Source organism: Astatotilapia calliptera, chromosome 7, assembly GCF_964374335.1.
Source record: "Astatotilapia calliptera chromosome 7, fAstCal68.1, whole genome shotgun sequence".
NCBI lineage: Eukaryota > Metazoa > Chordata > Actinopteri > Cichliformes > Cichlidae > Astatotilapia > Astatotilapia calliptera.
The window spans coordinates 39,040,282-39,112,370 of record NC_137428.1 but is presented as its reverse complement, the minus strand read 5'-3'; the positions used below and the strand labels follow the sequence as shown (position 1 = coordinate 39,112,370).

At 40.9% G+C, this 72,089-nt stretch overlaps 3 protein-coding genes across 4 annotated transcripts; 2 read left to right on the top strand and 1 right to left on the bottom strand.

Annotated features, from left to right (window-relative positions):
* Positions 1 to 14,281: 14,281 nt before the first annotated feature.
* Positions 14,282 to 16,860, top strand: ier5l (immediate early response 5-like). The gene has a single exon (XM_026174567.2). The coding sequence runs from the start codon at positions 14,457 to 14,459 to the stop codon at positions 15,336 to 15,338; it is 882 nt and encodes a 293-aa protein (XP_026030352.1). The 5' UTR covers positions 14,282 to 14,456; the 3' UTR covers positions 15,339 to 16,860.
* Positions 16,861 to 31,912: 15,052 nt separating this feature from the next.
* Positions 31,913 to 61,988, bottom strand: ptpa (protein phosphatase 2 phosphatase activator). 2 transcript variants are annotated; one of them, XM_026174566.2, is made up of 10 exons: positions 61,834 to 61,988; positions 59,131 to 59,240; positions 57,230 to 57,316; positions 56,754 to 56,879; positions 56,550 to 56,667; positions 56,130 to 56,229; positions 55,277 to 55,401; positions 52,901 to 53,001; positions 38,878 to 38,985; positions 31,913 to 32,724 (listed from the first exon to the last, which is right to left on the bottom strand). In XM_026174566.2, exons 1-10 carry the CDS (start codon positions 61,904 to 61,906, stop codon positions 32,650 to 32,652), a joined length of 1,023 nt encoding a protein of 340 aa, XP_026030351.1. In that variant the 5' UTR covers positions 61,907 to 61,988; the 3' UTR covers positions 31,913 to 32,649. The 2 variants fall into 2 exon arrangements, with proteins under 2 accessions (XP_026030351.1, XP_026030350.1); XM_026174565.2 differs by lacking the exon at positions 61,834 to 61,988 and adding an exon at positions 61,210 to 61,636.
* Positions 61,989 to 62,147: 159 nt separating this feature from the next.
* crata (carnitine O-acetyltransferase a) lies at positions 62,148 to 71,423 on the top strand. Its single transcript, XM_026174564.2, has 14 exons — positions 62,148 to 62,349; positions 63,248 to 63,538; positions 64,110 to 64,228; positions 64,962 to 65,015; positions 65,163 to 65,328; positions 66,739 to 66,913; positions 66,996 to 67,174; positions 67,658 to 67,758; positions 67,983 to 68,102; positions 68,731 to 68,853; positions 70,183 to 70,318; positions 70,478 to 70,540; positions 70,725 to 70,862; positions 71,037 to 71,423. The coding sequence occupies exons 1-14, from the start codon at positions 62,323 to 62,325 to the stop codon at positions 71,250 to 71,252; spliced, it is 1,908 nt and encodes a 635-aa protein (XP_026030349.2). The 5' UTR covers positions 62,148 to 62,322; the 3' UTR covers positions 71,253 to 71,423.
* The last annotated feature ends 666 nt before the right edge of the window (positions 71,424 to 72,089 follow it).

Here is a 72,089-nt window from a genome sequence, read left to right as displayed (position 1 = left end):
TTTATTTTTAGTTAAGTACTCAGCTCCCTGATATGTCCTTTAAAGCTGACCTGCGATGACTTTCCTCATTTCCTGTCATGCATTTCCTGTTTCAATTTCATGATAATACTAAACCTTTTCAAAGGTGTATGCAGTGGTTCCCAAACTTTTTTCGCTGGGCCCCCCTTTGTTTTACAGAAAAATGTTCGCGCCCCCCTCGCATGCGCGCGCACACACACACGCACTAACACATCCTCCAACCACACACACCCATATTTGCTCAATTGCGGTTTATTTCACACCTCAAACATTTAGTAAACAATTAAGCAAATACAAGTAATCTGCAGGTAGTAAGAAAATAAACTACTAACTCTTTTACGCTACGTCCGCACCTACACGGGTATTTTACAAAACGCAGCTGTTTCATCCACACGTAAACGGCGTTTCGAATCACCGAAAACGGAGATTTTTTAAAACTCTTTTTTTGCGTTTATGTGTGGACGAGGAATACAGAGTTCGTCACGCAACGTTAAAGGAATGTACCTTTTTTCACGTCGGCTGTGCGCCACGTTATTGCTTACATAAGAGGAATTGCAGAATGGCAGATAGTTAGATTAACAGTATTTTGTCTCTATCTTCAGGTTTTACACGCTTACATATAAACACGCAGTTACTGTCCCTCCATTTAGAAAGGCAGAGGCACGGTGTAGTTGTTATTTTCCTGTGTAATAATATTCAACATAGCTATCAAGAAATTTTTCAAAATAAATGCCTCTCTGTGCAAAATGGGTTCAAAAACATGAACAGCTGTGGGATACTGTTTGTCCATGATTTAGACAAGGGGAACAAATCGTGGCAGGATCAGCCTGATATTATTTGTATCTCACTGTAACTTTACTGTATAAAGAGCCAACATCTCCAAAATGTCAGGAGTAGTTAGTCATTACAACAAGTGTTTGTGAACTAAAAATCAAGAATGTGGGATACTGTTTGTCTGTGATTTGGAGAGCCCAGCGAGGAAGGAAAGACCAATTCTGCACTTGTGCAGGTGAAGCCAAAGGAAAGATCTGCTTCACCATATTTTCTAGCCTTTGGCTTAGAATGAAGTTGGTTTGGAAACATATTCAGCTATGCTTCATCTCCTGCTTTGCGTTTGTGTAGGCCCCGTGCTAGCAGTGTCCAAGCCTTGTTTTTTTTTTTTTCCCTTTTCATGCCGCGCCCCCCCTGCAATGGCTCTGCGCCCCCCCTAGGGGGTGGGCCCCACACTTTGGGAAAGTCTGGTGTATAGGATGAATCCACGTGAGTAAAAAGCTCAGGCTTCACACTAATTTAAAAACAGTTTCAGACTGTTTTTTCCAACTCTTAGATCTGTGTGATGTCATAAAGACTAGGTATTCCTAATATGGTCATCTCAGACACACAGAAGCTCCACCCACTTCTGTTTATGAGGGGCACCCTATAAGAACAATGTTGTCTTAAAGTGAGAGTAGCTGAAACAGCTTGTTTCTGACTGAAGAGCCAGAATTAGATAATAAGGTGCAAATCATGCAAATTATGTAAAGCTGCTGAAAACATGTTTTTTAAGGTGATAGTGACCTGATTACCTTTGATAATTCCATCATTAGGCTGTACTTTCCTGTCTGGCCTGATGGTGGCGCTGTTGTCCCACAGTGATAGTGTTTAAATCCAGACAATGATGCAGTAACATAATTATGTAGAGATATTTGTGGAGTAGCACTTCCTTTGTTGGTAGAATTACAGTCCGGGATTACTGGATAACAATACTGATCAATTGTTGACAAAGCTAGCTACTTTGAGCTGATGTATTAGTATTCCACAGTCTCATGCAAGTATGGTCACTTCTGGCTCCAAAAACCTAAAATGGCAGTGCAAAAATGCTGGTACTAATGTTTCAAAACTAATATGCAATATCACGCTTGCTATGTCTGTCTTTTATGTACAGTCTATGGTTTTAACATGTCTTAAAGTAGTAACCAAATCAGATTTCACTTGGCTCCGAAACACCTGAATGATAACAGCCTTTAAGATAACTTGAATATATATATAGTATTTTATTTATAGTCTCCGGTATCTGCACCAAAAACTTTTGGGGTTTCAAAGTTTGCGCGACCAGTAGAGGTCGCCTATTCAATCTGTGCTGACTTATGCTTCATTAATACAACAGATGAGTAATTAACCCTCCCGGCTATATCTGGGTACCTGGGTACTCATTTGTATAGTAGTGGTGCACAAAAACATAAAGTATTCATTTTCAAAAACATCCCCACCACACATGGTAGAGAAAGAAACTGACTAACAGCTGCAAGAAAATATACTGATATATGCCGGCAGAACCGTTATAACGGCTGATGAAATAAACCAACGGCAGCCTTCATTCAGGCACAGAAGGCGAGTAAAAAGAGGAGACAAAGCTGGAGGGCTGAAAGCAGAATGTTTGCAGGCTTTTCTTTCTGTTTCACTGCTCCCCTCCCTCATTCCCTCCACCCCAGTTAGCTGGAGACGCACAGAAAAACAGAGGCTGTTTGGAAAGGTAAAAAAATGTAGGCAAAACGAAGTCACACAAAGGCAGCGCTCGCTTTCTCCATCGCCAGCTCACTAATCGGCGTCTTTGCTGTGCTGCATGCCTGTCGCCCGTTACACGGCAGCATTGCCATGGCGACCGGGGTCTGAGTAATCATTTGTGCAATGACCCCTATTCTCCAGAGGGAAGACGGAGGGATGGGGGAGGGATGGAGGAGGGAGAGCAGGAGGGTGGAATGAAAGCAGAGCCAGCAAAAGCAGAGGAAGGGAGGGAGGGAGGAGGAGGATGAAGAGGAGGAGGAGGAGGAGGGGTGGGGAGCAGCAGAGCAAAGCAGCAGGGACCCAGACGGGGGGGGAAAAAAACTGATTTTCTTTCTACTGGCAGCAGGGAAAGAACCTTTTATGTTTTTATATGACGAAGAGTCTCAGAGAGGAGGAAGAGGGAGGACGAGGCTTCATTATAACTGGGGTTCAGTGAGAGATAATGACGGGAGAATAAATGATGGACCAGAAAAATAGGATGTGCAACTTGTGGGGAAAGACAAAGGATTTCCAGAGCTAATGTGCTGCCTTTATTATTCATTGCAGTATGAAGGTGGACATAAATATAAGGTTTGTCCTGCAGGTGGAGCTAGAGGAAAAGATCACAAGATCATTAAAGGCGATGATCCAGCTCTAGTTATTTATTATTCTTGGACTTTACTGGAGTAGCTTTGTATGATTCACAGCTAAAAATAATCTTTATTTATCTTACACTGGACTGCAAGCTGTTTTAGCTCCACCCCTCTAAGTTATCTTTCGGCTGATTGGCTGCCCTTCGTAAACAGTATGCGTTAAGCTTCCATGCTGTTAGTCAGTGTAGACTGCAATGTCATCCATTTTCAAACTTAAGTCTTAGCATTTTGTCTAGCTTACCACATTCTTTACGGTGGAGACGGTGGCGCACAAAGTTTTGAGTTAGTATTAGTTAACTTGGTTAGCAAGCTGCATCCATAATAAAATAGAATAGATTATACTTTTTTGCCATTGTACATGTATAAAAAAATACAACATAATCTGTGTTGGTGCATCACACAGAGACAGAATAATGCTAAGTTACAGGTAATGCTTAGAATTTCACTCACTACAACTGAAGCACATGCTTTTAAATAGTTTATTAAGATAATTATCTGCACAGCAGTCATATTATTATTTAGCTAGTTACATTATAAATGCTCCAGCTGCACAAACAAGGTTCAAAGGTCAAGTTCAGGGACTCCAGTTAGCTGAGGCTAAATGCAGCAGACACCTAGCAGGTATCTGTGCACATTAACTTTGAGCTTTACCAGTATCCAATTGAATGAATGATAAAATTCACCCCTGTAGAGTAATTATAAAGGGCCAAACTATCCATAGAAAACAAGACCACCTACTGTAGCAGTCTCAAGGAACTGAACTGGAGCTGGGGCCACACACAAGGTACAGGAGTAAGGATTTAATGGGTTTATTGAGGTCACAGAGTTTGACAGGACTTGATAGTGAGATGGTATTTTTTGGATTTAACTGGTAACTTCCACACAAAGTGTCTGCATAAAAGAGAGTAAGGTTAGTTCGGGGCTAAAACAGGTCTAGTGGCTAAATCAAAGAGACAGAGCATGAGGAGCCGAATTACACAACCATGCTAAGTGCAATGATCTGGTGACAACTGAGGGATTTCTTCAGCCTTAAGTAGCTGGCAAATAATCATCACATCGGCCTTGCCTCTGGAAAACATGAGCAAATTTACAACTAACACACCTATGCACACACTGAAAGAAGAGTAAGAGAGAGCATAAGGTGGTGAATTAGATTAAAGAGGTAGGTCAACACAGGAGGATAAGAAAACCATGACCATGACCTGACCATCTTCCTCTGGAACAGGAGATATGAGACAGGAAATTGGGAACAGAAGATTATGACCCTTATGGTTGGTTCCATATTTGATAGGCTCGGTGCGCAAGAACAATTGACAACAAATATAACAAATCTATTATACAACAAATCAACGCTAAAATCTAGACCAGGTAGTAGTACTTCTAAGGTAGTAATGGATTGTTCGCTCTTGTTACTGCATTTGTTATGCAGGGAAGCAGACGTGTTAAGAGCTTCTTGCAGCGTTCACACCAGAAGAATACTCCACCAGAGTATCCCTGATCTGGACCCATGTCCATCTCTTCCAACTTATGCTCGGGTATGCAGAATTCTACTGATTCTAGTCATATCTAGTGAAAGTGCCTGACTTTGTCCTCAGATATCTTAAAAAAATATTTTTAACAAGAATTTTGTCTCCGTGGGTCAAAATGTTGAAATCTGTTGTCTCTTGACTTCACCTAATGTCACACCTGGCTGTATTCAGGTGTGAGTGCTTTCACCTGTAAGTCGTACTAACAGGTCCAGAATTAAAGAAAGAAAAGCAGACTTGATTCGAAGTGGTCAGAGGGTGTCTCGGTGGATCCCAACTTTTACAAAGTACATTGACTTTGTCACTGAGACGGCATTGTTCCATCTAAGAATATTGCTAAAGTCAGACAGCATCTTGCACAGAAATTGATTGACACCATCTCAGTTCGACTATTGAAACACTCTTTCGCCTGGACTCACCCAGAAATCAATAAAGTGACTTCAACTGGTGCAAAAATGCAGCTGCCACAGTTTCTCCCATTTGTCTCCACAAATCCAGCTGCTATCAGAGCTCATTCAAAACCACAGCGCTCAAAGAAAGAGGAGTTTCAAAAAAGATGAGCTAACACTGTGGGGTAACTGGAAAATTAGTGACAGTATAATGAAAAAAACAAAAAACAAACCCTTCCCAAATAAAGCAAGCAAACAAAGAGGAATAAAAAAAATCAGATTTTCAGAGTTTTTCTTTTGTAAGGGTTATAACACTTAAGTTATTTCTATAACACTATTCAAAAGGGTTCATCAAAAGTGGAAAATAAAAGACTGGAAAACTGATGATGTGGTCATGACTTTCCTGACATTCATACAGTAGGGTCAGAATTTGGTGCCAACAACAATAAAACATGGATCCATCCTACCTTCTAGTTTAATTCAGTTCCATTTTATTTATATAGCACCAAATCACAACAGCAGTTGCCTCAATGTGCTTTATTGTTGTAAGGTAAAGACCCTAAAATAACACAGTTCAAGCTGTTGATGGATGTGTAATGATGTGGAGGATATTGTCTCACCACACTTTGGGCCCCTTATCACCAATTGAGCATTGTTTAAATGCTGCAGACTACCTGAGTATTGTCGCTGACCATGTCCATGTCTATGAAGCCTGCTCCCATCAGGACAACGCACCATGTCACAAAACTCAAGCCATCTTAGTTTCTGTGCTCAGTTGGCCTCCACAGTCTCCAGATCTCAATCTAACAGAGCACCTTTTGGATGCACATCAGGAGATTCACTTCATTGATGTGCAGCCAACAAATCTGCTGTAACTATGTGATGCTGTCATATCAATATGGACCAAAATCTCGGAGGGACATTTCCTGCATTGTGTTGAATCTGTGCCATGAAGAATTAAAGAGGCAAAGGGAGAACTGCACTTTGAAGGACTTAGCTGTAATGCCTATGACCATAATGTTCATTGGATCAGCATATAATTAAACATGGATTATTTAGTACAATGAAATGTTGACTTTATTTTCATTTAATGATATTTTCTGATATCTAAAAACTGTCTCCATGCACTTATAAAGGCCCTGCATGGTTAGAGGTGAGGTCCAACCCTTAAAGTATTTTATTGATTTTACTTTAATTGGCAAGGAAACAATAAAAATGCCATCTATGATTAAGTGGCACTGACTTATAGTGGTACACAAAATAAAAATTTTTCCATACAGTACAGCGCCATATATTGCATGTGATGCAGCCCAAGGCTGATCATAGACAGATATCACTCTCCAAAGCTTCATTAAAATCCAATCAGATAGGTTTTCTGTGATGATAGACGTAAAGAACTGGGTCCCTCCCAAACTTCATTGTGGGAAACAATGACGCAAGTCTTCATCAATAAATCATCCTACTCCATTTTCACAGTTTATTGCCTTCTCCTTTGGAATACATTGGTGAAATCTAATTTCTCAAAGATCAGCTGCAAACACAGAGAAAGCCAGACTGAGCGTTGCGTAGAAGTGCAGTAATTAGGTGCAAGGTAGAAGAGAGAGAAATGAGGAAGCAAGAGGAGAGGCATGGTAGTAATAACTGTGGGTATGGATGCAGAACTGTGGCAGGAGCTGCAGAGACGGATACTTGTGAAATGGTCTCCAGTGCTGACCGTGCATGCAAAGGAAGCTGAGAGAAAACTCCATCCACTCTGCTGACACCTGCAACTGTGCTGCAGTGCTGCATTCCTTCACCGGGAGAGAAATAACCATGCTGGGGAAGAAACAGAGGGGAGAGGAAATAAAAGAGCACGCAGAGGAGTGGTAAAAGGAGCCAGAGAGTATCGAGCAGCGAGGCTGAAAAGATGAGGGGAGAACATAAACGGAGGAGATGGGCGAGGGCGGGAGGACGGCTGTGAGCAGGGGGAGTGCAGATACAACGAGGACAGACTGAAAATAGAAAGAGACCGCATTATAATGGAAGAATGTGGAGAGAAAAGGCAGCTTGGTAGTGCAATGAAAGCTGCACTTCTAGTGCGAACATATTCATATGATTTCCATGTGTGCTTTAGGGTACTGTGAAAAGAAGCTGTACGTATGAACTGTATATACTAGTATGTACTTGGAGGTTGTGCTGCATCCTAATTAGAACAAAAGCAGCACCAGCTTACTGAGAACTGAAGAACAAATGTCCCTAGATTATGAGAGAGGTTCAAACAGTGGAAATGTACATTAAAGAAACAGATGAATATTACAATAATGTCTGTTTTCTTCCCCTCTAACAGTGAGATCATGTTAAGCATGTGCCAGCTGAATAGAAAAAATTGACTGGGACATTTTTGTTTGTTTGTTTTTTCAACAGTATCCCTTCAACGTTTTGATTTGATCATACTGACATTAATTATGTTGCCCCCCCCCCCTTTCATAAGTGAATGTTATGATTGGGTAGTACCCTTTTGTTGGTAAAGTAGGACAGTTGTTTGCTATTCTTAAGTAAATCACAGGGAAGGCACTTTCACTAAAACCTAATTATGCCAAAATTGTTCAGTTCAATAATTTTTCATTATGACACGTTTACAATTAAACTAAGTTATAAAAACAGAAAAAGTAACATCAACATACACGTCATTTGGCCCCCTTATTTTACAAATTTTTGCATTGTAATTAGGTGGGTAATGTGGGACTCTTTAGAGTCAGGTAGTTTGTCCAGTGAAACTAGTGTGATGTTTTTTTTCTTTCTTTTGAACAGTTAAATAAAAGTGTGGAGAGTATTTTAAATTTCATTTGCTACCTTTTTTCTTACAAATGATTGTGAATGTTGTGATAAGGTGGGATATCCATCTGTCCATCGTCTGTTGCTAATCTGGATTTGGGTTGTGGGAGTAGCAGTGTAATAAGTGAAGCCCAGACCTCCCTCTCTCCTTGATTATCTTCTCCAGCTCATGGCGGCACACGAAGGCCAGCTGAGAGATTTAATATCTCTTTTTCTTATAAATGGATCCATAAAGACTTGCATACAGGTTGATAACATTTTCGAAATGAAACTTTTTCACCAAAGTGTAATGTTGCTGGCACCATTACGGTGGTAAAGTGGGACATTTCACTTAGTGATTAAATTTAAATATGCTTCTAAGCAAATTATTCTGAAGATTAGTGGTTCGATTTCCAGCTTCCCCAGTCTGCATTTCAGTCTGGAGACTGGACCAACCAAGTGCTATAACTAACTCATGAATGGACCACTTCCACTCATAAGTGCTAAATAAAAGTGGAAAAGTGCCATATAAATACTGGTCTGGTTACATAAACATACAAGATTGTGGATTCACAGTCTCTGATTTTTAAGTCCATATTCACCAGAGACAGAGTTACAAAGTTCAGTTTAATTAATTTGGTTAATTTGCTCCAGTACATTTTACAACAAAACACTGTACTCTTAATGATGGCGTGAATATTTCTTTTACAAGGTTTTTGCCATAGTTTGACATAAGATTACCATTTTTGATTTACCGATCTGCTGCTCTACTTCTTCCAGTTTGAACAAAAGAGGAGGCTGAGGGTGGAGCTGGTTGTAGAAGTACAGAGGCCAAACAAATGGACCAAACCATCTGCTGTGAAATCATAGGGGGGATAGAGTTTCTGTGTAGTGAGGTAAAGCAGCAGACAGGTAACTCAAAATTGGTAATTTTAGTTATTGTATCTGCATTTCCTGCCTTTTGCATTTATAATATTTCATATTCATAATAAAGCTTCAGTTTTTGGTTAAGATCATTTTTGTGGATTTTTTAGACTATTAGTTCTTAAAATTGCTTACTTTGATATCTATGTAATTTTGGTGTGTTTATAATCTTTGGTTAAATTTTACCAAGAAAAGTTGTAAATTTGGTTTTTTTTTTGTTTGTTTTTTTAGCTGGCTTAATGTTTAGTATTATTTTATTATTATTTTATTATTTAACATATATATATATATATATAGGTAATCCCACTGAGAGTCAACAACTCATTAACAAGAGAAACTTGCTGGCCCCATTTATATCTGGCTCTTTTGAGTAGCTAGACTCCTTTATAATGTTTTAGACATTAGGTATAATTTTACTAATTAATTAAAATTTGAACTGTACTATTTGCACCTCCACTATTGTACCTGACTGCTTGGTCTGTCATATTTGCCCAAGAAAAACACGAAGGAAACACGGGAGTGCTTCCTCTGGGATTTGGTCCTTTTTCCTGTCATTATTAGGTTTTATAATGAAGATATTGCGGCCTGTCTTTCTTGTTTTCCATCAGGAATAGTAACAGAGTTGAGATGAACAGGATTCCTTAAAGTTACTGAAAGTATTTAAGAAACAGACCTACAATAATGAAATCCAGTAAGGAAAATTATATCCTTAAACTGAACAGGTGACACATGTATTTAAACAGGTTACCTCCCCCAGAAGCAGAAAGAACAAAAGTTACGTGATTTCAGATTTAACTATCAAATCTGTACAGAACATCTCTCACATCTGGAATCACTGAGTCATGGGTATGTATATAGGTTTAATGTTTAATGAGTGATTGGAAAGTGATTAATAATGTCCATAGTCCTTAACATAGTCTATCCTAGCACATAGATATAGCATTAAAACGTGACCTGATGCTTGATGTTAGACATACTTTTGCGTAAATAAAGGTTTTCCATTACTATTCGATGAAGTACAGGCAGAGATTGCTCAAACAAAACTTCCACCCATGCTCTGTGCATAGAGCACTGAATATCTGAAGCACGGAGCAGCAGAGATTGAGTTTTTGATGTGAAAGAAGAAAAGTGAGTGTTTGAAGGTCTGTTAGCATATGATGACTAATCAGGCTGGTTTAAATCAGCTTGGAGGTATTTCAGTAGTGTAGCTGTAGCATGTGGAAATAATCAGCATTTTGACTTCTTATACTAATGTAATAAGTGTCACTGCTGAAGAGGATCGAAACAGGCACAAATTCTAGCTTCATTTTCCTAATGTTGTAGAAATTTTGTTAAAGGACACCCTTACTGCTTTTCCTTCTTTCCTGTCACGTATACAGCAGTGTTTAAACAAATTCTCCAATAATGAGGTCAGAGTACATAAAGGATATGCAGACCTTATGTGGATGTGGTAAATATTCCAGTAAGTCTTTGCCAAGCAGCAGCAGTAGTCCTCACGTATCCCCCCCAAAGATGCTAAAAACAGGTTTATTCATAAACACTGTTACTTTTTAAAAATGTCTTAAGGCAGATAGTAACCTTCTCGTGTATTTGACCCAAACTGTTTAATTTTTCTGATGATTTTTGCGATGGGAGACCACAAACTCACCAGGAAGATGTTTACTATGGAAGCTAGTTTCTGAAACAGAAAAAAAAGAAAGAAATCACCATCAATAAATCAAAATCTCAAATAACAAATTCAAATAACAGCTTGAATTTCTTACTGCAACCACAGGTGTCGCCCCCTGCTGGCCATTAGAGAGAACAGAAGCTACATCCGTGCGTTTACGGCCTATGGTTTTAAGGTGTGGCTACATAAATTATGCTTGGTTCAGGTTAAACACATTCATTCAGTTCAGTTACCATGTATGTTTGTGAGACACCAGCAGATTATCCGCAGCTTTGATTAGACTTCATGAGAGTGAGAACAGGGTGGGACTTTTTTGTTCCATTTAAAATGGATCTATTCTGCATTTGCTTACTTCTTGTTCCTCCTGTTCCAGTGGTGACTGTTCATATTAAATATAACCAATGTTTCAGATAATGAGGTCAGTGTTTGTACAGGTAATCCCTCTGAGACAAAAGCTTGGCCAGGTCTAGACTGCTATTAAAACTCAGCCCTATAATGAGGATAACCCTAATATGGAAATCTTAGAAACTTTGTTTCACACAGGTGAAAAAACAAGCAAAGGCTTGATCTGACTGATAAACCCAGGATTGACAAGACATTAGCCAATGAGAATTGAGATTAAATTGGATACATTCATCAGGGAGGAAAGTGTTTACTGAGTTTATAGCAAATGAGCTGAAGCCTGTTTCTCCATTACACTTCTTCGGCCAAAGGAATCGCCCTGTGCTAGCTAAAACAAAGAGTAGGGATAAGACAGTGCACTGAGTTCATTTTTCTTTGTACAGATCGGGCAGCCACAGTAAGCACAGAACAGAAGCCCCACCTACCTCAAATTTTGTGATTAAGAAGGGCAACCAATCAGAAGAAAGTTGGCTTAAATAGTGAGGGAATGGGTTTCTGGGCCCTTCATAAGACAAACTGCGGTTGAAATGAGCAGAATGGTCTTTATGGTTTGAATTATATTACAGCTTAGTGTTTCACAGAGCTTCCACTTGGATAAAGTGAGTATGGAGTTCCCTGGTGGTCCAGATGTCCTCTCTTGGTCCGATGGCAGACTCATAACTCAGGCCTCTCACACTGAACCCCTTGTGAAACCATGTTATTTCATATTCAGTCCTTTTCTTTAGCTGTCATTAAATTTGTATTCAGGGCCATCGTTCGCAGATTTAAAAAAAGAAAAAACATGCCTGAGCTGTCCTCGTTAGACAAATGTGCCTCGCATGCTTCTTATGTTGAATCTGTAGCTCTTCCATCAAGCCTTTATTTTTGCAGATATTCGTGTTTTTATACTAAACTGAAGGAAACCTTTTCTGTGTCAGGGCTGCAGACCCTCTGGGGCGAGCTCCTCTTTGCAAACAGCTACCTCCTCTGGAAGAAAAGATGAGAGTCTACGTGTGTGTGTGTGTGTGTGTGTGTGTGTGTGTGTGTGTGTGTGTGTGTGTGTGTGTGTGTGTGTGTGTGTGTGTGTGTGTGTCACACTCTGCATTCATCATTCACAGAGAACATTACAAGCAGCCATCCCTCAGCATGGTCCTGGGCTCATCCAGGAGGAGCTTTCTGAGCCTTCTGCCGTGAGAATAAATATCTGGTTGCACTCGGTGGGCTGTGTGGAAGCGCCGTCCCACCTCAGAGGGGGATTTGGAAAGAGTAACAAAACACTAATCACATAGGGCAGAAAACTAGTGCTGCACTGGCCTCTACAGGTTCAACACAGGTTATTGCACTCACATGGCAAGCTTTTGAACCTATAATTAATCTGTAGGGGCCCCTGCAAGGCTGGTTTCCTGCACAATGTGCTCATACATGAGCAGTGTGGGTTTTCTCTCTTTTCACTGCCTTTTGAATTGGGCCATGTTTGAGCACATTCTAGAGGTCCAAACAATCGGGAGGCCGATTTTTGTTCTGATTTTGTCCAAGAGTGTCAAGGGTTTTTCCAAAGCTAATCCACCCCTGTTTACGGTGATAGGTTCAGCAAGCGATCAATCCACCAACCAGTACCAAAGCATACTTCTCTTTAAGCCTCAGTGCACAATCAGTCTCAAATTTCCACTAGAAAGAGCAGCAAACACGACGAAGAGCTGGCTGTCTAATTACAGAAAGATGCTGGGGCTTTTTGACAGGACTCCTGTGCAGCTGGGAGAGTTTGTGGAGCCACCATCTAGTGGCCATCAAGTATTTCTGCTCCAGTTTTCAGCAGCACTGCTTTCTGCTTATGTGCTTTTACTGCATCCATAAAATGGAAATTCTTGTACAGGACAAGCTTGAGTCAGACATGAAATAGTGCGTGATTACTGCAGAACCCTGTGTTGTGCTCTTTTGTCTGCCTACTCATAATGACTAAACCCAACTGTGCGCTTTCAGTTTGCAACACAAACGCACTGCAGATCTTCTTCCAGTCCCTGCGGGCCAGAAATATCTAACAGTCTTATTATTATTGCCTGTGAAAACTCCTGCCTTCATTTAACTGTGTGCAAAATGAAATATTCCGGCAGTTGACCACAGCTTGATTTCTGCCCAACGAGTCAGAGAAACCAGGCTATACTGATATCAGTCAGATATCTGTATATTCTTACTGATATCGTAACAGGAGACTGACAAAGACATTTTTGTGGAACAAGTGGAGACTTATATAACAATAAAAAAGGTTCATCACTAATTTCTGCCTCCACCCAACAGTCTAGAGAGAACAGCATCCCTACCTGGATAATCTAAACAACTCAACAGTCTTCAAACTGAAAAGCTGCAGTTCCTCTAATGTCCATACTACCAAGTTAAAAAGTCTAATTTTACAGCAGAAGAAAAGTCTGCTTGGATTCACCCCAGCCAGTTGGAGTCCCTGAGCTGGACCATGTTTGTGCTTTTAGAGATTTTTAATGGAATAAATGTGGTTAGTTGACCACATGGTTAATTTTCCTATCAGTCCATCCATTAATTAGCAGATATCTGTTTTTGTATATTGCACATTTACAATAAGCACTAGCTGGTAACTTAGACCTCCATCCAGATATGGTCACTTCTGGCTCCAGAAAACAAATAATTTGTGGATGATGTCACAGTGCATATGTCCATCTTTTATGTTCAGTCTATGGGAATATTTCTTTGATTTAAAAGAAAGTCATGAAAGCATGGTGTTTTATGAATTTATGAAGACTATAATTACCTATCATTATTCATCGTGGATGGATGTTTGTGAATCAACACACACACACACACACATATATATATATATATATATATATATATATATATATATATATATATATATATATATATATATATATATATATATATATATATATTCATATGTATAAATATGTAAGAAAGCACAGTTTTGTTGTAATTTTTCTGTCAAAGATTTGACCTACCTGTATTTTTGCTTTTATAATTGTACCCTTTTTCTTTTTTTTTTTTTCCTATTTTCCATTATAAAGCAGTTTGTTCCCTGCATTATACTGCAGGGAACAAACTTAATATTTATTTCTTCAGCTACTTGATCCAGACGTCAAAATAAAGAAGTTTCTTTACTTTTAAACCTGTGTGGAAGTCTTTCACTCAGAGACTGGCTGGTTTTCGGAGTTGCAGCTACAGGCAGCTGAAATGAGGACATTCCTGGTAGACAGCCTGGGTGGAATTTGAATAGTACAGAGGAACCGCCTGAAGCTGATTGGTCGAGTGCGACATATTTCCAGAGCTCCTGCTTGTCACTCAGCAGATCCCAGGCGGCTGATTGGCTCCCGCAGAAGTGGGCGGGCGCTGTTTCTAGGCTATATATACATTCTGGTTTTAGGGCATCTGCAAATGATTGCTGGCTTTCAGAGGGAGGCGGATCTTTGTGTCCAATGTGTCTCCACAGAGCTCACTTGAACCTTTCTCCTGGAACCAAACGAGCCCCGCTGAGATAGCTGAGAGCCGCTTTCTCTCTCCCGGAGAGGAGCTGGAGGCTGACCGGGGGAACGGAGCAATGATCAGCACCATGGAGTGCGCCGTGGACGCGCAGAGCCTGATCTCCATTTCCTTAATGAAGATCCACAACTCCAGGACGCAGAGAGGAGGAATCAAGCTGCACAAAAACCTGCTGGTCTCCTACGTGCTGAGGAACGCCAGGCAGGTCTACATCAAAGAGAAGTACGCGGAGATCTACAGGATGCAGCAGTACGAGGAGGTGATGACTGTCTGCAATGAGATCCAGGAGCTCAACCCGCTGGATCTGGAGGCGGAGGACGCGGAGGACGAGGAGCAGGCGCGGACTGCTTGCTGCGCAGAGGAGGCGAGCGCGTGCGGCTCTCCGTGCCACAGAGGCGCGGCGCATTGCCGGGCGGCGGGTACTGTGGCCGGCTGCTCCCTGTTGGAGGACGGCTGCAAAGAGCCGGAGCCCTCCTATTACCGCAGCTGCTGCATGGAGGCGCCCCCCGCGCCGCTCTGCGAGCAGTGTCCCGCAAACAGCAGCGCGCACTGCAACAAGACCACGGTGTTGGACCTGGACACGCATGTGGTGACCACGGTGGAGAACGGCTACCTCCACCAGGACTGCTGCTGCGACGCGCTCCAGTGCGGCCAGAGCGCGCAGTCCCCAGCCAAGAAGCGGAAGGTGGAGTTCGGCTGCTGCGCGTCGGACGCGGAGGAAGCGCCGGACTTCACGGCGGCTCGCAAACGGGCCAAACGCGAGGACTGCTCCTACTCTGCCCCGGACTATACAGACACTTCCAACATCTCCAATCTGATCTCCATCTTCGGCTCGGGGTTTTCGGGGCTGCTGAGCAGGCAGGCGGACTTGGAGCAGATCTGTAGCAAGCAAGCCCTAGCCAGCCTCGGAGCGTGGACCCGAGCCATCGTCGCGTTTTGAATGGAACACTTTTTGTTTTGGGGAGGGGAGAGCGGGCTCAGCTGGAGCGGGACTGTGTGATGCGTCCAGCTCCTGTGTGGGTGATGAGGGGGTGGGGTGGGGGGTCAGTTTGCTTCAAACTTTAAACGTTCTGAGGTCCCAGAAAGTTTACAGAATCGCAACATTCTAGCAGAAAGTGAGAGAAACTCTGCAGAAATGTGGACGCTTTTGCACCTTCAGTAACATGGCATGGTCACAGGAGAGGGAAACTTATCATGAGACACAAGTGGTAAACAGGGGGTCAGTTTTAGCGCTTGTATTCACAGCAATGCTGCTAACTACAGCTGTCACTTTTCCCTAACAGTTTTGCAAATTTAGCCTCTTATTTTGTGGAAACTAGGTTACAGAAATTTGGGCCCTTATGGGGACATTTAGGGGTCAGCTTGTACTCCCCTTTCTTCAGAATTGGGCAAAGAAAGTTTCCAGTTTTAAGTTTGTGTGTTCCAGCTCCCCCTTCCTGCCCGCCTTTTCCAGTGTCAGCCATAATAAAATCCCATGTGCTAAATAAATCAACAACTCCAACTGAATTGTACCTCAAAGCACACTTGTGTCTTACAAATCAATAGCAATGCTTCTAATTGGAGGAAATGGAGGCATTCCAGCTGAGCCCACTCTCCCCTTACAGTGTCTAAATCGACTTTATTTTTGCAAGGAAAAAAAGAAAAAGAAGAAAAGCTATTTATTAAATGAGCAATTTAATGATAATAGTTCTTTGACAGGGAGAGGCGGGAGAGTTGTTGGTGTCATGTGCAGGCTTTTCATAAAATCTGACAGAAATGGATCCTTTGCCTTAAATCCAATGCACACTACTGCTAGCTATTGTCATAAACAGAAAGTCCATTATTGGAAGTGACTGAATGTGTCTGCCGTCCTCTCCCGTCCTGAAACTCTCAAACTGATCTTGCACACTCCCAACAGCTTTGTCGTCCTGTGAAGCACCACGTTCGAGAACTCACTCCCCAGAAAACACTCTTGAAGGTACACGGACTCTGAAGCAGCTCATATCGCTTGATGGAGTGCCAACACTTTATTCCACGTGGTCGTCTCTGCACCTCCGCTCCCACCTCCCTTCCAGCGTGTGGTAGTAAACAGTCCGGCTCATTTCTGACAGTCTGACATTGTTTTCTTAATCATGGTTGTTGCTCAAAGCCTTTCACAGCAATTCATGATTCCAGCTTTGGTTTTGTGAGTTTCACTTTGTACAAAAATACACAAAAAGTACATAAATAAAAGAGAATGATTGATTTTTAGTCCTTTTGTTTTAAAAAGGCAAGCTCATGTTTTTAGCCATAACCTGAGAATCCATGCGTTAGCTTTATGAGCACTATGTGTACCAAAATAAAGAGAGTATTCAGCCATTCTCTACATATTTTGTTGTTATTCTTGTATTTTTGTGCTTAATAAATTGTATATCACCGGGTAAAACTGTTCAAGAAAATATTTGTTAAAATTTATAATCTTAATAAAAAATGAAAACCTTAAAGCTTGTGTTTGACTGCCACATGAGGTGCTGGGATGCAACCTGATAATCATGCACACACACAGACTCACACTAAATTATTAATGACACACTTTGATGCACAGGCGTTAAAGTTGCGCTGAGCTGAAAGCCGCTGTTTGCCATCAGAGGGGCTTTCCAGCACCGAAAGGGTAAATTTTAACATCAAGCCATGATCTGTTCTCAGACCTAACCAACAGGTTTAGTCATCGACACTCAACCAAACTGCCGCTGAGCACAAGAGCAAAATAGTCTGTCAAAAAACACAACGGCTGAGGATTGATTTTCATTTCGCATGGGGGACTCTGAGCCCGGTTTTACCAGGTGAAAGTCCTGGGTTTGACCCCTTTTATTCGCCGTGTTCCTCTCTGTGCTGCTCTCGCCACTGCCTGAGCCACTCTTCAGTACTTTTCCGGTGTTTTCCCCCCACCTCCTGAATTGCAAACCGATGACATCACAGCAGCGTGTTTGGTCAGTTGCAACAACACTTCCTGGAGCAACATTACAGTGTTGTAGGAACAACAACAACACAGCAACAGCTACCAGTGTGCTGGTCTGAGGCTACAGTTATGTGTGTTACTGGGTCACATTCAAAGGTCTGTCAGTTATTCAAATCTGGATTTATATACACTCACAGCTAATCACACTTTTGCTGGACAGGGGCGTGAATGACTGGTAGAAAAAGTACAGAGTGACGTTAAGTTCCATTAAAATGACTTCTGTTAGGGTTAAAATAATCCTGATGATTGTTATTTCACTATCAACTCAGTATCCCTTGGTTGTTGTTAGTATTGATAATTGTTTGAATTAGTGAAGTTAGGGAGTGCAATCATATCTTTGGCTCCTGATGAGGTTGGGGGCGTGCTTCAACCACTGGGCGATAAAGCCAGGTTAGCTGTTTCCCTCACAGAGAGGCATAAGATAACATACAAGACAAGAAATACTTTATATCAGTTGAAATAAAAATGATGATTATTATTTTTGTCATCAAATCTGGCCTCTGAATTTTTCTAATCTTGTGTGGTTGCCATTGCCGACAAAGCTGGGCTGAAGATACAAGAGTACAATCGTGACGGTTTATAGTGCCATTTTAATGATATAACACTACAAAAGGTCAGAGATGCACAGATTAGAGACTTCATCTATTCCTACACCAGTGCTGATGTGGAGGTTTTGTCCTAGCGTAGAGGCTGATTGTTCAGGAGAATGCTGAAACAACTAGTTGTGACATCAGCGCTTGAATAAATGGTACAACAGCACTATGGCGACCAATGTGACAAACAAACATTACAGAGCCATAAAGAGGCGTCCACACAGGATGAGGCTGTGGGTCAGAAAGTTAGTGGGTTGATCTCCAATTCCTCAAGTTGGTCAAGATACCGAACCCCGAGTTTCCCCCATTGCATCCCTCTGGTTGTAAGAAATCATTTTGAGTGGTCAAATAGAAAAGTGCTGCATAAATACCAGTCTGGCAAAACAGCAAGCAGAGACCATGAACTACCAAATAATAGGAGAAATATGAAAACCATTCAAAAGTAGAAGAATTCAGATTTAAAGTTTTCTCAGCTTAAGCTACATACACACCACAAGCGATTCACAGCAACGTGACGACCACAACATGGCCAGTGAAAGCTAATCACTTTATATATGGTACTGGCTTTTAAATAAAAAGATCCAAATAAAATAGTAGTAATAATAACAATAAAACAAATGAGTGAGTACCTTTAAACAAAGCACGGCCATTGTCTTGCACTGATTCTTTATGCAGAGTTAAGCTAGGTTAGGCTAAGATAAGCTAAGCTAACTACCTGCTGGCTATACATAGACTAATAAGTTATAACAAGAGATTATAAATCCCAGAAAAAAATATCTAGTCTTATTTATTATCTCTCAAAAAATGACAGGCTAATAATTTAAAATATAGCTTTTAAATGGATTAAACAGATGATTAGAGATTAGAAAACTAGATATAGCATTACTTACTGAACTCTATAAGTGTTATTTGGTGTATTTTAAAAAAAGCTAAGCTAGATTTTACTCTGTGTTTCTGGTAAACTGAGCTTTTTGGCAATTTAATAGCAACCTAACTCCTTATAAAATTCATGACTGATTTAGGTTAGAATTATTTTTAACACGATTTAAGTCAATTTCATCTCCGAGTGTTAACAATATAAAATACTCTGTTTTTCTTCTTTATGACCATATATCAATCTTAATCGATGAAGCTAATATATTATATGTATTCTTTTCATTAGATTAAATAGTATTAAATCCACTAAACATAATATAACAACTAAGAACAGTAAAATTCAGGCTTTTGGAGGCGGTTGTACATACAGTATGTATTGGCCATTGCAAAGGCACAACACTGTTTTCTTAGATTATAATACATTTCTTCATTTTTCTCCAATTTGTCATCAGTAATGAATCATCAGACACTCTGTGAGCTAAACGGCTATCTATTTTGCCTCCTGCTCCCATGATGCACTGCTTCTACCATATGCGACATAGCTCACACTTCACATCTCAGCCTGCAAATTCCTCCTCCAGAAAAAAAAAAACAACAACTTTGAGCCCTGTTATCTCTGCTCTGTGCCACTTGGTGGTGTTCTTTAAAATCAATGAATGAAGATATCAGCCGGGCTGTGTATGCAGAGCAGAGCCACCTCGGGCTGACCCTCCCTCCATCACTCAGACCTCAACACCCTCCTCCTCCTCCTCCTCTTTTTCCACCTCCTCCTCTTCCCGGCTGGCTCGTATTTTGGGGTTTTTTACATCAGAGTGAGGCATCGCTCTTCCCCAGCACATCACATCCATCGCTTACTGCTGCTGCTCCTCCAGCTCTGCAGGCTTTTTCCAGCCGCCGCTACCCATAATAACTTGCAGTAGGTAGGCTGTAATTGAAGTGATGAGGCAATGTGGATAATGCATTGTGTAATTATGCGGAAATTGGAAGCAGGGGGATTTATTTACAGAAAATGTCTGCCTACTGCTCTGAACCACGATTCAAAACACAATAAAAAACACGAAGCGATACCAGAAATGTCTCATGGCTCAGACCTCTCACTGCTGTGTAGATGGTGCTTTTGTTTTCTGGTGTATGCACAGCTCCTCCATCTGGAGTGGGAAAGACTGACACCCATGCACACACACACTAATGCACACACATACACACAAGCAAAGTCAAATGTTTAAATAAAGTTATTTCATGCATTTTGGTTTTATCTGCTAATATTATTCAGTAGTAAGACATTTAGCACTCTTAAAGAATCTGATTATGAAGCAAATTAAACAGCTATCCAGATCAAATCAGGACGTATGCACAATAAAAAAATAGCAAATATTTCACTAATCTCACAATTTTTCTGGTCACCTGGTTCTCCGGAAAGGACAGGTCAGGGGGTGATGTGGGGTTGTTGTTGTTGTTATGTGGGGGTGCTGGAGAAAGAACAACAACAAGAAGGGGGATGAGAAGGAGGAGGAGGGGGAAGATAACAGAGGCAGCACTGAGGGGGGAGGGAGGCTTTGTCAGGAGAAGGGGTTTGATGTGTTGGGGGGTTTGCAGGGGGGGGGGCACATGTGACAGCAGAAGGGGTGAAAGAGGGGGGAGGAGGTGGACTGTAGGGAATAGGTGTGCTGGGAGGAGGGGGCAGCAGTGACCACACAGGTCAGACAGGTTGTGTGATGGGAGGGGGAAGGGAGGTCAGGGAGGGTTTTTGTCACCAGGATCTGATGCAGACCAGGATCTGGATCAGGATCAGACAAAGTGAGCTGAACTCTAATCGGTTTCTGCTCTGACTATTATGGCTTTGGTAAATTTAGGATTTATTCCCATTTTATAGCACTGATTCACAACAGCAGCCATCATGGAGCACATTTACAGCAGTTTTCCAGAGCAGGTTTGCTCATTTCAGTTTAGTTTTTGTTGTTTGAAGTTTGGTCTTAGTCTTTTTTCATTATTAATGGCACATGCTTGATGCAATATTTTGGAGAAATAAGTGATGGTAAGTACAACTAACTTTTCAAAATCAGTTCACTCGAGGTCTCGTAGACATCGAAGTCTAACTAAACGCATCTGTTAAAGCCTCATCAGGCAAGCTGTGATGACAGATTTCACTGAACTGACAAATGCTAAAACTAAGAACTTTTTCTCTATATTTTATTTTATTTTAGTTTCCCAAAGTTCATGGAATTTTTTTAGTCAGTTTTAATTTTTATTTTAACTGAATATAAAATACTTTCCGCTACTAGTTTTAGTTAACTTTAATAACCCTGTGTATCACCATTTCTATGTAAAAAGATTGGTGCAAACATTTACGTCTCCTCCACTGGATGTGTTCTTGGGGTTTGGCACTTGCTTCACCCCATGAAAGCACCATCTCATTTTACTCTGACATCATTGTCCTCATTCAGGTTATCTTAAACCTCTTCTTAAAGCTTTCCAACAGCAGTCCGTCTAAAGGCAGCTTTTGGAGCTCTTTCACTGGGAATCCTTAAAATGAATCTGAGCAACCTTAGCCATGTTATCTTAATTTCGAGTTGCAGCTTTTCATCTTCCAAAGGTTGTTGCCAGAGATCTCTTTTTTTTTTTTTTTAGCTTGTAGAGCCTTCTAAGACAGCTGTAGAAGGCAGTTTTGATCAAACAGTTTGACTTGTTTTGTAGTCTTGGCGCAATGGTGCCGTTTCAGAGCTAGAGCATATTGTTTTGACTTTCAGATGTTATAGAGCCACACCTCTGGCTTTGTTAAGTCTTGGCTTGATGTTTTCCTGACTGCTAGTCAGGTCGAGTTGAGTTCTTCAGCATTCCTCTGAATCACTGAGTGGGTTGGCATGTAGATGAACATCACTTTGGCCATCTTTTGGCTGATATATACTGTACACCAGCTTCCTTAGTCTGGCAGGTGAGTTTTTCTTGATGACTGGTAGACTGTCTGCGCAGAACTCTTGAAGCTACAAACCCAACAAGAAGTCTGCCACTTTCAAGTCTTATAAAAACTCTCCCTTCAGATTTAACGGGATCGACTTCAATGTTCAGTCATTTTTATCTAGACCTTGGCGATTCTAAATTGTGAAACTTTTGTTCAAGGATATGGAACTGGTGCCATGGCAACATTTAAAGTTTCACCAACAGCAGTTTTGAATTTTATTTTTTATACCTCAATTGTACGTTGTCCAGTCTACCCCAGATTTGCCTTTCTGCATAAGTAGCCAGTCCCAGAAGCATCTAAATGCCAATCTTGCATTTGCATTGTTGGTTTATATATGTATATAAATGCAACAAATAATGGTCCAGAGTAGTCACCATTATTATTTTAAGTTTTTACATACGCTAGCAATCTTAATAATTGTCACTTTCATTATACAAATCAGATATTTTTGTGTCTTTTCATAGAAAGTTGTGCCTTTCATAGTTCCTACACCTGGGTTAGAAGAAAACCTGATTACAACGAGGAGGGAGGGGGGAAAGAGAAAAAAGACCCTTTTAAAAGGAAGGAACCTCCAGCAGGTCCAGACTCGGGAGGTCGGCCATCTGCCGCCACTGGTTGGGGGTGGTGAGGGGAGAGCAAAGAGAGCAAAGAAGAGAACAGACACACAACAGACAATAAAACACTGGGTAAACTGGTGGAGGACCAGTAACAACAGATCAGGAACCAGCTGGAGACACATGCAGAAAACAAAGGTAAGAGGGGAAAAAGATGCAAGCTTAAAAAGGTATAAATCCACAGAGAGTGAAGGATCATAGATAATCATCACCTTGGGTTTGTAGCAGCATAAAAGGAAAAGGTAAAAGACTGGACCAGTATGATGTAGCAGTCCTATTTCACAAGCACTTTATAGATGAAGCATAACACAATAACTATAAACTTTATCCAAAAAACACTTCCAAGCTGGTTTCACAGAAGAGTAGTCTGACAACTAAAGGCTATGCCTCCCATTCTGCTTTTAAAAGCTCTATGAAGCACAAGTAAACCTGCAGTCTAAGAGCACGGGGATAAAATGTTTTGGACACGAGGCTTGACTTTGCATCCAACCAGAAGGATTCTAAATTCAATTCTGGATTTAACAGGGAGCGAATGAAGGAGCTTTCATTCTTGTTCCTGTTAGTGCTCACAGTGCAGCATTCTGAATCAACTGAAGGCTTTTTCAATTCGTTTTTAGAACGACCTGTTAATAAAGGATTAAAGTAGTCCAGCCAAAAACTAACAAATGCATGAATTTGTTTTTTAGCACCACTCTGAGACATCTTGTTTCTAATGTTAGGCATTTTATCGATATTGTGCAGATGAATGAAAGCCGGCTTACTGATCTAACTATAATATGTCAAACCTGTTTATTTGTTTGTCAGCAAACTCCTCCTACAGCATCAGGAATTGAGCAATCTGCCTTGGTACAGTAGCATTGCTACTGTAGCATGTTGTAGCATGTTATAGGATTTATGCACCTATAAAACCTTTTGAATGCACTGTTTCATTTTGATTTCACAGTAGCAGCATCTAAAGCATGTGTTGAGTCACCATGTTTCTAAATACAGGAACCTCAATTTTGTCTAACATTAGGAGTAGAAAACTTAATGTCATTGGCCTTTGTGTCTCATATAACATCTGTAGTTAACTAAATTATTTGAGTCTGGGTATCATCTGAAAAGCAATGAAAATCTATGTTTTCTGATAATATTGCCAAAGGGAAGCATACCTAACATAAAAATTATAGGTCCCGGTACAAAACCCTGCAGAACTCCATGACTAACTTATATGTTTGAGGATATTTGCTTATTTACATGAATCAACTGGAATATATTGGATAATAATGGCTTAAACCAGCCTAATGTGTTTAATAAAGAGTTGTGATTCATTTGTTAAGGTTTGGGGATGTTTTCTGAGATTTTTGTCTCCACTCAAATATAGGAGGTGAATGGGTGTCATCACAGTGGGGTTTTTTCAGGGGACTTTTTAAAAAAGAAGTAAATAAAATAACTTTTCTGTCATCAAAATAATCAATGGCCAGTTAAATATTTATATTAAAAAAGTAAACAGAGCGATACCCTCTTACCTACATATTGAGAAATTAAAAATAAATAAATCAACCATGTCTGTATTTACATACAGACCACCCCTGTATTTACATACCAGGGTGGACCACTTTGTTTTGCATTCACTGTAAGACAACTGGACCCCGCCCTCATTATCATAAATTAGAATGAAAAAGCGGACCACACGTCCTGTGCATACTTAATGATGCATATTGATGAAAGAGTCACATTTTGACATTAAAACAAAAACAAACAGGTCACGTCCTCGTTTCAGTGTCAGATAGTCTGCTGGATGTTATTCTACACTAAAAACCAGGTTGTGACATCATTTAAAAATGACAGTTTTATCCAATCAAAACTTTATAAAGACACAGTTATGGTAAAGTGGTTTAAAAGCTACTTGATGTTACATAAAGTACCCATAACAGAAATAAGAAAATAAATAAATAAAGTATATATAAAAATAAAGGACATGTACATAACATTAGATGTAAATAAGCAAAATACATTAAAAATGACACAAAAATGCATACATTTACAAAAAGATTACAGAAATTGCTGGTATAAATGACAAAATAATTGAAACTAAAAAAATTAAGGTTTATTTCCTGTTTGCAAGAGCGAAATCTCAGAAGTGGAATTAACAGTTGATTTATTAATGCACTTATGTGCAGAAATACGCATCTTGCGCTTTATTTGTTGTTTTGATTCTCTGCATTATTGTGAAGCCCTTTGGTGTGCCTTTGGCTTTTTCAATATGCTATATAAATAAAACTGTATTGTATTGTATTGATTTGTATTATATGGATAAAAAAAAGTAAGTAACAAATCATTAAATATGACATACATACTAGAAATGAGTATAACCCACAAATGTTATTAGAATACATGTATTATTAAAATGTCATCACACCAACATTATTAGCTCATCGACACATTTCTGACACATAGAATTAATTAATTTATGTCCCCAAGTGGAAGAATAAAGTTACTGTCCATTAAAATTCTGATTTTTTTCTAAATTATTACAAACTAGAAAGCTGAATAAAAGCGAAATATTTCACTTTGCAGTGCAGTGGAATTCGAGAGATGATTCAAACTGGAAGACAAAGGCTTTAAAATTAAGAACAATAGGTTACTTGAATATTTGGTTTCTTTCCACCGCCACTCTACCCCAACTTAAGTCTGCAGCTGCATCCCATTTCAGAAACTGCCTCCATGCTCGACCACATTTCAAGCCCAAACATGTCAGAACGGGTCGATGCAGCTGTCCCATTCCAAACATTCCTCCTAATGAGGCCATGAAATCCAGCCTTTCTTTGCTTCACATTTCTGCTCCAAAAGAATTCACCAAGCTGCACTTAAACTTCTGAACGATCAATTGAGACAGTGGTTCATAAAGCTCTCCATGTTTCCAGGTAAAATAATTCTGATGCTTCACCTAAAGACGACAGAAAATAGGCAAACATCTCTCTGGATTCATGAAATTTCTCTGTCTCTACATGTGTGAGTGTAAAACAACAGTAAGAGTATCAGTTTGTTCACAAACCCACGAGCAGAGAACAGAAGGTTGGTTTAACAGACCACATGCGGTGTTGAGCAACGTGTTCAGGCTGCTAACAGGAACAAACAGGGGAGTGTATGCCTGGCTTTTCTTTTCTTTCTTTCTTTTTTTTTAAAAAATGGTGGCTTTTTCTGTGGAGCAGTTCATGTTTCAGTACAAAAGTCAGGCAGCTCAGTATTATTGCTATAAATCATTTTCAGTAAGGGCCATACTTTCTATGTCTGCCCCACTGGGAGAGGGCCAGGCACAGAGTTTATTAACATGCTTAAAACTCTGGGTTATACTGGCACGTATGACCTTTTTCACATAGACTGTATATAAAGGATGGTCAAAGCGACTGCATCATCAGCAGAGTCCAAAGTTGTTTCTGTAGAAGGCTGTAAAAATGGTTATTTCTCCTGTAAAGTTGGACTTTTTAATAAAATGTCAAAGGCCTCAGTCAGGAGAGGGCCCCAGTTTGTCACTTATGGGTGAGATTCTTGAGCTCTGAATCTTCACTGGGGTTTCCTGAATCACTCTTTATCTGTCGATTTTACATGTCGAAAGGAGCCAGTTGAGGTGGTTAGGATGCCTCCAGAGGTTTTCTGGGCACACCTAACTGAGATAGACCCTGAACCCAGTGGAGAGATTATATATCTCATCTCTGTCTGGAAATCCGTTGGGATCCTCCAGCAGAAATTGGAAAGTGTGGCTGGGGAGAAGGACATCTGGAACATCTTGCGTAGCTGGCTGCTACCACAACCCAACTTCGGATAAGTGGAAGACAATGTATGAATGCAATATAATACCTTTTTAATTTTCTGCTTGCACATATTTCTAAAGTCTTGAAGTTACAACTCAAAAGCTATATGAGAAGTTTAATTTAATATAATGCAGGAACCATCATGTAGTTTTACTGTAAAGTACAGGATGTAACGCATAAAATCCTACAAATCACAAATTACATTTCAGGTCATGTGACCAGCTTTATAGAGACTGTGGAGCATTTTCAAAAGTTTTTATCGTCATTTAGTTTTCATAGTTTGATCAATGGCCACTATGTTAGGTACACCTATTCGACTGATTGTTAGTGCAAATATCTAATCATCCAATCACATGACAGTAACCTAGGTTTATAGACATGGTGACGATGACCTGTTGAAGTTCAAACTGAGCATCCGAAAGGTGATTGAAGTGACGTTGAACATGGCACGGTTGTTGGTGCCAGACAGGCTGGTCTGAGTATTTCACAAAGTGCTGACCTGCTGAGATTTGCCCACATAAACATCTCTCGGGTTTATAGAGAACACTTCAGAAAGGAGAAAATATCCAGTTAGCAGCAGGTCTGAGTGAAAATGCCTTGCTGGTGTGTGAGGTCAGAGGAGAAAGGCTAGACTGCTTTAAGTTGATAAGAAGGCAGCAATAACTTAGATAACTTAGATAGATTGACTCACTCCGTGTTAATAGACCTCTCTGCATTGAATCATATCTGTTATTACCCTCCGTCTCTCTTCCACAGCATGTCTTTTATCCTGTCTTCCTTCTCTCACCCCAACCGGTCGCAGCAGATGCCGCCCCTCCCTGGGCCTGGTTCTACCGGAGGTTTCTTCCTGTTAAAAGGGAGTTTTTCCTTCCCACTGTCGCCAAAGTGCTTGCTCATAGGGGGTCATATGATTGTTGGGTCTTTCTCTGTATCTATGAAGCGCCTTGAGGCGACTTTTGTTGTGATTTGGCGCTATATAAATAAAATTGAATTGAATTGAATAACCAGTCATGACAACTAAGGCATGCAGAAGACCATCTCTCAATGTGCAATATGTCAAACCTTGTTCTGGCAGCAGAGGACCACACTGGTCCTTTAAAAACAGAAAACTGAGTCTATGATTCACAGAGGCTCACAAAACACTGGACAACAAAAGACTGAAAAAATGTTGTCTGGTCTGATGAGTAATGGTGTGGCATACTTTGGACTCCTCACTAATGACTGAGCATCATTGAAACCCTGCAGTCTGCCTGAGTATTGTTGCTGACCATGTCCATGACCACAGCGTACCATCTTCTGAAGCCTGACGAACCTAATAAAGTGTCAAGTGAACACTGATTTCTTCTCAAATCTTCAGTGTCCCACACAAACATCACTCTTTACCACACATTTATTTTTGGGGCTTTAGTTCTTAGCCCCACCAGGGAGGGACAAAATTTACTGAGAACCTGAAGAGACAGATGAAAGGGCAGATTTTCAAATACGAGTCTAATAAAGAAGAGCAAATAAAAACCAAACCAGGTTGTTGTTGTTGTTGTTGTTGTACAACGGACTGTTTTTTTCTGAGAATGTAGGAAAACTTGGCACATTTCTTCCACCTCTTCACGTCATCCCAGGCCAGCTCGACGATGTTGCATCAGTTGCAGATGTTCTCCAAAAGTTCCGGGAACATTCAGCCCCTTTGTTGACTGTGTTTACACTCTGATCAGAGGCCTGTACTACGTAGCAAGATACTTCTATGTAGTGATCAACAAATATAAAAATAACCCTCACACCTCAGACTGCAGATACTTGAGAGTCTAAAGACAGAGGAATGCCCAAAGTCTTACTTCAATTGGAAATATACCCCTGCTGTATGCAGAGGTCGTAACGCTGGGGAGAAATCTGAGAAATGTTCAGAACTATAATCTCAAAAAGTCCTGAACCTTTCTCTAGCACCTAAAGTTCTCAAACTAAGTCAACACAAAGACCTGGGACTCGTGTGTTAGAGGGAGTTTATGACTGTGAGTCAGGGAGCAGGGCTCGTCATACTACACTGACTCATGTGTGGAGCTTTTAGCTTACGGCAGTTGAACAAATGTGAAAGGAGAGCTGCTTTTCTGGTTGAACAGCATTTAGTCTGAAGCCGCTGCTTCGCCTTTAGACTTGTCGTGTTTTACTCTCAGCTCTGCAGTCCTGGAAGTCAGGGGATTTCCAGGACTTTGCTTTTTTTCCCACTTTTCTCAAATAAAGGACCTTCACAGTTGTCAGAGCTCTCTTTTACTCCTGATAGCCACATCTGAAAACTAAAAATCTTCGCCTGCATGAAGGAGCAGTGTAAAGTAGACCGACTCATGCAATATTCAACACTTTCCCCCCTCGTTTCAGAATCCATCTGCCTCACTGCTCAGTTCATCTGTGGGTCACAAGCAGGACGTGTAAAACTCACACAGGAACCGCTCGCACCAGCAGACCGCGCCTTCGGTCACGTGAACGAGCGATTTAAGAGAATTTGTGACCTCTCACTCCTCCTGCTTTATGACTCGCACTGTACGAGAAGTCAATATCTGAGTCAGCGAGACTCGGCCTCTCTCCGCAGAGGGGAGAAACACTCGTTTGATTCAAATGTCTCGGAACAGAAAATAATCAAATGTAAAAGTACCACGGTGACTGATAACAGCCAAAACAAAGAATAAAAAGAGGTGTAAAATAACTACAAAAAAAAGTCCACAAAGATGTAAAATGTTCAAAAGCAGAGACATCAAAGAAGTGAAAGGACATGTAAAAAAAACTAAACCAAGACTAAAATTCACGAAAATGACTACAGAGAGATGTTAAATGACAACGCAGATGAGGAGTAAAACAATTCAGAGATACAAAAGAAAAAGAGCCAGAAGACAACCACGAAGAAAAAGAAAATAGCCAAAAAAATAGCCTTGGATGACTGAGGAGTGATGCGAAATAATCCACAAAGACAGCTGCAAAATGAGGGAAAACAACTGCAAAAGACAAAGAAAGTCTGAAAAGAGACAATAAACAAAAAACAACTATCAGAAATTAACTACAGTTTTTTTTAAAAATTGAAGCGAGAAGGATAAAACAACCAGAAAGAAACAGAAAACTACAAAAATAAAACTACAAAATGACAAACACAGAGATGCAAAGAATGACTGACATGACATAAAGCTAAAAATACTGCAAAGACACATAAAAACCACTGGGAAGGAAAACAAGCACAGGCATAAAACAACTAAAATAAGATATGAAATGACATAAGAGAAAAAAATGATCGCAGTGAGATTTAAAATTACAAAAAAAGACATCGAACCACAAAAACACAGATGACAAACAGCTGGAGAAAAACATAAATGAACCAGAAGCAGACATAAAGAATCCACAGAGAGAAGTCAAATCACTGAGATGAGGTTTAAGAAGAATCTCAGAGACATAAAATAGCTGGAAATGAAAGAGACAATAATAAATCACTGCACAGAGAAGACAAAATGACTCTAAAGAGATATTAAATGACACTGAAGATGCTGAAATCACCACAAAAATGTAAGATAAACAATTTAGACATAAAATGATGACAAAAAAGATGTAAAAACACCCCAAAATTGACATATGATGGTCATAATGAGAGGTGTAGTGTCTGTGAAGATGTGCACTCTCCTGAAGAGACACAAATAAAAACAAGCAAAGAAAGGAGTGAAGTGGAGCAATAGATGACGAGATGTTTTAAGGGAAGTAAAACGACTACAAGGAGATGCAAAATGATGCGGCAGGGATAAAAGAATTAAAAGAGATATAAAACTACCAAAACAGACATGAACAGAGATTCAAATGAAAACATCCCAATCTGAAACAGTTGTAGACACATCAAATGGAGCAAACCAACTGCAAAGACGACAAAAAAAGACCCAAGCAGATGCAGAAATGACTAAAAAGAGATTAAAAGATCCACAAAGCTGTATGATGAGCAAATGACAGCAAACTGACATAAACTAATGAAGGGAGACACAAAACAATAAAAAATTAACATAAAATAATCACAAAAACATTTAAAATTACTGAGATGAAGGATAAAATCATTCCAAACACACAAAAATGATTACAAAGATAAAATCAACAGCAAAAAGCCAGAAAACAAAATCTAAAAAAAGAGCAATAAATGACAAAAAGATGCAAAGTGACCACAGTGAAGCACCTGAAAGAAGACCTGAAACAAGAAGTTATAAAACTAGCTGGAAAAAGTTTTTTTTAGTCCCTCAAAACCCACCTGCTCAACATAGCCTACTCTATATAACTTCTCCATGCTCTTAAACTTTCTTCTATTATTGTGTTTATTTCCTGTTTTTATGCCTGGAGTATTTGCTCTGTACAGTGTCCTTGGGTGTTTTGAAAGCCACTTTTTAATAAAATTTATTATTGAAAACGTCAACTTCAACAACTAAATGAGGGGAAAGAAAAGAGATTAAAACGAGTGAAAGCAGACATAAAACTAAAAAACTAAAAAAAAGATGTAGTAATGAAAAAATGAAAAACATTTCTTGCTCCTGAGACGTACCTCTCAACATTTAGGTTCCAAAAGCACCTGCATACATGTGTCTGTCGACCTCATCGTCTAATAACACGTCCCTTGAACTCACCGTACTCTATAAAAGGTGGGCGTATTTTTTCATCAACAAGGCGATTCTCAAAGAGCTAGTAGTAGAAAACTTGGTCTACTTTGACATGGAACGCATTCTGGAGCTTCAGTTGATCCATCTACCATTCACTGAACCCTCGTCAGAAATGGTCCCAGTGGAAGAATGGCCACCAAGAAGCCATTACTGAGAAAGGGAGACAGGGCTGAGATATGAGCCACATCACATAATAACTGGACTGAAAATCAGTGAAAACCGGTCTGATGGAGTGATGAATCCAAATTTCAGTTTTGGTTCAAATCACCGTCAGTATGCACTGAAGTACAACAGTGACTAACTACAGCCATCTGTAAAACACAGTGGAGGCTCTGTCATGGTTTGGACTGCATTTCAGCCAATGATGTTGGAGAGCTTGTCAAAATTGATAGCAGACAAGTACAGTCAGATTTTGATACAAAATGTGATACCACCTGGAAAGCATCTGATTGGCCGCACCTTCGTTTGTCAGCATGACAGTGATCCCAAACACACTGCCAATGCAGCAAAAGCATACGCTGACAGAAAAACACAGTGGGAAATGATCAGTCATTGACTGATCTCCTCAGAGCACAGACCTTCGCAGAGGTAGGGCGGGATCATAGTCACAGAAAGTGTCAGCCAGCATCCCACAAAGACCTTGGAACGTCCTTGAAAAAGAGCTATTTCTGAAGATTACCTAGTGCAATTATGGGCAGCTTGATTAAGAGAGTTAAGGGTGTTTGCACGTTTCAATAAAATGGTAAATGGCACGTTTCAATAAATGCATTTCATACTTTCCCCCCAGAAATTAAGAAATGAAGGGTGGCTGAAGACTTGTGCACAGGACTTTATATAGTGGCTTTAATGTTACACTAAAAATATGAAGACAAATCAAGTGCACAGAGAGGTGAAATGTATGAAATCAAGTTTTGGGGGTCACAAAAATAGCTTCTCTTTTATTAAATTAAAACGGCTTTAGAACACGTAAAATGTAAAGCAGGAGAGAGAAATCATAAATCTTTTGTTTGTGGTGAGCGTTTTCAGGAAAAAGCTGCACAGAACAACCACAGGAATTTATTCATGGTTTGTCAATTTACAGTATTTACTATTGGAGCTGATGTCAGATGAAATAAATGGATTCAGACTGGGCCGGGATTGGAAGAAGACACCGGTTTACACTACTGACGGTGACAGCGAGGGACAGAAAACTAATGAAAAAGAAAGCTTTCATGCAAAGACAGTCAAATCTAATCCGTTACTTTTCCCACAATACATTTCTTAAAGTATAAAATATAGAGTACATTTTTCATGTCAAATTATGAATGAGAAGTTTGGGCAAAATGGGAAATTTAATTATTGGTACATCTGCAAAAAAGAAAACAAATGCAAACATTTGGTTGAAAAAGCAGTAAAACCGAAGATGGAACTATGGCAGAAGATTATGAAGAAGTCATATTTTTATCCACTCCAGTGTCAAATTTAAATATAAAGCACCAATGAGCAAACCTGATAACAAAACAAAAGTCCCTCAAACTCTATCCATCACTTAAATAACATGACAAAAATGTGATGCTCCAGATTCACAAAGCTCTTCTTCCACCTTTGCATTAAAGTTATGGATATCTGCAAGCTTTCATGACCACACGCGTGCCCATGAGGGGATGAGGTGTCACACTACATGTGGTTGTCTTTTGCTACTGTCGGATTTGCACGTGAGGACGCCAGAGGAAGGGAAACTGCAGGTTCCAACGAGTTGGGATTTTGGTCTTTTCCATCGTGTTTCCTCGCATGAGAGTCAAGGCTTTGCCGGCTGGATGGACAGCAAGCTACCGAACTTGAAGTGCTGGATCACGGGGAACTTTTCCAAACACTGAAAACAAAGGGGAAACAGGCAGGAAAAAAGACTTAATATCTCAGTTTGCTTCAGAGAAGTAGCAAGCTAACTGTGATCTGAAATATAATATCAAAAGTATCTAAATTTGTCCATTTGAACATTTTTTGTGACAGCTGAAACAACAAAAGAACAAAAGTGTAGATGAATCGTATGGCAGACGTAAATGAAAACAAATAATCTAAAAGGGGATAATAAGGTCCAGGTGAACTCAAGATAATATCACAAGTGGAACTACTGTGGGAAGAAAATATACAAAATATATTTGAGAAACTAAGACAAAGATGTATATGACAGGTTAAGGGGAAGAGAAACACGAGTCAGCAAACAGATGTAAAAAAAGTAAAATGGCTAACTGTGATCTCAGGGTTACTCTGAAATACTGTCAGAATGTGTACTTTCTGTGTGACAGCGAACACACATTTGAAACTAATACACAAGTGCAGAGAAACTGGAGAACAAGTGTGAATGAAAAACATGATTTAAAGGGGACAATAAAGTACAGGCGAACTCAAGACGATGAGAAAGTGAGGAAAGAGTACGCATGTAAAGGAAATGTAAAGGAAATATGAACCACGCGAGGACCAAAAACTTGTAAAATTAATGATATCAGAAATAGAGAACTACGTAATTAAGTGGCTGACTGCCATTTTTTAGCTAATTTGAAACAGTGTTTAGTAGGGCTGGGTATCATCACTGATTTCTAGAATCAATTTGATTCCGATTCACAAGGTCCTGAATCGATTCGATCCACGATTCGATTCAATTCGATTTGAATCTGGGAAATTTTGCCTCAGACAGTCAGAAATATTATAATTCAGATCAGTACAATTACATATTTTTGTATCTATAAAAAGGAAGCTGACACACGCAAGACTTTATCAAAGGTGTGAGCGTCACAGCAGATGCCTTTGTGTCAAAGTAGCTGAAGATAAAACACAGAAAAACATGAAGGTGATTTTCCTGGCCTGGGATTTTATAAAAATAATCTGCAGTACATCAAAAACGAAAGAAAACCATTAATCAACATATGAACGTTAACTCTGAAGTTACAGCGGTTTTATTAGAGACACAGCTGAGCGTTTTGCATTTTGTATAATTTTAAAAAGTTTAAATTTGTTCAGAAGCCTATTGAACGGCAGAAATTAGGTTTTCTTTTCAGAAGTGAGTAAAAGGAAAAAAAAACATCGGCCGACAGCGCTGTAAACACCATAGGCTTGTGCGTAACAAGCAAGCGAATAATGCAGAAAACAGATTTCGGGGATAGACAGGAAACTGTTCTTGAAGTACACTGAGAAAGAGAGAGAGAGAGAGAGAGAGCTGTGCATGAAGTGTGATTTTATTGTGGTGGAAGCAAAACAGCAAAAGTCAGAGGGAGTCCATGACGATGTTTATGTGAAGCTTAGTTTGGATCTTCTTTTGCTGCTGGTTCGGTCAATATTGTTTGGAGAGAGATAAAACTAACAGCTTTAGAATCAGCGCAAAAAGGGCGTAAACACAAAGCGTGGACCCGCCGAAACATCAGAATCAGCGAGCTGTCGGCTTTCAGCCCCGACCGTGTCCGTGCCGTCGGGTGAGAAAGCCACATCTCACCGATTCTGATCCGCGGTCCGTGCTTTGTGTTTACGTCTTTGTGCAGAAGCCGTGTACCTGCTCTCATTTACTGTTTAAAATGTTTGGTGGTTGTCAAAATTTTGAGACGTTTCACCTGAGATTCTGGAATTTTGGGCAAAATACATTTATATAAAAAAATCGATTCAGGATTTTAATGAATCGATATCACGTTATCCAAGCCAGAATCGATTTTAATCGATGATTTGCCGTGTTGTGGCATTAACGTCGTTTCAGATTGTACCTTTACGCCGACATCATCCTAGTGCAAAGACAAGTGAAAGCAGACAAAAACAACAAGCACGCATGCTACAAACTACCCAAGTCATTTAGACAGCCGTTAGCACAGGATTCTCCTTATGGGGACCTGATATGTTTAATATGCTGCTGAGAATATAGCCCAGAAGAAGCGTATAGTATAGCTTTTATTTTGGAAAGAGACATTTCTCTGTAATAAACTCTCTTTTCCAAAGATGAGTGATTTCTCGATCAGACAGATTTATTATTTTATCCCTTTGTTGTTTCAGCAACAGTAAATTTAAAAACTGTGCTTTTGAGTTAAAATATATATTTATAATTTTAATAAATGACAAATTAAAAAGGCATGAACATTTTTTTTGTATTGAAAGAATATCGAACCGTGACACCAAAGTATTGAACTGAACCGAACCGTGAATTTTGTGTATCGTTGCACCCCTAAAATTTTTATTTATACATATATATACACACACACACACACACACACACACACACACACACACACACACACACACACACACACACACACACACACACACACACAGACCAGCCACAGCAAATGGCTCGCCCCGACCTGAACTCTTTCCACCGGTCTTTCATGCCGACTCCGTTCAGAACAGTTGTGGAGGAGCCCAGAGGAGGCTCTTTGTGTGCACACACGGACCTGTTTTTTGGGGGGGGAGCGGCGGTGGGGGGATGGGAGGAGCGTTCGGGCTGTCTGTGCCGTGACACTATCGGTCACGATCATGTGGGCAGAACTGGGGTGGAAAAACACGCCTCACAGACCTTTTGTCTAAACAGATATTCAATCAATGTTTAACTTGTAAAAGCATCAAACGGTCATTGATCACAGCCCAACTCTTCACACACAGCATTAAAAGCCTGTGTAGGTTATCTGTCACAGACCGTTAGCAGGACAATAACACACATGCAATTAACGCTACTGAGAAGTTACTTTGATAAACCATCACAGCAGTTAACCTACAGTGGTTCATTTTGTTCTCTAATTAACTGCTGACCATTTTATGTGGTGATAACTTCTATTTTTCCTGCTATCAAGGGCTGTTTACGTTTCTTTTCCCAATCTTCACAGAGCTCCGCTGTCCTCCAGGAACGATTAAAAACACATCAGCGAGCCGCACCGCTGCTCAAGAACACTCGCCAGAGTCGCTTACTCACCCACCCACCGTCTAATTTAATCAGAGAGCAATTTAACAGCACCCTGATCGCTTTATAATAACCCAGGCAGTAAACTCCAGACCTGAAACATCAAGTGCCAAAGGCTGCAGTTCCTCTAACATCCACCAGAGGCTGGCTTTACTGGTCACTCAGTCCTCATAGACTCCCATGTTAAAAGGGACAACTTTACAGCAGAAATAAAAGAGTTTTGGCCTCTATGGATAGTTTAACCTGTCATAAATGTACAGGGGGTGGATTTTTTAAAATAACTTACCTGTTTACATTTCATTAAGGCTTAAAGTTACGTATGTTTCAGGTCACAGCGGCTTTGACTAGCACGTGGGTGCTGTGTGAGCATTGCTGGAATTTCCATTGTTAGCATCACATACACCAATACAGCTATTTTTTTTTATTGTGGACTCATTTTTGAACAGTGAGTGGTAGCATTTAGCCATTTTAGCTTTTTATTGGCTGGTCCTAGTAATCAGAAGGGCCTGGGTCTTTTGTGCTCAAGTTGCCCATATAAGGGTATATGGGCAACCTCCTCTCTCTGTGACAGCATAGAGGTCCACTGGGTGAAAACGAGTGTCTGAGTAGCCTATTTTAATATCAATGTGACAGCAAAGGTAGAATAGTTGCTCTTTAACATGTTTATTAATCACCTTCAGGAAACACTCCTCAGCAAATGCATGACCTTCCTTCAGTCTGACTTGAAAGTACCTCTTTTAGCAAATTACACACTCACTGTGATCTAACAAAAAGTATGGCCTGTGTTTTTTAAAGCGTTTTCTACCTTCCAGACTTAATTTTTTGCCTGATTTCAGAAGATTATGGGGAAAAATAAATATGTCACTTGTAAAAGGGCTAAAAATCACTGGCAACTAGGATCCTGGCAGTTTCTTTATTTAAACTATTACAATACACACTCCTCTAGTCCCTCTAGCATTGTTTTTCCTGTGTTTGTGTTTTATTTCACAAATTCAGATGCTTCAAAACAGCCAGCGAGGCCCCAGAATGAACTCCTCTCAGACTAAAAATGGTGAATTCGGCTCTTTCTAGGTCTACTCCGGCTCTCTGCTCGAAACCCTGTGTGGGGCCAGGAAAAGGGAGAGAGGAATGTAAGTCTGCTGATGGTTGCTCCAGGCTCGGAGGAAGGTCGGGACAGAGGGAGGGGAGGATTTAATGAAGGGAACGGCAGAGGAGGAGGAGGAGGAGGGGAAGGCAGACAGCTTGGCCCCTCAGCTCTTTGGGAAGACTCACAGGCTGCTCTGGAAAACACAGGATGTGGGCATGCAGGCGGGGAGAACGGGCTTAGACAACCCCCCCAACCGCCCACACACACACACACACACACACACACACACACACACACACACACACACACACACACACACACGTAATTCCATTCTCTCTTAACCCTTTCCTGCCTCGCTCCTCCGCTCCCTAAAAGCACAGCCAGTCTGGGCATTTTCTGGTCTCAGTCGGCGTTAACTTGACTTTTTAAATGTCACATAAACAAGAAAATGCAGTTTCCTGAGTCCGGGTGAAGAATTACAAGAAATCCAGTTTACAGAAGAATGTTTTTTTTGTGTGCATTTCAGTTTTTTGACTGCATGTTGCCTAACTGGGTTCACGAAACCACAAAAGCTACAGCAGTGCAGCAGGAGAAAAGAAAAGAGCTTCAGACGTCACTTAAATCTTTCAAGAAATCAGCCGTGACTTTCAGTTTGGAAGACCACACATTCAAAAAGATCCCACTTGGGAAGAAACAAACATGGCGGCTGCAGTTCCTCTAAAATCCACTTGAGGCTCCCACAGCGAGTCCATACCCATAGACTCCCAATTTAAAATGTCCAACTGCACACCAGAAATAAACATTTTTACAGTCTGCTGCAAAAAACACTTTAGATCTTTATAACTTATTTCCATCTTTCCTAATAACTATACAGTTATATATTTTTTTTATAGTTCACTTATTTAAAAAGCATTATAAGGTCTATGCCCACTATTTTCACCAATAATATGGCTGCTGTGGGGTTAAATGTATTGACAGGCAACCTAAGATGTTTGAGAGCTAGTATTTGTGTATTATTGCTTTATTACAACCAAAATTACTGCAGCTGCGTGTATGAATGTGTTACAATTAGGATTCAAAATGTGGAAAAAATTGAAACAGTAGATGTGATCTGTTAGCATGGCTGCAGATTTTCAGTTCAACACCACACAGCAGTTAATTCTGCTTCCACAGTGAAGACTTTAAACTGGAGGAATATACCCTGCAGTATACCTGTCACACCATCCATTTCACATAAACTGGTCCACCTGAGAGATACAGCTCCCTTTGCAGTATAAAAAAAGACAGGTATGAGTGGTACAAACACACTAGAATAAATGAAGTAAAGTGCTTTACATGGATTGACGAGTTTAGACCCTTTTGGCAGGGCTCGAGCAACCCTAACTTTGATAACATCACCCCTGAAAAAACAAAACAAAGCATTGCCCAACTTCTCTACTGGAGACAGGTTACAGGTTATAGCAACTCTAGTATTCGTTTGTATTTTGTCCAGATGTTTAATGTGGCATTATGAGCTTTTTTAATTGCTTGGAGTACAAGGGACTGAAAAAAAGCTATTATTCGCTTTCCTACAAATTGTTCTTTTACTTAGTTTGGAAAATTATGGTCAAAGTTATTGAGCTTTTGCTTCAGGTTCACAACTAAAATTCTCACGTTAAAACCAGTAAATTATATTAAGAACTGTGATTATTTATTCCCAGTCATTCTTAGACACTACATTTTAAGACAAACATTTAAATGTTTATCTAGTTCAATTTAGGTTTGCAAAGGTGAAAAGGACTGAATGTGTTTGCAAGAAGCATATTACATTAATATTAATTGCAAGGCACCACGTGCATGAAAATATGAGGTTTGATCCTAGAATTGCCCCTGTTTATCTGATCTGTAAACATCTGATTTGAATTGTTCTCTCTGTGTTTTGGATTTGGATTCTACAGCAAGCTGTTTGTCAGACTGATGAATGGTCAGTGAGACTGGGGGGTGGGGGATGGGGGGGAGAGCAGGCGTACCTCAGCTTTGTACATTCTGATCAGGCCCTGGTTGACTTTGGACCAGGAGGGAACGGCACTGATGTTCCACAGCTGGTTGGAGTGTTCAGCAAACGGACCCGTCTTCATCTGCACACAAAGAGAGACACAGTTTAAATTCTACATCTCCTTAATCCACTTCATCGCAATGCCTAAATACTTTTTTAAAAGATAGTATTTCAACCTTTTTACTCCAAAATCTGTCTTAGAGCTTCAAACAGCCCCCCTGTGGGTGGTAAAGGTAGCTTTTATAAGGCTAGAGTTTCTCCACTGATGGAGCTTTGGCCATTTTAAACTGAATCAGATGCAGAGGATTCCAAATATAACCCATTTACTTGGTAGGAAAGGTTTCCACGGCCATTACTTCTTTTCTTTTACACAGTGAAAACTCTAAATGTGTAAACTCCTGCAGACCTTAAAAGACTAAAAAGTCAACATTTGCCCAAAATTATTTATAGACCTGTAAAGGCGAGATAGGGACAACACATGATGTGTATGGTACAAACAGACTGGCGTAAGAGGCTTTGGTGAGTGTTCAATCACTTTGACCAGATGATGGCACATCTTTGAAACCACAGGGGTTGTTGGGGGCGTGGCCATTTTGAAGCCATGTCAAAAGAAAGGTGATTGGTCAGTTCCATTAACGATCTAGGAACAACACTCATTATGAAGTTGGAGGAACACTTTGTATGGCTATAGCTAAGGAGGTAGAGCAGGTCATCTATTAATCAGAAGGTTTGTGGTTCGATCCCTTGCGTACCAAAGTATCCTTGAGCAAAATACTGAAGTTTTCCAGAGTGTGAATGTTTGACAGAAAGTATTAAGGTGTAGAAAAGTGCTTGATGATGATATCATATCATGTGCTGGGAGTCACTAAACTGGACATACAGTCCTTTACTGACAATAAATATGTAAACAATGTGAAAAAGATCAAATAATTAAAGTTTAAAAGTCTTAAGTTAGCTAATATCTTAGCATGTCACCATCTCATCTAACTACAATCAGTTCTGGCTCTAAACACAAAGACGCAAACAACAAGGTTGCCAAAATGCTAACACCAAGGCTCCAAAACATGGATTCCAGAAACCAAAGGGTCATGTCCACCTTTTGCAGACAGTCTATGGTTGGCAGTCACGTGAAGCTACTGACAGCATTCCAAAGAGTGACAAGCTATGAACAAAGGATCGAGTTAGGGAGAAAAAGAAAAAGCTCAAATTAGCTGAACTTCCGCCTTAAAGAAACTGATGCAATCTCTTGATGCCAAAAAGAAAATTCTACTTTCCATGTCTAATGAAGAACTGTTCTGATTGGATGTATAGAACCAACGACATGTGATTAACTGTTTAAGGTACGAAAGACTCCGATCAGATGAGTAAAAGCGCACACAACTTCAACAGGTGATAAGACATCAGTTAAATGTTTATTGGCTGAAAATCAGCAGCTGATAAAGCTGTAAAGACTACGCTGCAAACCTTACAACCAAAACAATGAGCTGAAAGACACAAACAACTGCAGGGTCTTCTTCCATGACACACAGTCATGTGATCCACTGCTAACACCAAAAGGTTAGTAATTAGAGTTTCAAATGTGACATTTCAGAGTTTGAAGAGAAACTGTTTTGCAATTATAAATAACTGATTAACCTCTAATCAGGGTTTCATGAGACTTTTTTTAAGCTGTCACCCTCCTTTCTTAATTCCATGCAGAGAAACATGAAGATAATGTTTGAATTCATAAAATGCTGATTTAAGATAGAAACTGTGGAGTCCAAAACATGACAACAAACTGTTTCATTATAAATGGTATCATCTTAACAAATATCAGCAGTCAAAGGCTGAATCTGTGAGTTTTTGTTTCTCTCGCTTTAGCTTCAATGGCAGAACCACTCGAGTTGTTTGGACTCCACGGAAGATCCTAAAGCTCCTGTGATATCAGTCTCGATTAGGGTCCAGTAGGGTCAAGGTCATGGGACTTGAGAGGAAGTGTGACAACCTCTCGGTCTTCTTTAGTCTTTGAGTCATTTTTGAGTCAAGTTGGGAGGTGTGGTTGAGCACGTTATCTTGCTGCATGTTGAATCGTTCTACACAGTGATGCAAACCAGAGCAGGCACCTAAGGAATGGAGTGATACCATTTGGTAGGTTTTCTGCCAGATCCAATTTACACAATTCGTTTAATCCTCATTTTCAAGTCTGTGCCAAAGCCTAATCTAGAACCAAGTCTAAGATTTGAGGCCTGTGAAAAAAGACTCCAAAAAACTCCAAACGAGAGAGGGCTACTACAGGAAACTGACCAACGGCTGGCAGGCTGAGAGCCCACAGTTTCTATTTGCCATGATTTCCTGATTTCCAACATTTTGTTGACCAAAACACTGCAAACCCATGATTTGTAGCTACACTGTGAATTATTAAAAACTGAGCTTAAAAGATGTGCTGCACATGAATGGTGCTAAAAAGAAGCCAAAGAGACTGGGAATGAGCCGGAAACAGAGCTGATATGTCATCACTTAACAGGTGGATTGTTCCTTTTCAGCTATGATACCAAACATTACATGAGATATAAATCATAATATAATTAGTTTTCATTTCACAGTTAACTTTTATGTCTCTCTGTTACACGAATGAATAATGAGCTTTCAGTCACACTTTTAACAATAAAGACATGCAGAAAGCTTCTGATTACAAGCTTTTTTTTAATAATAATAATTATTGCTACATTGATTATGGGGCTTTTAGTGATTTGATGAATGTTAAAAAGAACAAAAGGCTGATTGTTCATCCAGCAATCACCTCAAAATTAATACATTCTGCATAAGCTCAGAAACACACAAACAAAAACAAATGTATGAATTTCTAAATGCATAAATTAAAAAGTGAGGCGCATCAACGGCTTTCCCACCATTTTCTCCCAGGAGGGCCGAGGAACCCAAACCCAGACCCTGAGGGGAATCAATCTAACAACCCCCTCCTTTTTTTCTTTTTTTCCTTCTTTCCATCCCCCTCATCCAACCCCCGGCTCCTCACACAGCTCCAGACACTTTCCAGGGCCTCGCATGAGAACACATGGGGGGGGAAGGGCATGGAGGAGGGGGTGGAGACAGCCCGTATTCCCTGGAGGAAGGAGTGATTCACAAGAGCATGTGGGGAAGGAAGTGACTCATGTTTAGGACGCACACACACACACACACACACACACACACTCTCACACACACGAGAGCCTTGTGTTTAAATGAAAAAAAAAAGAAAAAAAAAAAGAGTCTGAAGTATCCACATGTGTGTGAATGGGAGGAAAATCCTCGGGTATGGAGTGGAGTGTATGCTTACAGGCAACAGTAAACAAATGAGGACAAACACGCCGGCAGTCGAGACTGAATTAGGCCAGTAACACATCCAAGAAAGGAAAGGGCGCTGAAGATGTGTGTTATCGTGTGTATCTCAGACTGTTTACAAAGAAAAACAAAGTGTGTTTAAAGTGTATTTATAGACACAAAGAGTAAGCTGGAAAGAAACCTTGCATTATTTTATGGACACACAGGCAATCCCAAGCTAATCCTGTCTTAAATCTAATGGAAAGTGTTTACTTTGAAGGGTTTTACTGAATATTTCCTTTCAAAATAAAAGTTTTTGACCCGCATAATGGTGCAACTTCAAAACAAAGGTGGATAAAGACACTGTGACTTCTCTCATTGGTTTTTGGGCATATTTTGAAGGTTCAACATTAACTTCCTGTTCTTGAGTATAACCGGTGGTTTGCTCTTTGTTGTAAACCTTGGGTTTACACTCCTTATTAGGGTGTCTCTCGAGTGTAGACGCCGACCTCTTCGATACCAATCTTGAGTTGGTAGATGCTGTGAAGTTGTTTTTACTAACAATGAAAACGATTCTGTGATCATCAGCTTTAAATCATCTTGTGACTTGGACTAAATGAAGACATGGATAGGCTCAATACAGCGGGAACTCAGCGTAATTGGCAGTCCATAAATATAATCAAACTGTATATGAGCGACTTTGGTCTTTGCGATGCATGGCGCTCCCTTCACCCCACCAGTAAGGAATATACTTTTTTCTCACATGTCCATCACTCTTACTCTCGTCTGGATTATTTTTTGGTCAGCAGCTCACTGCTGAGCGACATTTCAGACACTGAGATTCACCCTATAGCTGTCAGCGATCATGGTCCTGTATCTTTAACACTAATGCACAAGAATAATACTATGCCAAGAAAAAACTGGAGATTTAATATATCACTACTTAAAGATGAAGACTTTATTAAATATTTTAAAAAAGAGTGGACTTCATATTTGGACTATAATGACACTCCCGAAACATCAGCTTCTGTTCTATGGGAAGCAGGGAAAGCTGTGATGAGAGGTAAAATAAGTTCTTTCTCATCACATAAAAAGAAAAAAGAAAACAAAAATATTCAGGAATTAGAAAAAAAACATCAAATCACTAGAAGAAGCCTACGCGTCCCACCAAGATCAGGAAACATTGAACAAAATACGCAAAACAAAACTAGAATTAAATGAGATAATTGATAAAAAAAACAAAATTCTTAGTACAAAGACTACGCCTACAAAATTATGAACAAGGTAATAAATCCGGTCAATTTCTAGCAAACCAGCTAAAAATAAATAAATAAATAAAAACAACTATATGTGCTGTTCAAGATTCATCTGGGAACACAATATATGATCCGATACAAATAAACAACATTTTCAGGGATTTCTATAAAACGTTGTATTCACCACAAATAAACCCATCTAAAAAAGAAATTGATCAGTTTTTGGACAACATAACTCTTCCAAAATTATTAGACACTCAAGCAATGGCACTGGATTCACCACTGACACCAGGTGAACTCCAGGAAGCCCTGATAAGTATGCCCAATAATAAGGCTCCAGGTCCAGATGGCTTCGCTGCAGAATTCTACAAAGAATTCTGGTCGATTCTAGCACCAGTTTTCTACAGAACGTTGTTGGAAATTAAAGAAAAGGGCAGACTTCCATCAAATATGAATTCTGCAAACATTAATCTCCTGCTAAAACCAGGCAAAGACCCTGTATATCCCTCAAGCTATCGTCCAATATCCCTTATAAATGTAGACCTTAAAATAATCTGCAAAGCTCTCTCAAAGAGACTGGAGAAAATAACCCCCCTCTTAATTCATCCTGACCAAACTGGTTTCATAAAAGGTAGGCACTCATCAACAAATACACGTAGATTACTTAATTTGATAGACTGCTCATACAGTAAAAACATCGAAAATACAATATTCTCTTTAGACGCAGAAAAAGCATTTGACAGAGTTAACTGGAAATTTCTATTTGCAACTTTACACAAATTTGGTTTTGGATCCTCTTTCATAAACTGGTTAAAAATATTATATAATTCCCCAACAGCTTGTGTTAGAACAAATGACCAGACATTCTCCAGCTTCTGTCTCTTGAGGGGCACCAGGCAGGGATGCCCACTCTCCCCTTCACTGTTTGCAATTTTTATTGAACCACTAGCAGCAGCAATTAGACAGAATTCAGTAATTAAGGGCATAAAATGCAAGAACGTGGAACATAAAATCAGCCTTTATGCGGATGATGTGTTACTCTTTCTCCAAAATTCACAAACCAATATCTCTGGGGTGATTGAATTGATAAACTCTTTTGCAAGAATATCAGATTACTCAATTAACTGGTCAAAATCTACAGTTCTACCGATTAATTGCTCCCTCCATAATTCCTCTTCTACACCACTGCAATCGGGAAATATAAAATATTTAGGTATTAATGTTTCTCCCAAGCTTGCAGATCTAACTAAATTAAACCATATCCCACTTTTAAAGAAGGTAGAAGATGATCTGGCTAGATGGAAATGTCTACCCATATCACTCATGGGAAGGGTTGCCGCTATAAAAATGATGGTCTTACCAAAAATAAATTATTTATTCTCAATGATCCCAACTAAACCGCCACAAGATTGGTTCAGATCTCTAGATTCATGTATGTCCAAATTCCTTTGGAAAAATAAACCCCCACGTATAAGCTTAAAAACACTACAAAAGACCAAGGATAAAGGAGGACTAGAACTGCCTAACTTTCAGCACTACTTCTTAGCCAACAGGCTTCAGTTTATCTCAGGATGGCTAAAACATACCCTCTTAGATGAACCTTGGCTAGATGTAGAACAAGCACTTTGCAATAATCTAGAGATTTTCAGATCTACCATTTATCAGCTCAAACATCCATGATGCTTTAAAAGCATCAACATCAGCTCTTCTCTGACAGCATGGTGGGAGTTTCTAAAATTGACAGCGTCTTCATTAATCCCATGCAAACGTACACCTATCTGGAACAACCCTGACATATTACAAAACAATAATATGATAAACTTTTCAGATTGGAGTGGTAAAGGAATCAAATATTTAGAACATATACTAGAAGGAACAGAATTTATTTCATTTGACGGACTAGTTACACAATATGGGATCAAACAAGAAAAGATTTTTAGAATATCAACAAATTAAATCCATAGTAAAAAAGAAATTTAAACCGGGTCAAGTTGAACTACAAACACCACCAAGTGTGGTTCAATTTCTTACTCTTAAAACCCCCAAATTACTTTCCAAAATATACAGAATGCTTTCTAAAACAGATGAATCAATATCACTTCCTATTGCAAAATGGGAAGCGGATTTATCAGTTAACTTAGACCTAAACTTCTGTCTCAGATTTGCTTAAAAACCTTTCATCTAATTAGAAATCCCAGTCTTCAATTAATTCAATACAAAATATTACATAGAGTGCACTATACAGGTCATCGGATGTTCAAGATGGGCTTTACATCTACCAACAACTGCTCACACTGCCAAACCAATTCACCGGACAATTATATCTACGCTCTTTGGTTCTGTCCACCAGTTCAGAAGTTTTGGCGCGAGATATGTGAAGACTTATCGAAGTGTCTGAAATGTAACATTCCAACTTCCCCCCTAGTGTGTTTGTTGGGCAGCTTAGATAATGTCACTTCAGAAAAGAATATCGCCCATATGGTTTTCACTGCCCTATGCATAGCCAAGAAAACAGTCCTCATGAACTGGAAAAATAAAAATAATCTTAATTCTAACCAATATAGAAATTATCTATTAGATTACATTAGTCTTGATACAGCCTCTGCCAACACATCAGATCAATTGCTCTGGGCTCCTTTGATCAGCTCCATCACCTAGTGGGGGTGGGGGGTCATAGTTTGGTCCCGCCTTCACTGTTGTGATTGGTGTGGGGGTAGGGACAGGCTTAGGGCGTCGGGGGGTTCCCCGGAGGCATCTTCCTTGGGGGGCTCAACCCGGGGTAGCGGTCATGTCCGGTTAGGGGCTCTGTTGGCTCTCAGGTGACTGTTTCCTCGCGGCTGCGTGCAGCGGGGCTAGGGGAGGGTCTGTGCTGACGGACGTGGGTTACTGACCTGGTAGCCTGGCTGCCCCTGGGTGGGTCCGGGATGGGCGTGAGGTTCTGGGGGCGCTCCGTCTCTGGGCTGGGGCCCGGGCCGGGCCTCGGGGGCTTGGGTCCTGGTTGGTGTGTTGCCGGGGTTGTGGGCGGGTGGGCACTTGCCTCCCCATCTCCAGCTGCCTCCCTCTTCCCGCTCCACCACAACCACCCACACATGCAGGACCTTGGAGTAGGGGTATGTCACCAGGGTGCAGAGGAGGCTATCCCCCCCCGTCCCCTTCTGGCTGCCTCTGCCTCAATTTTATCCCACAACTTAGACATTCACATTACTCACACTCTCATTACACATACATATAGGATCTTGGGGGTGGGCACGATACACGGAATCCAAAGTACCATCAGGGTGTACACCCCACCCCTGGCGTCGTTGCCCACCTCTCAATGTTAAATACACGCAGACATTGAGGGCTAGCAGGAGGGACTATGCACTTACCTGCTGCTCTCTGGCAGGTAGCTCCATGCCCTCCTGGGTTTTAAATGCACCTTAGAACACACATGCATCAACACTACAATGAGTGGGTGGAGGGAGGTTTGGAGTCTTCTCTCACCCCCATTCTCTGCGGCCTGCTGGAGCGGGGGGGCTAGGAGGAGGAGTTGGCCGTCCGACTGCGGTCTGGGGTGTGGGGCCTCCCTGCTGCTGCGGAGTCGGGGCGGTCTGCCTCCCCCCACCGCAGGGAAAAGGGTAACACCACCTGGGTCTGGGTGCAGTTCCCCCCTCCAGGGGCAAGGGTACCTAGACCCGGTTTGTAGAGTACGCTTGGGGAGTGTGATCGTGTGTACAGCGTCTCTTTATGTCTGTCTCCACGTTGGTTGAGTGTGGAGTAAGTGTATATGAGAGCATGAGGGTGGGAATGGATGTTTGTATCTGTGTGTGCCTGTATGTCTGTGTCTATATGTCAGGTTGGGTGTCAGACGCCACCTCTCTGGGGACATTCCAAGGTTTGGAGGCCTTTCTCCCCCTACCACCACTTCCCCTGCCAGTGGCGGACTCTCTCAGACATCGGTGCGTTGGTGGTTCTTTGTGTCCGGGGATGGGCGTCCAGGTACACACCGGCTCACTCCTTGGCGGGCGCTTATCGGGGCCTGGGGCTCGCTCGGGCCACTTCGGAGGTGGGGTGCCCCCGGCCTCTCGGCCTAGGGCTCGGTCACTCAGGCACGGCTGGCTGCCGGCGGAGCTCACTGCAACTCCCCCTGGCTTCTGCTCCACGGCTGCTGAGTGAGCCCTCATCTGGGACTCTCCTCAGCTCTTTCTGGGACAGTGGCGCGGCTGCCCCTCTGTTGGTCTTCCTTGGTCTCTTGTGTTCTGGGGGCCTCTGGATGTCTGGAGTTTTGATCTCCTCCATACCTACTTCATGCCCTGGAGGACGGGGCTGTGCCCCCCCCCCCACACACCCTCTAGCAGATCATTACACGAAGGAACCTTTTAAAAAAACAAACAAACAAAACAAAAAACAAGCGCGTCCATGCTCACAGGTGTACACACGGGTGCTCACACCCACAAACTGCACCCTTTTTGGCTGCTACCTCAAAGCACACTGTGTTCTGTTGATCTTATGTGCTGCACAATAATGTTTAATATTTAGTATTTACTGTCATATTCCCATATATCATTGTGATGTTGTTTATTCTATTACTCTTGTTCTCTTCTGCTTGCTTTCTTTTTTCTTTCTCAGCAGGTGATCCAGGTGATTGATAGATGCATTTTTTTCTTCTCTGCCCGTTCTGTTGGTTTTTGTCTTTTGCCCTTTTCCCCCGTCCCTCTTCTCAGCTGTTTCTCTTTCCCTCTTTCTTTCTCCCCTTCTTTCCCCCAGTCAAGTCTGTCCGGTATTCAGTAAGTGAAAATAAAATAAACAATAAAAGGTGAATCAAATGGACCATTACGGCAAGGCTGGGATGGTCAATTTGGTAAAGTAAATCCGTTGGGCATCTTTCTTTGCCTTTAGACAACAATTCTGATGGCAAAAGAGCCAAACGGGACAGGCAACAACAAAAAAAAAATCATCTTGTGATCTTTCAGGGTTTTAGATGTTGCTGAGCTGGTTGGTGCTTTCCTTATTTTTAAGTGTACCAGACTGTTGATATGGCCACAGCTAGAGTTTCTTCTTCCTCTCTGACAGGTTTGTTTTGGTTTCACAGCCCAATGATGGGCCTCCCTCACTTCCATCAACATCTTCTTGGACCTCATATTGAAAGTTCATGCGAAAAGCTACCAGTTCAGTTGAAATCAGCTTCAGATCTTTAATCTGCTTAATTCAATTATGACACTATTTCCTGGTGAACTGTCCAATTACTTTTCAAAAGGAAGAGTATCTGTATCAACTACCGTCTGGTGGCCTTCAGACTGAATGCAGGTTTTAAGTATTTCGGCAGGGACTTCCTTTTTCAGACAGCGAAGTTACGTCCATGTGCTGCCGATTCAACTCAATTTTATTTTATTTTATTTATATAGCACCAAACAGACAACAACAGTCACCTAAAGCTGCTTTATACTGTAAGGCAAAGAACCTACAATAATAAGGATGTAATACTTGTGTTAGAGCTCCTCAATTAAAGTCTACACTTCAATCACATTTGGACTGCTTGGTTTATAAACCACTGTGGTGGTGCACACAGGCAAAACTAGAAAAATTGCGCCATTGTCTAAAAACTTATGGATTGTCTCTTAGTCTGTTTCACTTCAGCTAACTGGAGCCCCTGAGTTGAATTTCTCGATCAGTTTGTGTTTGTGGTGTTGGCATCTTTGGAGATTCGCACTAACAGAATCTTCAAGAAGTCTGAGCTCCAGTTTTGGTGGGTGAAATTGTTTGATTTTTTTATCTGTGCCTGTGTGATGCCATCATACAGAAGAAAACATTTATTCTTCCTTTGCAATGACATGCTATGGTGTTGCTGAGGTAAGTGTGGTGCGGCTGGAAAGACTTTCTTTTTTCCCCCTCAATCTCAAAACCTTTTTAACACTGAGACACAATACATATTTTAATGGGAATATTCTGGTAGTTTCCACAGAGGAAGATCTGTTGCTTTAATACAACTTTGACAAACAACCAAAGACAGCCACAAACATACAGAATCAGCCTCGTGCTTGTTGTGTAGGCTAGTATCTAATCAACACACTACCTGCTTTAAGTTTCACATAAAAACTAACCAAAGTTGAAGAAAAGTGATAAAGAAGAAAACAAAAGCTTGAAAAAACAAGCTGTGAGCCAGCTGACGAGCTCCGCGGACACAGCGGCAGCATCCTTCCATGACCGTGAGGAAGAGGAGGAGGAAGAGGAGGAGGGAGAGGTCAGGGAGGAGAGGGAAGGAGGAAAAGGATGTAGTCACTCCACCGACGCCCTCATCTACTTCCCTCCCCTCCTTTTCCTCCAAAAACCCCAAACAAAGCAAACGGTTCCTGCTCTGGCATGTTCCCAACAAAATCCATCTGCCTCCTTTCTCCCACCTCCTCCCTCTTCATCTTCCTTTTCCTGGACAAAACCACATTCATCTGTGGTCCAACTATTTACTTCTAACAGCTAAATCTACATGCAATGTCTCACGACACACACAGATTGTATACCAATCAGAAATGAGATTAAACCCCCTCTGATGAAGTGGTTTATAAAAATCTTAAATGCATTTACAGTGGTCATGCTGTCCATTAGATGGCAGCAGCGCACACGTGGACAAACCCACGTCCTATTGTGATGCAGAGCGAGGAGACTGTTGAGCCAAACAGTGAAGGTGAAGAAACAAAAATAAAAGCTGGGAGCTGACGTCCTGCTAACAAAGGTTCGCTTAACCTCTACATCTACAAAAAGGCCAATTCTTGAAAACACTAGTTTTCCAATGTTTCTTTCCCTCTTAAAAGGTTTTTGCTTATTTTTTAGCTTTTTTATTGCTTTTGATCTGAAATAAATCACAATCACAAAATAAACAATATGACTCTTCTGTTAAACCAGCTTAAATGTGATTAAAGGGTTTTTTCAGCTGCTCCTATTCATGAAAATAAAATCTGATTGAATGCAGACAAACTGCTTCAAAACACGTGTGTATCTACAGGACGGTGACAATACATCTACAAACATATGTTACATCTAAAATGCTTAGTTGTACACTGCTAACAGTATAGAATATGAATTCACTGGTCAATTTATTAGGCACACCTGCTCAGATGGTCGTTAACCGAATCAGCCAATCACATGGCACCAAGTCTGTGCATTTAAGCAGGCAGACATGCTGAAGACGACCTGCTGAAGTTCAAACCGAGCATCAGAATGAGCAGGAAAAGTGACTGGAAGGCAGCTAACTCAAATTACAACCAAGGTGTGCAGAAGATCATCTGAATGCATAACATGAAGCAGATGGGCTAAAGCAGCAGAAGGCCACACCACTCCTACGCCACTCATGGCAGGTAAGACCTGCACAGGCTCACCGAAACTGGACAACAGAAAATGAAAAATGGTGCCTGGTCAACACGAAATTGGAAATTTTGACCACCGTGTAGCCATCCTATGATACCCACTACCACAAGCATAACACACCATGAAACAAATGTTAAAGGACCTCAAACTGGTTTCTTGAACGTGACATTAAATTCTGTTTTCTCAAACAGCCTCCAGAATCGTTAGGATGTGGTTGATCAGGAGACTTACATCATGCAGCTATCATATTGACCACAATTTCTATCTTGCATGGCAAGATTATACACAAAGTTGATGCTATGAAATTAACTGACCTCAATTCAAAATTTTTTGTAAAAGTTAAAATATTTCCCATCAGGCAACAATCAGAAATGGAGGAGCTGGAGCTCAGAGTCGAGGCTTTTAGATTGAGAGAGAAAAGTGAACTAAACTGTTTGTAATGGTAAGTTCTGAAAACATGTTTCCGTAATTTGATACCAGCTGTTGGTTGGAGTCTTCCCCCTATTTGCTGTGGGAGGCAAATATTCAAACTTTGCTTTATTTCTGTTACAAGAGAAGAGTAGAAATTCCTGTGAAGTACCTCTAAATATAGTCAGGCAACCAGAAAAGAAAAGAAAAAGAAAATTATGATCTGTCATATAACCCTGTTTAAAAGTAATAACATTTAGTTTTAACAGGGGTGTAGGATGGGTCATAAAAATATGTCCCAATAAATAAACACATCCCAAAAACGTTGAACTGAAGCAGGTTAACAAAACAAGGTTGTACCAAATAGGGCTGCCACAAACGATTAGTTTGATAGTCGACTAATCAGATCATGCATCCACTGGGCGTAAAACGTACAGCTTATTGCACCAGCATGCGTCTCCTTTTATATAGCTATCATTAGCTTACAGCTTGAAGTGTTTAAGGTATGTGCTAACTGAAAATAAAGACAAGATGATAGTTTATTAAACTTTTAAATGAAATTTGCAGATTGTCTCGGTGGAGTTTAATAAACTCAGCTGTCTGTTCTTTCTATGTAAAATTTAACAGGACACTGGAGTAAATTCTCGACCATTTCACACTTCTGTTTAATCAGTTCTGTTTGACGTTTATTCAGCTGTGTAAAAACTATAACTTTAATCTCAGCCAAACCAATTTACTGAGGAACAAATAAAACACTGAAAAAAGCCAAACAATTACATTTTTAAATTATCTGAGTGACTTATATATCATGTTTAACCTGAGTAGGGAGATCACTGTTCTCGCCGGCTCTAGTGAGCTCTAGTGAGCCTTGAACCCTCTAGCTATTGAGCAGGTGGGTAAGAGACATCTCCGAAAACGTCGGAGCACTTTTGCAAATATGTGATGTCTTGATAAACTGAGCAGATATTTGAGATTTACACAGCTACATTCTCGCCTGAAAATATATTAAACGTTTATTTTGTGACCCAGAAAGAATAATAAGAGTAATATTAAAACTAAGTAGCTGCCGCCATTGTTGAAAACTGGAATTGGCTGGGCCACTTTATGAACTCTAAGATAGGTTGGGCCACGAAGGATACACCCGACCCATTCTTCAAATCTGGGGAAATGAAGGACTCATTTTTCGGCCACGTTTGGGGGAGTCTTCGAAATTTGGACAGGCTTCATCGTGTCGCTATAACGTAATTGGCCTACAAATGCGGCATCCAAAGGATGCGGCCGCTAAATTTGGACACAGCTATGAAACCGGACACTGCTTCTTCTTCTTCGGGGTTTAACAGCAGCTGGTATCCCAGGACATGTAGTGCTGCCATCTTCTGTTTCAGTCCGTTATTACACTCTTAAATACTACCACTTATTCCTGCGCCTTTCGGGATCTTACAAAGCGTCAACCGACGCGTCGACTATTAAATTAGTCGTCAACGATTTTAATAGTCGACGTAATCGTCACTAGTCGACTAATCGTGGCAGCCCTAGTACCAAATGAGGCAGAACAAACTGAAGTAAAAAAAACTAAAATTAAATTTTGTGGAGCACAACCTAGAGGACCTCAGGCTGTTAATATTTCCTCTAACCAGTGGGTCACCCAGGTGAGTAAAATGACACAGGTGGACGTTTGCTGGAGTTTGATTTCCCCACCTCATTGATGAACTTGATGCACTCTAGAAACATGTAGTCCTGATGGTGCTCGTTCACCACCCGCTCGTCGACAAAGTGCCGAGGCTCCAGTGTTGGGTGATCTGAGGAGGAGATTTGGACCGTAAGTGCACATGCTCAACAACGCGTGTCACTATGCACCTGAAGTACAGCAGTTTTAGTTCATTTTAAGTGTTTTTAAAGAAAAGAGGGGGAAAAAAGGCTACTTCCCTTCTTAATTTCATATTCATTTCAGGCACAGAAGGCCCACCCACTTATGTTTACGAGGGACAGCCAATCAGAATAAAGGTGGGCTTAATCTAGGAGGAGGTACCAATTTGTTATACAGACAAAGGGTGACTTGAAGGGCTGCTTCAAGGTCCAGGATAAGATAAAGAAGGATTATTTTAAACTGATGATCATGCAAAGCTACTATAAAAGAGTCCAAGTACAAAAATATGGAGCTGGAAAAGTTTAGTAGCGTCCTGCTGAAATATGGAAGGCCCTTCCTGAAAAAGATGTCTGGACGGTGCATATGATGCTCTAAAGCTTGTATATACCTTTCAGCACTGATGGTGCCTTTCCACTGATGATGAACCCACATACCATCAGAGGTGCAGGCTTTTGAACAGAGCGAGAGGAACATTTTTTTTAAAATCTGTTTCAGTTAGTAGATGCAGTGTTTTGCATCATCTTCTGCCCACCTTTGCTTCTGATAAACCTTTGAGCCATGTTGCTAAAATCAAATTCCAAATAAGCTCCTATTTTTCTTAAAAATGTCAGTTTTCTCAAACACCTGAAGTGGTTTCTGTGTTCTAATTTGAATAAAATAGGGGTTTATACGATTTTTATTTACACTTAAAATCATTGCCTGCGTTTATAGAATCAGGCTTTGATATTAAAGTGAGCTTCAACCTTCACACGTTGAAGTAAATAATGCAAGTCTTGCAAGTGTTTGCATTATTTTTAAACTGGGTTATGAGTGGTGTTTTTTTTGTGTTTTTTTTGTTTTTTCTTAAAGTTTAATGTAGTTGGGGGTTACGAGTTAAGTTATGAGAGCACAGTCGTGGTAAAATAATTTAAAAGTACCAAATTTCAACTTGCATATGTACACTTTGAAGGCATGTAACTGTGAGAATATTTAAAGTATGAGGGTAAAACTGCCTCATTAAATAAAGTTACTGTACATGAAAAAAATCAGCTGATTCATGTGGGAGTCACTGATTTTTCACGCACTGACCCAGATATAATATGTTTACTGTTAGCAGCTGCAGTTAGGCTGGTATGTCTGCCTCTGATCGATAATGGACTGAGGACCCCTAGTGTACAGGGACAGTCACTGCACGACATGTATGCAAACTTAAAAAGCCTTCACATTTTCAAAATGTAGAAAATAAAAATAAATAAACAAATAAGTGTGTGTGTGTGTGTGTGTGTGTGTGTGTGTGTGTGTGTGTTATACACACACACCTATATGTATAGTTCAGCTTAGGTTTGAGAAATTTACTCATACTGTGTTGTCCTGAACTTCTTAAATCTTACAATCTGACAAATACTGCCATCGTCACCATAACAAGCAAAACTATCCATGAAACTTAAAAATGACACTAAAACATAATACTTTTATGCTAAAAGTGAACAGAAATGAGCAAACCCACATAAAGCAAATAAAAACGAATGAAAATACAAAGACCTTCTGACAACAGCTGCCCACTCAGCCAACCTCAATGAGACACTGTCTGACACCAAAATTGAGGATTATTTTCTTTTCTCTTTATCTAATTGACATAAACTAAAACTGCTAATTTACATCTGTCATCTCACATAAAAACATTACACCAATCAAATAAGACAAAAAACCATCAGATAGAAGTAAGATGGTCAAAGGTACAAGGTTTCAGCTGAGTCTTAAATGTGGGAATAGTAGACTGCTCCTTTATTGCCACTGGAAAACTGTTTGAGTATTTATTTCCTTTTACTGACACTGCAGTTTGTCCTAATCTAGAGCATCTATGAGGCACCTCACAGTTCCCTCTAGTGGTGGCCAATAAGTTATAATCTTTGAGGTTTGCATCATATGTTAAGTTCCACAGGAGAAAAGACACCTTTCCTGGAATAAGGTACATGGATCAGGTAGCTTCTTCCCTCGAAGCCACCAGTTATGTCATCCTTAGATGAAAAATTTCTTCTCACTTCTATCTCAGCTTGTAAATAATCATGAATGAGCTGAACAAATTGATTACTTTAAAGGATTTTTTTTTTTTTTGGAAATGGAGGAAATGAAGGAGTGCTCAGTTTAGACTTAACAAGCAGACTGGTCTAAAGATGTAGAGGAAATCTCATGTGCTTCCCTCCACAAAAACACCTGATGGCTCTTACCTATAAACTGGGAGCTGCCCCAGATGAAGGGGAGAAACTGGAAGTCATCCAGCCCCCAGACACCCTGACTCCCAGCCGGCTCCATTCTGTAGGTCTTCTGCAGTTTCCGCATCACTTCGAGATACCTGAAAACACAATCAGGACAATGTTCACGTGCATGTAGTAGGGATCAGTCTCAGCAGCGACTGTTTCATTCTGGCACAGGTCTGTAATAACGTCAGAAATAATGTTATTAGAAAGAGAAAGAGAGCAAAAACTATGGAGAGTGTAATAAAAGCAGGGAGAGTTTAAAAAAAAGAAGAGAAGTGCGTGGGGAGTATAATAAACAGTGGTGCAACGGATCAAAAATCTCACGGTTCGGATCGGATCAATTTCGGATCAGCAAAAAAAGAAAAAAGACAAATTTAACATTGACTTATTGAAGTATTTTTTTTCCTGTTAAAAACATTCAACTCAAGACTCATTCCACGCAATTATTAAAAAAAATTAAAAATGATACAATATAGGGCAGTACAGTCTTTGTATCTACCACTCAATTCAATTCAATTTTATTTATAAAGCGCCAAATCACAACAACAGTCGCCTCAAGGTGCTTTATATTGTAAGGTAGACCCTACAATAATACATACCGACCCACCACGCGCACCATACGCATACTTTTTTTTCTTCTTTTTCAAATCTTCGGATCACGTGGGATCGGTTTGGATTATGGATCAACCGTGATCCGTTGCACCACTAATAAACAGGGAGCAGTGCTTTTTGGTAAATTAAAGTTTGTAACAAAATCAGATTTTTAAACCTGAACATTTACCATTGCATTAACAGCATACTGCAGTTTAGTGTGACAGCTCACCTGTTGAACACCTTAAAGACGATAGCGAGCTGATCATCCACCCTGAGCGCTCCAACCTTACAGAGACAGCAGAGGAACGCTGCGAAAGCTGCTTCATGACCTGAAGAGACAAACGAACATTAAACAGCTGCAGGATTAGTCTGCAAAGTGTGTGAGCTGCACTCAAACGCACCGCTGAGATCACTTTTCGGCATCTGACTACAGCACCAGGTCTGAGTTTTACTGCTGCTGTAGACCAGAGCAATGCTTTGGGCCAGCACTGATGAGACGATGCAAAACTACTAAAGAACAACAACAACAGCTGCAACAAGTTCAGGTGGAGCAACAACTTTTTTTTGATTTGTGGAGGAAATAAAGATCCGGTAGCAACATAACCAATCAAAGCTAACTGATAACTGGAGTGACATAGAGCACTGTTACCTGTGCCGTAGTCTATCCTGGTGGAGTTTCCCACAGACTCTTTGAGATAGACAGCAATCTCCGGAGCTGCTGCACGTTTATCAGCAGGGAGGACCACCGACACCAGTGCCTCTGCTTCCTACAAACAAAACATACAAATAAATTAACTGCTAGCCACAGCCCATGTGCATGGATGTGTGTTAGAACATGTGTGAGCGTACCGACCTGATCTAGTTTGGCGAACCAGGTTCTGTACGCCTTATTTCCGAAGCGTGACGGCTGGTCGACGGGAGGCGTCTCATTTATCCATCGGTCCAGAGTTCCCAGAAGATCCATGAGCTTCTCCACCGTCTGGGAAAAGTAACAAGGCAGTGACTGCAGCAGGACCATCGTGAGTCGGGGTAGATAACAAACCAGCTCAAGCCTGTTGGTTTCTCTAAAATCGAAATTCTTTATTTCAATGCTTTCTTCATTTTTGTTGCTCTTACTTGTAGTGTGGTTATATGTGACACATGCACGAGGCCACATTTTCTGGTTAACATCACCAAACTATCAGCTTGGCACTTTAAAATGCACCAAATATTCTCTACAGACAAAGTTTAACCTGACAGGCGTTAAATGACAGCTGATGCTCTGCTGCGTTTCTCTTGCTACGCAGCAGATCTGCTGGTTTAGTGTACAAAAACCAGCAGATCACGTACCTCAGACACTTTATATTCACATGTGAGCTTCTTTCCCTTCACACCTTCGTTCAGCGTCAGAATAAAACCTATGTAGTCAGCGTAGGCCTGAAAGCAGAGAGGCAAGTTAAAAACACACATCAGACCAGTGTTCCAGCAGTATGGCATACATGTGACTGCTAAACATTTGATGTTAACTTGTCCTCCATTTTGGCAATGTGACAAACAAGGTGACTACGTAAGGTCAGTCACACAAGCCTAGAGAACAGTCTGCAACCATCTGGCAACTAGGGCTGGGCTATATCATACCGTTCACGGTAATACCGGTGTAATTTTGGGCAACGATAGGAAAATGAAATATCGCGATAGAATATGGGTAAAACGCGCATGCGCAGTGCCTTTGTTTACATACGCGTATGGCTGCGATGCAGAATGAGAAGAGCGAAAGCGGATCATTGAATGAAACAGATGAACCAGAATTAGTTTGTAAAAATGCTCCAACTTCAGTGGTGTGGAACTGGTTTAGCTTTCGCCCGTCAGATACGCAACAAAGCACTATTTTTGGTAGAGCATGCTAGCGGGCCGTCGTTATTACCGTGTTGTTTGGAAAATACGGCACACTTAAAATCAATCCTTTGATTTTTCTGAAAATCAACAGGTCCCCTTATAATCCCGTGTGCCTTATGTATGAATTCTGGTTTTGTTTACTGACCTCGAAACGGTTTTATGTACACGGCGCTCGAAAATCTGTCAAATGTTTTAGTACGACTTTGCTAAGCTACAAACACGCACCGCTTGATGGATTGTCGGAGCAGTACGGCTATCGTAGGCAGGAGCCTCGCGGAGTGATACGTACAGTGCTTCAACATAATATTACCGTATTGTGTGTGTATAACCTCTTTTTAAGTTTTGTGGATAGTATACAAGGTTATGCTGAGGATATGTCGGCCAGTTTCCACTGGAAATGCCTTTTATTTATTTATTTATTTATTTTTTGTTTCACACATGGTACAGCAGTAATTCCTTTCCCATACGCAACCTTTTGGTTAAACTGTCAGCAAGGAATTTGCACAACTTTAATCCACATAAAAAAAAAAAAACAGCAGCTTGTTTAAGTGAAAATACATTGATGGGGTTTTTGCACTAATAAAGTTGTGGAGTTGTAAAGTATTTTGTCTAGTGTCAATTATATCGTCAGTTATATCGTTATCACAAATTTTCAAATGTATATCGTGATAAATATTTTTGGTCATATCGCCCTGCTCTACTGGTAACCACTGGTGGCAACGAAAAATTAGTATCCTCTAACAGGTTTATTGAGTGTTTGCTGAAGTTTGGAGAATTGATTACTAAAGTCAGTCAGTAGGGCCCCCCACCAGCAACCATGTCATTGGGGAAAAAAACAATTTTATTAGGGAAACCACCTGGTGATGGATCTGGTTGCTAGCAGATTGCCACAGCTGCCGATATTTTTCATGAGGAGGACTTCTCTTCAAACACTCTGGGAAAAATCCTTTGCTTCCAATTTTGAGATCTTCTCCTCCTATATCAGAACTCATGTGAAGATTTTGTCTGAGTGGCGAGTGCTTGCGCCCTCAGTGCTGGCAAAGTAACCAAGGAGGCGACCAAAACTGGAAAATCACTGAATACTTGCTAACAAGTTTGTTGCAGATGACATCTTCCTCACAAATTACAGGCAACAGAGGCAACCTGGTAGCATCCAAAACAATCAGAAGGCGGTTTCTGGTGGAGTGCCCTCTACAGCACCATCTTTGTCACCAATTTCACCATGTGACAGCCGAAAGCCTCCAGAAACGACTCACAGCCACACTTTTCCTTCATAGTCGATGGTTATATCACGTTCAATATGACAGACAACTCTCGAAGAAGACGCGTGCACACGCCCACAGGGAGGAACCAACCTGAGAGCGCTTCCACTTTCCCATGTCAGGCACCATGCTGATTTCTTTCTTGGGCACCATAAAGGTGAAGCTGGCCCCCTCCTCGGGGGCTTCATCTTCAGGAGTGGATCCTAAAAAATAATTCAGAACAGAGAATTTTCATGACATCAGTGCATAAATAAGTAATCCCCATGAGCCAAAAGCTCCGGCTGCACACTGCTCTTAACTAAACTTCAACCACTCGAGCTGATAAGTGATGCACCAAAAGCTACAGTTCCTCTAATGTCCACTAGAGGCTCCATAAGCAAGCCAGTCCCCTAGAGTCAACATCTAATTTCACCCTCTTGTCCTAATATGGTCACGTTGGCCTCAAAAACCTAAAATGGGGGCGAATAACAATGAGGCTGAGTCAAAAACCAGTGGGTGTTTCCATCTTTTCTATACAGTCTGAGATGTAAACCTGCACTCTCTGTAATGTCCAGCAGGGGGTGGCTCCAGGTTGCAAAGATTAGACTGTATAGCCGTTTATGAGAAAATAAGCCTACTTCAGTCTTGATTTATGATCTGAGTAAACACTTTCCCGATGATGTTATGGACTCAGTTACCAAAACAAACATGAAGTTTATTTAGTAAATGTTATCGCCATTTAGAGTCAAAAATCAATCGCTTTCTCACTTATGTTTGGTGACAGCCAAAAAGTTAAACTCAAAGCATCAAAAACAGATTTTTGAACTAGTGGGTGACATCACAGTTACATTAATCTTTTATATACAGTCTATGGTTAATGCTCTTTCAGCTGCTCCCTTTAGGGATTGCCACAGCTGATCATCTGCCTCCATCGAATCCTCGTCTGTCACACCAACCCTCTGCACGTCCTCCTTCGTTTGATCCACGAATCTTCTCTGTGGTCTGCTTCTTTTCCTTCCATGTTTAACATCCTTTGTCTCCCACACGTTAAACCTGATCGGTCCCTCTGATGTTCTCCTTTCTGAACCTGTTCATTCTGGTCAACCCCAATCAAAATCTGAACATCTTCATCTCTGCCACCTCTACCTCAGCCTCCTGTTCTTTTTTGTCATCGTCACCATCTCCTAACCATACATCACAGCAGGTCTTACTACTATCTTGTTAATATTTACTTTCACTCTTTTTGCTACCCTTCTATCACAAATCTCCGACACCAGTCTCCAACCTCTCTTCAGTGTTGTCTGGTGCTTTGTATGGTTGACAACCAGGTATTTAAACTCATCCATCTTCACTACTTTTATTCCTTGCAGCATCATCGTTACACCTGCCCCTCCTATTCGCACACATGTATTCTTCCTCTTCTCTCCAGACCCTCCTGCACCTGTAAACATTATAGTCCACAGAGACCTGTGCATCAACATCAGGTCTTAAATAATCAGACCCCATCTTATCTCAATGATCTTGTAGTACCGTATCACCCTATTAGAGCACTTGGCTCTCGCACTGCAGGCCTACTTGTTGTTCCTAGAGTATTTAAAAGTAGAATGGGAGGCAGAGCCTTCAGTTTTCAGGCCCCTCTTCTGTGGAACCAGCTTCCAGTTTGGATTCGGGAGACAGACACTATCTCTACTTTTAAGATTAGGCTTAAAACTTTCCTTTTTGCTAAAGCATATAGTTAGGGCTGGACCAGGTGACCCTGAATCCTCCCTTAGTTATGCTGCAATAGACGTAGGCTGCCAGGGATTCCCATGATGCATTGAGTTTTTCCTTTCCAGTCACCTTTCTCACTCACTACGTGTTGATAGACCTCTCTGCATTGAATCATATCTGTTCTTAACCTCTGTCTCTCTTCCACAGCATGTCTTTTATCCTGTCTTCCTTCTCTCACCCCAACCGGTCGCAGCAGATGGCCGCCCCTCCCTAAGCCTGGTTCTGCCGGAGGTTTCTTCCTGTTAAAAGGGAGTTTTTCCTTCCCACTGTCGCCAAAGTGCTTGCTCATAGGGGGTCATATGATTGTTGGGTTTTTCTCTGTATCTATGAAGCGCCTTGAGGCGACTTTTGTTGTGATTTGGTGCTATATAAATAAAATTGAATTGCAAATAAGCTCAAAGACGACCGCTGATGTAAACCCACCTTCAACCCAGAAGTACCACGGTTCTTCTCTTAGCGCCCTATTATCATAAGCTTTCTCTAAATCCAAAGACACAGTGAAGCTCCTTCTGACCTTCTCCATCAATACTCTGAAAGCAAACACTGCATCTGCAGACCTTTTTCTCTGCTTGAAAGGATATGCCTGTTCACCGACATTCAATACCTAGTATTAGTAAAGTAATTTAATAATCTTTCCAGTGTGTTTTCAACAACTTTATTCAAGCACAGGAATCGAGGTCCCCTTTAAAGACGACACTAATCAATGTGCTGACTCCGGTTAGCAGCCAGAAAGTACTGAGTACTTTTTACTCACTGTGTGCAAGCTGACACCTCACACACAGCCAGGTAAGGAGACTGTGTCTCTGTCAGACTGTGCTAAAGTCTGCTAACATCACCGTATTTGCGCCACAGAGTTCAAATACAACCAGCCCAGGTGGAGAACCTGCAGTCAGTGAGTGTGGACAACTCTTGGCTTCCAGGTTCATCTAACAGTCCTTAAATCAAACCCTAAAGCCTCGTTTCTAAAGGTCACTGCCTTGAAAGCGTCAAATAAACATCACACGACACACTGCTAACGCCGAGCACGAGCATCAAGCCGAGCTTTACCTGACTGCTGCTCTGTTTCCGCCATGGCGAGCCTGACAGTCTTCTTCGTGGTGTGTTTTCCCGGCAGACTCATTACTCATGGCTCAGTACTGCCCCCACATGTTCGCATACTGAGTGGCACCCCAAGATTTCTCAAATTGTTGAAAATCAAACTTTTATCTTAAAGTACATTTAATGCTTTCGTATAGTGGAGGTAAAACGAGAAACTAAGAGGTTACATCGAATTTGTACTTATAAGTGCGCATAACTGCTACTCTGCCACTTATTTATTGCATCTGGGGCAGCCGGCCACCCCGGCTCTTTTCCAGCTGAGTAACTTTAGCAGATAAAGCACTGAGCAGCTGCAGAGAGGCTGTGCAGTCAGGCTACAGCACCGCCCGCCTGACGGATAAAAAAAAATAAAGCTGTGTAAGATCGTGGTGGCCGGACTCTGTGCTTCATTGGACTGCTCTCTGTGTTTTTGTGGGCGTTTCTACCTCCGACTGCAGAATGTGGGGCATTTGCAGCAGATCTGTGGTGAGTAACGGCAGCTTTAGCGGACTGACTGTTGGTTTGTTTGTGTGTCCCCCACCCCCCGAGTTCAGCTTTCACACTCTGACAGAATTAATGACATCCACGTTAATTAATTCACCCGAGACTCGATTTTTTTCTGAGCTAGAGTAAGTTAATTAGCTCGCTGCTGCTACTAGGCGGAAAATTCTGTTTGTTAGCTGTTAGCTGTGGCTAATATTTAACGCACCGGCAATTACAGAAGTGGGTGAAAGGTGAATTTAGCTCAAAGACAGTGGAACACCAGCGTGACTGCAGCTTTAAAGATACCTTTAATGTAGTCCAAGCCTGTGTAAGTTGGATTAAAAGCAGATGCTACAACATAAATACAATAAACCGATGAGATTAGCATGTGTGCACACCTTTTAAACACATTAAATACTCTTTGGTTGAATCATAATCTGGTTTTGTAGGTTTGCTGTTGACCCTCTGCTCATTATCCTGTGATGTTAGTTTTCCCCATGAAACTAATATGCAAAGCTGTAATAACTACAGAGGTATAAAGCTGGTGATCCATACCATGAAGTTATGGGAAAAGGTTGTTGAAGCTGGGTTAAGGAGAGAGTTGAGGATCAGCAAGCAGGAGGGTGACTTCATGCCAAGAAAAGAGCACTGTAGATGTGAGGTTTGCTTTGACAGTGTTTATGGAGAAGTGGCTATAGAGAAAGCATATGATAGGGTGCCAAGAGAGGAAATGTTATAGTGCATGAGGAAGTCAGGAGTGGCAGGGAAGTATGGGAGGATGGTGCAGGACATGAATGAGGACAGCGAGAGGTGGTGAGATGTGCTGTGGGAGTGGCTGATGATCCGCTGTGGCAGTCAAACCTTTTGTCTTAATGTCATTTCTCTTATTTCTCTGTTAAAGGTGGGGATGATGAAGCCCTGCGGTTTTGTGAAGACCAGTTTCTTGGTCAAACCGGTATCAGCCACTCGAGCCGCTGGCCGATACTTCACCCACCAGAAGGGGCTGCCATGCCTGCCTGTCCCCACTTTGCAGCAGACCTGTGAGCGATACCTTGCCGCCCTAGAGCCCATTGTGGAGGCAGACGAGCTGAAGCACACCAAAGGGCTGCTGGAGGAGTTTCAGCGAGCTGGAGGGCTTGGAGAGAGGCTGCAAAGGGGTCTGGAGAAGAGGGCATCCAAAACTGAGAACTGGGTGAGCTCAAAAAGGGGACCTTGTTTTTGGCACTCTGGTCCTTTAAATATATTAAACTAGACTTATGGTGCTTATTTCCACCTCCATACTCTCATTTGTGGACTCTGCTAGAGTAGCTTTGTTTGAATTTCAGTTCAAAATAATACCCCTTTTTCTTACTTTGGGCTTTTAATTCTTCCTCTGTGTGAAATAAGTCAGATTTCACTTCCTCACACTTCTCACAGCCAACTTTCTTCTGATTGGCTGACCCCTCTCAAAGAACAGGAGGGTGTGACTTCTGTGCCTGATTTGACCATATTAATGATATTCCTGTATGACATCACACAGACCTAAGAGTAGAAAAAAACTGACTGTCTAGAGCAGTTTCTTCTCAACCTTTTTTATGCAGTGTTGATGTCAGACGTCCTGCCTCATCTTAGTTTTTGTTGTTGGTGAGGGAGAGGCTAAGGGGTCTTTCTGTAAGATCTAATATTTCTTCTTTAAAGGAAAATCTGATAACAAAGTTATTTTGTGTCCTTCTTCTTGGTGTGTGATCCACTCAGTGCCTATCTGTGTGTTTGTCTCTCTTTAGCTGTCACAGTGGTGGGTTCTGGTGGCTTACCTCGACTATCGTTTGCCTGTGGTCGTCCATTCAAGTCCTGGGTTGGTTTTGCCTCGCATGAACTTCAGTGATAAGAAAGGACAAATAAGGTGATCACATGCAGCTTCTTCCAAATGTCAGAGTCTCTTTATTGCTCTGAATCCCAAACAGGTTTTCGGTGTCTCTTTCCCTGCAGTATAAAGTCATGCACCTTGATTTCCCTGATGATGACTGAATTGTTTGTTTTTACAGGATCTGGTTGGGCCAAATTAATTTTGTCCATTTTTTTTTTGGCTTTTTGGAAAAAAAAAAGATGCAACAAATAGATTTTGACTAAATGTCATGTTTTTAGACTAAAATGTGAACGCCACTGAACATGTGGTGTTTAGGGTTAGGTCTGAATCCATGTGTCCATCATAAACACATTCAGTTCAGTCATTGAAGTAAATAAAAGATGTGGATCTTTGAACCTTCCTTCCTTCCTTCCTTCCTTCATTCATTCATTCATTCCTTCCTTCCTTCCTTCCTTCCTTCCACCCACTCATAAGCTTGCATCATCTTCCTCTTCTTCTTCTACTCTTTCGTCTACTTTTTCATCTACTTTTTTATCCTTCATTTCCTTTTTGTTCTCACTCTCACTTCCTCATTTCCTCTCCCTCCCTTTCCCCTATTTTTTCCTTCTTTTTATTTCATCTTTCCTTTCCTTTACTCCTTTCCTTTTTTCTTTTCCCTTGTCAAAGTTTCATGTTTTTTCAGCATTTTCTTTGGCATACCCTGTGAATCTCTGGGCTCCTGTCACTGAAACTCAATAGATTATATTGATCTCTGTCTATCTGTCTTCAGGTTTGCAGCTAAACTGATAGCAGGCGTTTTGGACTTTAAGACAATGATTGATAAGTGAGTACGTATTTTAAAATGTGGTTTTTATTCAGTTATGTTCAGCAGGGATGAAATTTTATATTTTAATGAGATAACATGATCCTGAATACGTTTTAATCAGTCAAACCGAAGCATGCAGTAAATGATAGAATATTTTTCTTTCAGTGAAACTCTTCCGGTCGAGTACCTGGGAGGGAAGCCTCTCTGCATGAATCAGTACTACGAGGTGCTGTCATCATGCCGGATCCCTGGTCTGAAGAGAGACTTGGTGGTGAACCACGCCAAGAGCTCACGACCCCCCAAACACATCACCGTAGTGCACAACTTCCAGGTAAGCAGCTCGCCTTCTGCAGCCTGACGTTAGAGATCAGCAAACACGGTAAACTCGAGTTTTCCAGAGTACACTCGGCACTTTCATGGGTCTGAACGGAGCAGCCACGTGAAACCTGTGTGGTGTTCTGGCCACGGAAACAGGCCGGCAGGCTATGTTTGAAATAACAGATGTTCAGAAGTCCAACTTTTTGTGCGATGGTTAGCATCTTCCTCTGCCTTTTGTGTGCTACCAAAGGTGCCTTTGACGGTGCAAAATGTTTCGTCGACATTGTTGCGTTTGTTGGGGAGAAAACTTACAAACATACAGTGCAACACTTCAGAGTCAAAATTGCACACAAAAAATCAGTGAGGACACGAAAGGTGAACGGCGTTATACAAGGGGACCGCTGTAGTTATTAGTTTGAATTCTTTTTTTCTTTTTTTTAATATATATATAATTTTTACTTGCTCTTTTAAAAAAAGAAGGATTTCCCGGAGGAACCTACTTGAGGGATTAATAAAGTTTTATCTAATCTAAAACCACCGGGGCTGAAATATCAAAATGCATAGGCTATGTATTTTCTCTGCTTCAGATTTTAAGATTTTGAGTGAACACACTCATAGCTTGATTGAACAGTGATGTGTTATCTTTATCACCTATCCTGACTGGTGATAATAAATGAAACTAGATGAGTAAAGCGATCCTGGATATGTTAAACTTGCTTTGTAGTTGGCACATCTGAGCGAGCATGGCCTTTAGCAGTCCTGGCACTGCTTTACGCATTTTAGAAACAATAGAAAAGCACAGTCAGTCAGTCAGCCATCCTATTTATTAAGAGTCTAACTGCTTGCTGTTGTTAGTAATTAATTTTAAGGCTGAGAGTTTTAAACACTGGGACCTTTTTGGGGGGTTTTTTCTTCACTGCATCCAACATTAGGGGGCGATATTCAGCTAATGCCATACAGTATTCCAGGGTTTGTTCCAGGCTATTAGCCTGCAGTTAGCATTACCCCCTAATACATTCTTCCAAAGTAGTAATATTTATATAGGTTTGCAGATCTATACCCACAGACATAAACCTTTTGTGATTCATATAAAAGGAGGAACTGAGCGCTCTTCTAGTTTCAGGATCATTTCCTTCATCTTTTGCATTTTTGATTCATAAAAAAAAAAACAACTTTGACTGGGCTTGTTTTTAAGAAACAAATTAGTATATTAATCACTTGTGATGGATGAATGTTTGTATGTCACCCTAGTAGAAAGATTAACAAATCCCCCAAAGTTACCACTCTAGCACTTTTGCTTCCTAATTTAAATCAGGAACTATTCAAAGAATGTGTTAGACACAGGTCTGGACACCAGCTTTTGTTGCATCTGCATCTGGCAGACTGATTTCTGACTTAACCTCTTTCTTCCACTTGGATCCAGTTCTTTGTGCTGGACGTGTACAACAGCGACGGAACTCCGCTGACTGCAGATCAGCTCTGCGTCCAGCTGGAGAGGATCTGCAGTGCCTCAGCAAACTCCAACTCGGAGCCTGTCGGCATCCTCACCACGCAGCACCGAGACTCGTGGGGCAAAGCCTACCTCAACCTCATCAAAGGTGAGCCAACAGGACGCTGACTGTGTTATGAGAGCTGCTAGTCTGTGGAGCAGTTTAGTCACTTTTTGTTTTGTGTGTGCAGATAAAACCAACAAAGAGTCGGTGCTGGCTATCCAGAGGAGCATCTTCACACTGTGTCTGGATGGAGCGATGCCTCGGGTGTCTAATGAGCTTTACCGCAGCTGTGCCGCCATCCAGATGCTGCACGGAGGAGGCAGCCAGTGGAACAGTGGCAACCGCTGGTTCGACAAGACGCTGCAGGTGACCTGCACATGCATACAACAGTGATCACAAAAGACAGCAACAACCTCATTAGACAGCCTGCACGCCAAGGTGTCTGTACATGCAGATGTTTCTCTCTCACTCAGCCTAAATTCAGCTTGAAGTGTTGTAAGAGAAACATCAGTATTACAGAAGAGCCTTTAAATCCCTCAAACTCTTAACAAACAACAAGTTTAACTGAAGGAAGGTGGCTGTATCTTAGACTGCAGGACAGTTTTAGCTGAAAAACATGAGTGGATGCATGTTTTCATGCATCAAGACATTTGATGTTTCTGAACCTGTCTCCTGCAGCAAGGCCTGGTTTCCTCACCCTGGTGGTTTGGTCTCTCTTCAGTGGGCTTTGATGTTTGATAAACTGGAACTGTGGTTACTGTAATAATAATATAATAAGGCCGTTAAATCCCTCAGCAATAGAGAAAACGTGCAGTGTTTTCCTTAAATGTTTTTTCTTCTGTCTTCCAGTTCATTGTTGGAGAGGATGGGGCGTGTGGAGCAAACTACGAGCACGCTCCGGCTGAAGGTCCACCCATCGTAGCCCTGATCGACCACGTTGTAGAGTACACGTAAGTAGGTCACAGATTATCTTCAGTTTATTTTCATAGAGGAACCCTTTAGAGCCTCTGGTATGGGAATGTTCACCACAGCGTGATTGGACATGTTTGAAAGCACTACATTTGTTTCAGTTGCTCTCTGCAGCTCAATTTCCATCTCATCCACTCATTCAGATTTCTTTTTCTGGTGTAAACACAGAGTCTGTGTATGTTTTATTTTCTCTTTGTGTTTACAGGAGGAAGCCTGAGATGGTGCGGTCTCCCATGGTGCCTTTACCCATGCCGCGGAAATTAGACTTCCACATCACGCCGGATATCAAGAAAGACATCGAGGAGGCCAAGAACAGCATGAACACGTGAGGGCAGCTTTTGGGATGAGTATCATGTTTGGGCAATATTTTATTTTTTCAGGACAATATTTGTGTTAACCCAGGTATAATTTGATATAGATTTGAGCAGTTGTGTGTAAAACAAACATAAAGAGATAACCTTGTTCAGTACTGACATGTGAATATGAAAAAGCTAACATATGGGTTGTGATTTTTTTCTTTTCTTTTCTTTTTTTTTTCTTGATTTTCTTAACTTGTGTTTTTTTTCTTGGGGACTAAAAATGAATCCAGTTAGAAGCTTTACCCTCTTTATCCAAAGTTTTCTTCAAGCTTAATCTGTGTGACCTAGCTTATCTGTATCGGTAGGACAAAGCTAAATATACTGCCGCTTTAATACGCTTTGTGGCCAGTTTCACATCTCGCTGAGCTCAGCAGATTGTTTACAAGTACATACTGCCCTCTGGTGGGGCTTTTGTGCAGCACACAACAAGGCAAATGGAAATATATCATCTCCTTATGAAAAGGAAAGAAGAACATCTTAATATGATGATACTGAAAATCATAGTCTAAATACTCTGGTACAACAATGTTGTCCAAACTTGCTGACTGCATACGTGTTAACAGTCAGTGTAAATGTGACATCTTTCCCTTACAGACTAGCCCAGGACCTGGACATGAGGGTGATGGTTTTCGGACACTTTGGAAAAAACTTCCCAAAAGCCCACAAGATGAGTCCTGATGCCTTCATCCAGATGGCGCTGCAGCTGGCCTACTACAGGTGAGGCGCTGGTTGGTGTTAGTGCCTGGCTTTCTAACTGTAGCACAGAGGTTGGACTAGGGGTGGGTTTTTATAATCGATTTATCGATTAAAATCGATTCTGACTTGGATAACGTGAAATCGATTCATTAAAATCCTGAATCGATTTTTTTAATATAAATTTATTTTTCCCGAAATGCCAGAATCTCAGGTGAAAGATCACAAAATTTCAACAACCACCAAACAGCTAAGACAGTAAATGAGAGCGGGTACACGGATTCTGCACAAAGACTTAAACACACAGCGCGGACCCGCCGACGGATCAGAATCAGTGAGATGTCGCCTTTCTCAGCTGACGGTCGGGGTTGAAAGCCGACAGCTTGCTGATTCTGATCTGTTGGCGCTTTGTGTCCACGCCCTTTTTGCGCTGATCATAAAGCTGTTAGTTTTATCTCTCTCCAAACAATATTGACCGAACCAGCAGCAAAAGAAGATCCAAACTACAAATGTAAACTTTTTAAAATTATGCAGCCGTGTCTCTAACAAAACCGCTGTAACTTCAGAGTTAACGTTCATGTGTTGATTAATGGTTTTCTTTCATTTTTGATGTACTGCAGAATATTTTTATAAATTCCCAGGTCAGGAAAATCACCTTCATGTTTTTCTGTGTTTTATCTTCAGCTACTTTGACACAAAGGCATCTGCTGTGATGCTCACACCTTTGATAAAGTCTTGCGTGTGTCAGCTTCCTTTTTATAGATACAAAAATATGTAAATGTACTGATCTGAATTATAATATTTCTGACTGTCAAAATTTCCCAGATTCAAATCAAATTGAATTGAATCGAATTGTGGATTCGGGACCTTGTGAATCGGAAACGAATCGATTCTAGAAATCAGTGACGATACCCAGCCCTAGGTTGGACATCATATGAGCCATTGCTCTGTCTGTGTAGGGGCTTTTAATTTAAAAATTTACAAGATTTTCCCTGTTATTCCTCTGTGTGTCTTCTAGCCTTCTTTATCATCTCAGTGCAGCTAAACCCAGGTTATGTAAAAAAATTATTATTTTTTTAAAAAGGTTCTGCAAGATCCTCTTAAGCATCTCTCAGCAGAGAGATGATTTTGGGATGCTTCTGTAAACTGCTGTAATCGGTAGGATTACAAGTGTCATCTTTATTTAGTTTCGTTCTTATATGAATTTAATATAAATATAAATTCTTCTGTAAATCTTAAATCTTAATTAAATTAACTATGTCTTCTGAAGTGGAGCTGTGACTGAACATCAGAGCAGTTTAATTCCTCATTTTTGTTCCTGGAGGTAAAATATCCTCTCCTCTCTCCTTGCAGGATGTACCAGCAGTGCTGTGCCACATATGAAAGCGCCTCCCTGCGGATGTTCAGACTCGGTCGTACTGATACGATACGATCAGCTTCACGTGCCTCAGCCGCCTTCGTCAGAGCCTTTGACGATCCCAGCAAACAGGTCGGCCACCAAACTGATCATACAGCGGCCAGGAATGAATGTTTTTATTTGATTTAATGGCTTGTTTAAATTCAGGTTTTATTAAACTAGACTCGTTAAATGAATGTGAGTCAAGTTTAATGCAAGTTTGATTTTTCCATCTTCTTCCTGTTTACACAGAACTCTGAGAAAGTGGATCTCATGGAGAAGGCTGTAAAGGCTCACAAGTCATACACTAACATGGTGAGTGCTCACAGCACTGGGACTGTAAAAGGTCCAGCAATGAGCACATCTCTGCAGTGACAGTAGAGGTGACTCTCGCCTCACATCTACAGTATGGGTGCAGAAAGTGAAGGGACCTGAATATTTAGTGAATCCACTGGAAAAAAAAAAAAATCATTGCTTTTGCTCTGTCTCTCCTTCATAGGCAATCAGTGGTCAGGCCATCGACAGACACCTGCTGGGTCTGAAGATGCAGGCCATCGAAGAGAACCTCTCCGTCCCTGATGTCTTGAAAGACGCCGCCTACACTAAAGCCTTACACTATCGACTGTCTACCAGTCAGGTATACAACAATATTCTGAAGCAACACATGCAAGTAGAAAATGTGACCCTGCGACCTTGGCGGTTTCATGTATATGTAATTCTTTTTATGTAACTTGAGCAACACAAACTCCAGATGAGTTGAAACATCTAAACGTCCTGCAAGCTAACCTCTACTTCTTATATCTTCAAAAAGGTCCCATCCCAGACCGACTGCGTCATGTGCTTTGGCCCTGTTGTCCCCAACGGGTACGGTGTGTGCTACAACCCCATGAACGAACACATCAACTTTGCAGTGTCTGCTTTCAATAGCTGCAAAGAAACAGCCGCAGCACAGCTGGCTCAGGCAGTGGTGGACGCGCTGCTGGACATGAGGACACTGCTGGAGCAAGCGCCGAGAGCCAAACTGTGAGGCTCCAATCGAACGTTTCCGGAGATGAAACAAATGCTGCAGTGAGACAGTCGATTTGTTTGATTTATGATGCACTTTAAATGAGACTGAATCAGTGAGAACTGCTGTCCTCCACATTTCTAATGATTTTATGATGTTACTAAAAAATAAATAAAATAAAATAAAAAATCACAGAATGAGTGAAGCACATGTTTACAGCATGAAAATTTAACTGTTTGGTGGTTTTGACTGGATATTTCACCATCACATGATCACCTGATCAGACCGAAAACCAACAAGTCAAAACTCTTTGAATCTTTAAAAAAATAAAATTAAATTAAAGCTGCAAGCAGCATTATGAGGGCCCTCACACCGCGGCACGTCGAGCCACGACCAACACCTAAAACCAGCACGTCCGATCTGATGTCACATTGATGGAATTCATGCATTTAACCACCAGCTTACTTTTCATCTCGGTCAATCATGATTATTATAGTCATCCTACTAGGTGGCGCTCTAACCAATACTGACAAGTGGCATAGCAAACATTTCCGAGCTCAAGTCTCATCATGCCTGCGACCTTCGGGAGAGATTGGACATTGTGTTTTTGAGTGACAGCAGATTACTTCTTTTTGGCGAGTGACTGAAACTCTACGTGCCGCCATGACCACCCCGTTTCCCTGAACGTAAAAAGCTTCGCAATTTAACATCACAAAGGTCTTTAGATTCCACACACTGGAGATTGGTTCAATATGATGAAATCACTTGGAGTTTGTCAAAGTACGGTGCCTGAAAAGAGGGGAAAATGTCACCGAAATTACACATTAAATTTAAAATGGCTGACTTCCTGTTGGATTT

Excerpts from the sequence above, each read along its gene's own strand:
- ier5l (XM_026174567.2), top strand. The coding sequence starts at position 14,457 with ATGATCAGCACCATGGAGTGCGCCGTGGACGCGCAGAGCCTGATCTCC.
- ptpa (XM_026174565.2), bottom strand. The coding sequence starts at position 61,309 with ATGGAGAAGGTCAGAAGGAGCTTCACTGTGTCTTTGGATTTAGAGAAA. Across the intron at positions 59,241-61,209 it reads GTGGTACTTCTGGGTTGAAG|GATCCACTCCTGAAGATGAA; the intron begins GTGGGTTTACAT and ends ATTATTTTTTAG. Across the intron at positions 32,725-38,877 it reads TCAGAATGTACAAAGCTGAG|TGTTTGGAAAAGTTCCCCGT; the intron begins GTACGCCTGCTC and ends CTTTGTTTTCAG.
- crata (XM_026174564.2), top strand. The coding sequence starts at position 62,323 with ATGTGGGGCATTTGCAGCAGATCTGTG. Across the intron at positions 68,854-70,182 it reads CTGCAGCTGGCCTACTACAG|GATGTACCAGCAGTGCTGTG; the intron begins GTGAGGCGCTGG and ends CTCTCCTTGCAG. Across the intron at positions 70,319-70,477 it reads TTGACGATCCCAGCAAACAG|AACTCTGAGAAAGTGGATCT; the intron begins GTCGGCCACCAA and ends CTGTTTACACAG.